The sequence below is a fragment of the Camellia sinensis genome, chromosome 7, assembly GCF_055761805.1.
Source record: "Camellia sinensis isolate YWXY chromosome 7, ASM5576180v1, whole genome shotgun sequence".
NCBI classification, from domain to species: domain Eukaryota; kingdom Viridiplantae; phylum Streptophyta; class Magnoliopsida; order Ericales; family Theaceae; genus Camellia; species Camellia sinensis.
In genome coordinates, this window is record NC_138967.1 from 128,935,021 (window position 1) to 129,007,109 (window position 72,089).

Below are 72,089 nucleotides of genomic sequence, written 5' to 3' on the forward strand. Positions count from 1 at the left end.
CTCACGTTTTGTTTGTTTGTATAGGCTCAAAGATGTGATGAAGAAAAGAGATGAGTTAAAGCACATATAAGAGCCTTATATAGGCTTGATTAGTGGTGATTAGTTAAAGCTAATCAAATGGACATTAGATTATTCTAATTTAATCGTTCCAAATCGAATTTTAGTTAAACTTACTATAGAATTCTAAAAATTCTAAATAACACAGAAACCAAGTCAATTTCATGATCGAATGTCAACAAGGCCTTCAATTCGCCGAACAAATCAGAAATACAAACAAATATTTCTACGACAGACAGATATAACCACAAATAATGCAATGCATATGTAATTAATTCAGAATTTCATCTTAATTACTTATTGGGTATTCTTACTCATATGTTGTAAGCTAAGCACAGGTTAGGGTTGTTACACCCACCAAAATAGTGACCATGACCCATCTATATTTTACTCAAAGTTTACTAAAACAATTGATGATAAAAAACATGCAACAACATGCAGATAAAGTGGAATACATAAAGAAAATACACTACATTGAGATAGGTATCTTTTGGCTTTGAACTTTCCATAGGTATCTTTTGGCTATTTAGTATGTGATGCCTTAAATTGTTCAATTGTTGGTGTAAGCCAAGTCAATAGACTAAACATAGAGTATCTCCAAACATAGTTTGTTTTTCACAGTTGTGTTCATTTTGGCCTTGAACAACAATTGGTAATTCATGAGTGCTCTAGAGAATTTAGCCTTCTCAATTCTTATAGAACCAGTTTGGCTCACATTTATATATGTGACTTCTTAATAAGAGTATTCTACTATATCCCACTTGGATGTCTAATACATAAGTAATGATTAAAAGGAAAGCTTATCCTACTAACGTTGCAAGTTTAACTCTTCTTATCATAAAAATTGGTAAGAGAGAATTTTCTTGTAACGCCCTCAAAATATGACTTAAAACAATCATTCATAATATCTATAACAATAAAAGAAACATCATATTTACATTCATCAAGGTGTTCTTTACAAAAGATGTTACATGTTGATAAATAAAATAAATGTCCTACGGGCTTACATCTTTCCAAATATAACTTGGTTACAACAACATAAAAGTTCTAACTCTATGCATAGAAATCCCTTGTCTTGAGTATACATGTATCATCAAAACAAAATAACCAAAAGGGAGTCTTCAACTCCGAAACCTCCCAAGCTAAGATCTTGGAGGCGGCATGTCACCTGTACCTGAAAATGGTGTCACAAATAGGGTGAGCCAAAGCCCAGTAGAGATATGCTAAACTGAATATGAGAATTAACTACAACATTAGCATTTGATAAATGTTTAACACTTATAAACCAACTTACATTCTTTCCATAACCAATCAACATTTACAAACCACTTTCTTTCATTTATCCAATTTTATCCAAACAATTTGAAATGAGACTACAACTCATATATTAACACTTCAATATTCCACAACATTCAACACTTTCATTTTCTTGCCATTTTACGGAACTACGTCCGAGGGAACCGACACCGAAATATATATATAAAAGATTTCGGGACTTTCACCCTGGACACTCCGGCCAACTTAATTATCAATGGAGTCCATCCCCTATCTCCTCCCAAACAAATGGAGTACATCCCCTATCTCCTCCCATACAATATACATATACAATGTATTTACACACCTAGTCATATACAATGACCCAACAATTCACATATTCAATGTGTTAAATCCACCGTCACATTCAATGACACAATCCAATTGATTAATTTCAATTTCCCTAATCATCATGCAGTGTCTACAACAATCAAGACTATCCTCCACCGATAGCCCAAAACAATTATTTCTAAACAGATAAATAAATCTATTAAACAGATAATTTACTACATTTTCCCATCGATGAGTGGTTTATCGATCCAACTACACCATTCAATCTCACATTTTCCCAATTCTATAATTTCCAAGCCAATTTCATATATCCCCAATATTATCATGATTCACACAAATAATTTATATAACTCAAATTAGGGCATTATTCCCACTTTCTCAAAAATTGCAACCAAGGTCAAATTTCGTTCATCTTACATAAAATTTCCATTATCAAGACCTCACATACACAATAAGACCAATATTATAAAATCCCTCTTTTACAATTTCAACCCAAAACCCTAACTTCACCAAAATTACCATATCCCTCCATTTATACAAAATGACTAATGTTTATGTCAAAACTCATAATTAGGAGTAGAGTATCCCTACCTCAAAGAAGAAGCTCAAAGGAGAAGAAGGAAGAAAACTCAAGATGCTCCAAATCCAAGATTTTTCAGATAAAAAGATAGCCCACTCGAAGCTCCAACTTTTTAATAAAGGGAGTAGGGTAGAAGAACTCTAGATCAAGAGTATTTGTAGAGAGAAGGGGTACCTTAGAGAGAGAGGCAGTCGGACTAGGGTTTTTGGATGAAAAGATGATGAAAAAGTGATGAATATCACGCTACTGCCAACTGATATACTCGAGTGATCGAGGCTCGCTCGAGCGAAGGAACACAAAACATAGGGCGGGCTCGCTCGCAAGAAGCGTTGCTCGAGCGAAGAATACCAATCTTCAGGTCAAAAAGAGACGCAAATGCACGCTCGAGCGCAAGAGTGATTGCTCGAGGGAAGAGACACACCAGACTTAGCTCGCTCGAGCGCAATGAAGCTCACTCGAGCAGAAGTTGCTTCTAAAAAGAAACCTAAAGACTCTCAATCCTCGCTTGAGCGCAAGAACTCTCGCTCGAGTGAAGAAGCAAATATCTAGGCCTCGTTTAAGCACAAAAAGCCTCGCTCGAGCGAAGAAGCCAAATCCTGGGCAGCAACCATTTGTTCCAACTCATAACCAACCTGTTCCAAACTTAACCAACACACTCCACAACTCAAATACAAAAAATGAATGATGGAACAAGATATAGACAACAACATACACCCACAGAACTCGAGTCCGGAATACAATGAATGATGGGGAAAAATCGAAATTGCTATATTTCTTAATGACACAAGAAGTCATCTATAATTCGATTGTCCCTTTAAACCTAGATTTTGGGATCTTCAATCGGCTAAGTTGGTTTCTACAAATACACATAGATCTGTTGATTTCTATACCCTAGTCCCTTTGATAAAAAAGAAGAGCACACCGAGAGCTTCCTTTTAATCGGAACAAAGTTGATTTTCGCCGTCTTTGAGGTTCCTCCACTCTCTCTCGTCTTCTAAGCTTGAGGTAGGGATTTCTCTGCACTTTCTTATAATTTTTAACTTAGCTATTTGTTTTTATAAGACAACATCGTGAAAAAGGGAATTTTTGAACAATCTAGGGTTTTGGCCTGAAATAAAAAAGAAGGATTTTCAAATGGGTTGTTAGAAATGATTGGGGAAATGTATTTATTATTGAGTTATGATGAAATGATGGATTTCTATCTTTGAATTTCATTTATAAAGGAAATGGGATTTTTCCCTAAGAATATAAATGTTGATTTAGTAATGATAAATGGTATAGCGACCCCGGTCTTTTCCCATTTGATTTTTGTATCCGGACTTAGGTTCCGTAGATTCCGTCATTGTATAATTGTTGTTGTCATTCATTATTTTCTTATTTTGAGTCTTGGTTTGTGTTGGGAAGATTTGGAGCAGGTTGGTTGAGCTTAGGAACCAAGTCTAGTTGCCCAGATTTTGGCTTGTCCGCTCGAGCGGGGGTTTGGACGCTCGAGCGGGGAATACACCCATCCAGTATGTCCTGTGTAGTGTTGGCCGCTCGAGCGGGGGATTGGACGCTCGAGCGGGAAGTCGTGAGTGATGCTCGAGTGGGGAGTTGGGCGCTCGAGCGGGGACCTGTCTGCAAAAACTTCTGGGAGAGTGCATTCGCCGCTCGAGCGGGAGTTTGGCCGCTCGAGCGGGAGTCTGTGAGTGGCGCTCGAGCGGGGGTTTCCACGCTCGAGCGGGGCGACTGGTATAAAAATCCGAGATCCGACTTTCAGGATCATTTTTCATCTCCTTTTTTATTTTAAAACCCTAGAACCGTCTTCTCTCTCTCCCTACACACCTTCTCTCTTAGGTTTGATCTACTTAGAGTGTATTTCTACCCTAAGCCCTTTGTTAAAAAGATAGAGTGGGTCGAGGGCTTCCGTTTAATCTGAACAATCTTGGGTTTGGAGCACTTTGGTTTTCGTCATCTTCTCTATTCGAGTTCTTCGCTTCAAGGTAGGGATTTCCTACTCCATCCTATAAGTTTTGTCCTAAGTTTTGGCATTTTGATATGTTGGGAGTACTTTGGTAATTTTGGGAAAAACCCTAGTTGTATTAATAAATTAATTTGTATAATTAATTTAAGGAAATTGGGAAAATTGGTTAAATGCATGAAATTGAGGAATTTATTGATTAAATGGTGTAGAAAATGGTGTAGTTGGATAATTAAAATCACTCGCCTATTGAATTGTTGATATATTTATTTCCAGTCTAGAAATAACTGTTTTGGGCTATCGGTGGAGGATAGTCGTGTTTGTTGTAGACATTGCATGTGGATTAGGAATAACTGAAACTAATCACATTGGTTAAGTCATTAATTTTGACTATTGCATTAATACAGAAAATACGTGTATTGATTGAGCATTGCATTTGCATATATATTGTTTTGTGTGGGAGGAGATAGGGTATGTACTCCACGGTTTAGGGGAAGATAGGGGATGGACCTCTAAACCGGATTTTGTTTGGGAGGAGATAGGGGATGGACTCCATTAGCACCATTTTTATGTGTGCTTATTAAATTGAAGTGTTTTTACATGATTATTGATACAGCACTAAAATGTGTATCAAATGGGAAGTATGAAGTGTTTGATATGAGCATGAGTCTCATTTGTTTTGTTGATATTGGAAGAAATGTGAATATGATATATAATTCACTGCTGTAAGTTTGGCCAGGTTCTGAGCCATGTTGATAATAATGGAAAGTGAAATGTGTCTTAGACATTAGTGTCATGAGACTGTTTAATGATAAAATTGATTATCTTGGTTAACCATCTATTGAATGCTATAGCTTTATTCAATGCTTATATTTGGTTTAGTATTTTTCTACTGGGCTGTGGCTCACCCTTTATGGGAACATCATTTTCAGGTTCAGGTGATAAGCTACCTCCACGGACTTAGCCTGGAAGGATTTGATGTTTGGGATTTTGAAGACTTGTCTTTAGTTATATGTTTTATTTTGTTATTTTTGAGATTTCATGTAAACATTCAAGCCTAGGGCTTAACTTGTAAATGAGTTAGTACTCATCCTTTTTGTGTCCAAGTGATAGCTTGGAAAGATGTAAGCCCTTAGGGCATTTATTTTGATGTTGCAGGATGTTACATGTGATGTCTTTCAATAAGAATACTCTGATGAATAACTCAAATGATTCGTTTTCTTTTATAAATGCATGTTAATGTTATGGTTATTATGGGTTTATTTTATGGGCGTTACAACTTGGTATCAAAGCGTACCGGGTTCGAATACTTTGGGTACGTGGGAAGTGATTAGTATCACAATGGGTTCGTCTCGCTTGATAGAGACTTAGATGTACTGTTGTGTGCTTATATGATAGCATGTTTATGTGATTATGTGGGTATGGAATGTAATTTCTAGGATGTTGATTGGACCCTTGAGTTTCTAGTAGTCTTGTTGGAAAGGCACTTGATCACTGCTGCTTCCAACCGGAACTATAGTAACGCATTGGGACTATCATTATCCGGGAATGAAATTCGTAGGTGCTTATGTGATTATGTGCTTACGTGGAATGTATTATTGTTGTCCATTGCATTAGGACGCGAGTGTTTAGCTTCGGCACATTTATTAATGTGCTAATGTCTCTGTTTCCTTTATTAGGATGTCAGGGCGAGGACGAGGACGCAGTAGGCGTGGTAGGCCGGGTAGGCAGGAGGTGCCTGTGCCAGAGGAGATTCCGGCAGTTCAGGAGGGAATTGGCCAGGCTAATGTGGCCGAGCCAGTAGGCCAGCAGGCTATGGGCGCTTTAGCTCGAGAGATAGCAGGAGCATTCAGGGAGTCAGTAGGCATTCTTAGGGCTGAGAATCAAGCCCAGGTTGTTGTTGCGGATGCAGGACCTTCCTTTCTGAAGAGGGAGTTCTTCCGATCTAATCCGGATGAATTTGTGGGTGATCCTAAAGAGCCGCTTAAGGCAGATGAATGGCTCGAACAGACAACGAAGACGTTTGAGATGCTTGGCATCGAAGACGAGGGGTTGAAGGTGACCTTGGCATCATTCCAGTTGAAGGGGGATGCGGGTCAGTGGTGGAAGTTCACTAAGGGACGTATAGGAGGTACATGGGAGGCTTTTGTGAATGCTTTCCAGGAGAAGTTCTTATCTCCAGCAGTTAGGGAGAAGCTGAGAGACCAGTTCTGCCAGCTTAAGCAGTCGAGTTCTACAGTGGCCGAGTTTGAGGCTGTATTTACTAGTTTGTCCAGGTTTGCACCTGAATTGGTGGCGTCTGAGGAACGCCGTTGTATTGAGTTTGAGAGGAAGTTGAGGCGTGGCCTCAAGCTGAGAGTTGGGGGAACTATGATTCGGGATTATGGGCGTTTGGTTGATGCTGCAGCCCACATGGAAATCATGATGCAGGAGGAGGAGGAAGGACAGAAGGGCTCCAAGAGAAGTCGGGATGGTCAGAGTGATGGTAGGAGACAGAAGGGTTTTAATCCCCAACAGTCTCAGAGTAGCTTTTCTAGATCGACTTTTCCTGTGCCGAGTGCTAGTTCGGGGAAAGGCAGTCAAGGAGACATTACCTGCTTCAAGTGTGGCCAGCTGGGCCACAAGTCTCCAGTTTGTCCTCAGAGGGGAGGAGTGCCGAGAGCAGCATCATCTGCGGCTCGATCTCAGAGCCAGAGTCAGGGTAGAGGCCAGCCACTCTCGTGTTATCAGTGTGGTCAGCCAGGGCATATGAAGAGGTATTGCCCACAGTTGGGTGGCACACCGGGTGCATCTGGTTTGAGGCAGATTCAGGGTCAACAGCCAGCTCAGTCGGGTCAGGCCTCGAGGGCCAATCAGGGGGCTTCATCGTCTCAGTCGGTGCAGCAATCTTATGCTGCTAGGGGTGAGCAGGTTGATCAGAGGTCATCTGGGCGCGTGTATGCTGTTACCGCGCAGGATCTTGTACCGGCTCCATCTGTTGTGAGAGGTACTTTCTTGTTTTGCAACTCGGTTGCTAATGTTTTGATTGATACGGGTGCATCTCATTCCTTTGTGTCTGCTGCATTTGCATCTGTTTTGGAGTTGGAGTTAGCACAGTTAGCATCTCCTATTTGTGTAGTGTCGCCTCTTGGGGGTGAATTGATTTTGAACCACGGTGTTAGGGGTTGTGATATAGAGGTTGATTACCATAGAATCCCATTTTTTTTTGTAGTTATGCCTATGAGAGGTTTCGATGTTATTTTGGGTATGGACTGGTTATCGTCATACCGGGCAGTTATTGATTGCTACCGCCAGAGAGTCACTTGTTGTACCATAAATGGTGAGTGTTTTCATTTTCTGGGGGACCGTGTTGGTAGTGTTTTGCCACCGGGGTATGTTCCGCGAGGACAGAGTGAGCTTAGTGGTCTACTTGCTAACCTTTCGATTAGTGAGGACGGTGAGACTCAGATTGTGTTGCCAAGGGTGGTGTGTGAGTACTCGGACGTTTTTCCCGAGGATCTTGTTGGTTTGCCACCGCATCGAGAGATTGAATTCTCTATTGACTTGGTGCCCGGCACGGCGCCGATTTCTATGGCACCTTATCGTTTTGCCCCAGCTGAGTTAGTTGAGTTGAAGATCCAACTCCAAGAGTTGCTAGATAAAGGCTTTATACGTCCTAGTGTTTCGCCTTGGGGAGCACCGGCCCTCTTTGTTAAAAAGAAAGGTGGTGCTTTGAGACTTTGTATAGATTACCGGAAATTGAATCGGGCTACGGTTAAGAATAAGTACCCTATGCCCCGTATAGATGATCTGTTCGATCAGTTGAAAGGTTCTCGTTGTTTCTCGAAGATAGACTTGAGATCAGGTTATCATCAGTTGAGAGTCAGGGAGGAGGATATTCCAAAGACGGCATTCCGTACGCGATATGGCCACTATGAGTTTTTGGTGATTCCATTTGGGCTCACCAATGCACCGGCAGTATTTATGGATTTGATGAACCGGATATTCCGGGAATTTCTAGATCGTTTTGTAGTCGTCTTCGTGGACAACATCCTTATCTATTCACCTTCAAAGGAAGAGCACGAGGAACACTTGAGGGTGGTGCTTGATTTACTTAGAGCCCACCAGCTTTATGCTAAGTTTGGGAAGTGTGAGTTCTGGCTAGAGGAGGTGAAGTTCTTAGGCCATGTAGTTTCTAGGGAAGGGGTGTCTGTTGATACATCCAAGACAGAGGCAGTGCAAGATTGGGTACAGCCTAAGAGTGTGTTTGAGATCCGCAGTTTTCTGGGATTAGCTGGGTATTATCGCCGGTTTGTAAGAGATTTCTCCAGATTAGCTTCGCCTTTGACTAGATTGACTCGGAAGGGAGTCAAATTTGTTTGGAGTGAGACTTGTGAAAAGTCGTTCCAGGAGCTGAAAGTTAGACTGACCACTGCTCCAATCTTGATTATTCCGGAGAGAGGATTGGGTTATGCAGTCTATTGTGACGCCTCACGAGAGGGTCTTGGTTGTGTGTTGATGCAAGAGGGGAAAGTGGTTGCCTATGGCTCACGTCAGTTAAAAGTTCACGAGAAGAATTACCTTACGCATGATTTAGAGTTAGCAGCTGTGATATTTGCCTTGAAGATTTGGAGACATTATCTTTACGGTGAGAGGTTCGAGGTATTCTCGGATCATAAGAGTCTGAAATATCTGTTCACACAGAAAGACTTGAACTTGAGGCAGAGGAGGTGGATGGAATTTATTGAGGATTATGACTTTGAATTGCATTATCATCCGGGAAAGGCCAATGTTGTGGCCGACGCCCTTAGCAGGAAACCTGTTAGTGACATAGCTAGTATAGCCATCCGAGAGTGGGAGATGTTAGGTGCACTTGGAGAGTTTGATTTGCTTCTGGGCGAATCCGTTGAGGCTGCGGCCTTGTTTTCTGTTGTTGCGCAACCTACACTTGTGACTCGAGTGTTAGAGGCTCAGAGGGGCGACCTTGAGGTAGAATCCCTCCGTGAGAAGATTCTCTGGTGGGAAGGTTGAGAAAGGTTTGACGGTGTATCCCGACCTGAGTGTGAGATACCGAGACCGTCTGTTTGTGCCGGAGTCTCATCGAGAGGAGGTACTCCGAGAGTTTCATCATTCACGCCTTGCGGTGCATCCGGGAGGTACTAAGATGTATCGGGATTTGGGTCGCCAGTTTTGGTGGCGGGGTATGAAGAGAGATGTGGCAGCTTTCGTGTCTAAGTGCCTTACTTGTCAGCAAGTGAAGGCCGAACATCAGAGGCCAGCGGGTTTGTTGCAACCCTTGCCTATTGCCGAGTGGAAGTGGGAGCATGTCACTATGGACTTCGTTGTAGGTCTTCCGAGGACTCAGCGGGGCAGTGATGCAATTTGGGTGGTTGTAGACCGGTTGACTAAGTCGGCGCACTTCATTCCTATGCGCGTTAGAGACTCAGTAGATCATCTTGCCGACTTGTATATTCGGGACATCGTGAGGTTGCACGGGGTTCCAGTGACGATCGTCTCCGATAGGGACCCTCGTTTTACTGCCAGATTATGGCAGAGCTTGCAGAGCGCCTTAGGTACTAAGTTGACCTTTAGCACAGCTTATCATCCTCAGACTGATGGGCAGTCCGAGCGTACTATTCAGATCCTTGAAGATATGCTTCGGGGTTGTGTTCTTGACTTTAGCGGGTCATGGGAGAGGCACTTGCCATTAGTGGAGTTTGCCTACAACAACAGCTTCCAGTCTAGTATCGGTATGGCACCGTTTGAGGCCTTATACGGCCGACCGTGTAGATCTCCTGTGTGTTGGGCCGAGGTGGGTGATGCACCTCTGTTGGGTCCAGAGTTGGTGAGGGAAACGACGGAGAAAGTTGAGCTTATCCGTAAGAGGCTTGTTACAGCACAGAGTCGTCAGAAATCGTATGCCGACCGTAGGAGGAGACCTTTGGTGTTTGAGGTGGGTGATCATGTCTTTCTGAAGATATCACCTAGACGGGGTTCGATGAGGTTTGGGAAGAGTGGGAAGTTGTCCCCTCGGTTCATTGGTCCGTTTGAGATCCTTGAGAGGATTGGCGAGGCTGCTTATCGTTTAGCTTTGCCACCGCAGTTGTCCGGAGTACATGACGTGTTTCATGTGAGTATGCTTCGGAAGTATGAGCCGGATCCATCACATGTGCTGGATTGGACCGATTTAGTGGTTGATGAGGATGTTTCGTATGAGGAGAGACCGGTTCGGGTCTTGGATAGGCGGGATCAAATTTTGCGAGGCAAGACCATCCCTTTGGTAAAAGTTTTGTGGAAACATCATGGAGTGGAGGAAGCCACTTGGGAGCGTGAATTGGAAGTCCGCGAAAAATATCCGGACATGTTTATAGATTTGTAATCTTGTATTTAGATTTTGTAATATTGTTGAACTTAAGAGCTTTATAAATGTCTTAAGTTGTAAAATACTGGGTATGTTTTGGTCAATGGTTATATTTTGGAATTGAATTCGATATGGGAATTGCTAACATTGGAAGGAATAATGCACAATAGTAATGCAGGTTGAAATATATGTTGTTTTATATATATTGTGAGATACCCCTTGATAAAGAGATGAAGTGACCAGTATTGGGTCAAGATGTTTATTGTTGTTATACAATATCTTTGAGAATTGAGAAAAACTTGTTTTTATTTACAAACTTATGCTTAATTTCGGGGACAAAATTCTTTTAAGGGGGGGAAGTTATAGCGACCCCGGTCTTTTCCCATTTGATTTTTGTATCCGGACTTAGGTTCCGTAGATTCCGTCATTGTATAATTGTTGTTGTCATTCATTATTTTCTTATTTTGAGTCTTGGTTTGTGTTGGGAAGATTTGGAGCAGGTTGGTTGAGCTTAGGAACCAAGTCTAGTTGCCCAGATTTTGGCTTGTCCGCTCGAGCGGGGGTTTGGACGCTCGAGCGGGGAATACACCCATCCAGTATGTCCTGTGTAGTGTTGGCCGCTCGAGCGGGGGATTGGACGCTCGAGCGGGAAGTCGTGAGTGATGCTCGAGTGGGGAGTTGGGCGCTCGAGCGGGGACCTGTCTGCAAAAACTTCTGGGAGAGTGCATTCGCCGCTCGAGCGGGAGTTTGGCCGCTCGAGCGGGAGTCTGTGAGTGGCGCTCGAGCGGGGATTTCCACGCTCGAGCGGGGCGACTGGTATAAAAATCCGAGATCCGACTTTCAGGATCATTTTTCATCTCCTTTTTTATTTTAAAACCCTAGAACCGTCTTCTCTCTCTCCCTACACACCTTCTCTCTTAGGTTTGATCTACTTAGAGTGTATTTCTACCCTAAGCCCTTTGTTAAAAAGATAGAGTGGGTCGAGGGCTTCCGTTTAATCTGAACAATCTTGGGTTTGGAGCACTTTGGTTTTCGTCATCTTCTCTATTCGAGTTCTTCGCTTCAAGGTAGGGATTTCCTACTCCATCCTATAAGTTTTGTCCTAAGTTTTGGCATTTTGATATGTTGGGAGTACTTTGGTAATTTTGGGAAAAACCCTAGTTGTATTAATAAATTAATTTGTATAATTAATTTAAGGAAATTGGGAAAATTGGTTAAATGCATGAAATTGAGGAATTTATTGATTAAATGGTGTAGTAAATGGTGTAGTTGGATAATTAAAATCACTCGCCTATTGAATTGTTGATATATTTATTTCCAGTCTAGAAATAACTGTTTTGGGCTATCGGTGGAGGATAGTCGTGTTTGTTGTAGACATTGCATGTGGATTAGGAATAACTGAAACTAATCACATTGGTTAAGTCATTAATTTTGACTATTGCATTAATTACGTGTATTGATTGAGCATTGCATTTGCATATATATTGTTTTGTGTGGGAGGAGATAGGGGATGTACTCCACGGTTTAGGGGAAGATAGGGGATGGACCTCTAAACCGGATTTTGTTTGGGAGGAGATAGGGGATGGACTCCATTAGCACCATTTTTATGTGTGCTTATTAAATTGAAGTGTTTTTACATGATTATTGATACAGCACTAAAATGTGTATCAAATGGGAAGTATGAAGTATTTGATATGAGCATGAGTCTCATTTGTTTTGTTGATATTGGAAGAAATGTGAATATGATATATAATTCACTGCTGTAAGTTTGGCCAGGTTCTGAGCCATGTTGATAATAATGGAAAGTGAAATGTGTCTTAGACATTAGTGTCATGAGACTGTTTAATGATAAAATTGATTATCTTGGTTAACCATCTATTGAATGCTATAGCTTTATTCAATGCTTATATTTGGTTTAGTATTTTTCTACTGGGCTGTGGCTCACCCTTTATGGGAACATCATTTTCAGGTTCAGGTGATAAGCTACCTCCACGGACTTAGCCTGGAAGGATTTGATGTTTGGGATTTTGAAGACTTGTCTTTAGTTATATGTTTTATTTTGTTATTTTTGAGATTTCATGTAAACATTCAAGCCTAGGGCTTAACTTGTAAATGAGTTAGTACTCATCCTTTTTGTGTCCAAGTGATAGCTTGGAAAGATGTAAGCCCTTAGGGCATTTATTTTGATGTTGCAGGATGTTACATGTGATGTCTTTCAATAAGAATACTCTGATGAATAACTCAAATGATTCGTTTTCTTTTATAAATGCATGTTAATGTTATGGTTATTATGGGTTTATTTTATGGGCGTTACAACTTGGTATCAAAGCGTACCGGGTTCGAATACTTTGGGTACGTGGGAAGTGATTAGTATCACAATGGGTTCGTCTCGCTTGATAGAGACTTAGATGTACTGTTGTGTGCTTATATGATAGCATGTTTATGTGATTATGTGGGTATGGAATGTAATTTCTAGGATGTTGATTGGACCCTTGAGTTTCTAGTAGTCTTGTTGGAAAGGCACTTGATCACTGCTGCTTCCAACCGGAACTATAGTAACGCATTGGGACTATCATTATCCGGGAATGAAATTCGTAGGTGCTTATGTGATTATGTGCTTACGTGGAATGTATTATTGTTGTCCATTGCATTAGGACGCGAGTGTTTAGCTTCGGCACATTTATTAATGTGCTAATGTCTCTGTTTCCTTTATTAGGATGTCAGGGCGAGGACGAGGACGCAGTAGGCGTGGTAGGCCGGGTAGGCAGGAGGTGCCTGTGCCAGAGGAGATTCCGGCAGTTCAGGAGGGAATTGGCCAGGCTAATGTGGCCGAGCCAGTAGGCCAGCAGGCTATGGGCGCTTTAGCTCGAGAGATAGCAGGAGCATTCAGGGAGTCAGTAGGCATTCTTAGGGCTGAGAATCAAGCCCAGGTTGTTGTTGCGGATGCAGGACCTTCCTTTCTGAAGAGGGAGTTCTTCCGATCTAATCCGGATGAATTTGTGGGTGATCCTAAAGAGCCGCTTAAGGCAGATGAATGGCTCGAACAGACAACGAAGACGTTTGAGATGCTTGGCATCGAAGACGAGGGGTTGAAGGTGACCTTGGCATCATTCCAGTTGAAGGGGGATGCGGGTCAGTGGTGGAAGTTCACTAAGGGACGTATAGGAGGTACATGGGAGGCTTTTGTGAATGCTTTCCAGGAGAAGTTCTTATCTCCAGCAGTTAGGGAGAAGCTGAGAGACCAGTTCTGCCAGCTTAATCAGTCGAGTTCTACAGTGGCCGAGTTTGAGGCTGCATTTACTAGTTTGTCCAGGTTTGCACCTGAATTGGTGGCGTCTGAGGAACGCCGTTGTATTGAGTTTGAGAGGAAGTTGAGGCGTGGCCTCAAGCTGAGAGTTGGGGGAACTATGATTCGGGATTATGGGCGTTTGGTTGATGCTGCAGCCCACATGGAAATCATGATGCAGGAGGAGGAGGAAGGACAGAAGGGCTCCAAGAGGAGTCGGGATGGTCAGAGTGATGGTAGGAGACAGAAGGGTTTTAATCCCCAACAGTCTCAGAGTAGCTTTTCTAGATCGACTTTTCCTGTGCCGAGTGCTAGTTCGGGGAAAGGCAGTCAAGGAGACATTACCTGCTTCAAGTGTGGCCAGCTGGGCCACAAGTCTCCAGTTTGTCCTTAGAGGGGAGGAGTGCCGAGAGCAGCATCATCTGCGGCTCGATCTCAGAGCCAGAGTCAGGGTAGAGGCCAGCCACTCTCGTGTTATCAGTGTGGTCAGCCAGGGCATATGAAGAGGTATTGCCCACAGTTGGGTGGCACACCGGGTGCATCTGGTTTGAGGCAGATTCAGGGTCAACAGCCAGCTCAGTCGGGTCAGGCCTCGAGGGCCAATCAGGGGGCTTCATCGTCTCAGTCGGTGCAGCAATCTTATGCTGCTAGGGGTGAGCAGGTTGATCAGAGGTCATCTGGGCGCGTGTATGCTGTTACCGCGCAGGATCTTGTACCGGCTCCATCTGTTGTGAGAGGTACTTTCTTGTTTTGCAACTCGGTTGCTAATGTTTTGATTGATACGGGTGCATCTCATTCCTTTGTGTCTGCTGCATTTGCATCTGTTTTGGAGTTGGAGTTAGCACAGTTAGCATCTCCTATTTGTGTAGTGTCGCCTCTTGGGGGTGAATTGATTTTGAACCACGGTGTTAGGGGTTGTGATATAGAGGTTGATTACCATAGAATCCCATTTTTTTTTGTAGTTATGCCTATGAGAGGTTTCGATGTTATTTTGGGTATGGACTGGTTATCGTCATACCGGGCAGTTATTGATTGCTACCGCCAGAGAGTCACTTGTTGTACCATAAATGGTGAGTGTTTTCATTTTCTGGGGGACCGTGTTGGTAGTGTTTTGCCACCGGGGTATGTTCCGCGAGGACAGAGTGAGCTTAGTGGTCTACTTGCTAACCTTTCGATTAGTGAGGACGGTGAGACTCAGATTGTGTTGCCAAGGGTGGTGTGTGAGTACTCGGACGTTTTTCCCGAGGATCTTGTTGGTTTGCCACCGCATCGAGAGATTGAATTCTCTATTGACTTGGTGCCCGGCACGGCGCCGATTTCTATGGCACCTTATCGTTTTGCCCCAGCTGAGTTAGTTGAGTTGAAGATCCAACTCCAAGAGTTGCTAGATAAAGGCTTTATACGTCCTAGTGTTTCGCCTTGGGGAGCACCGGCCCTCTTTGTTAAAAAGAAAGGTGGTGCTTTGAGACTTTGTATAGATTACCGGAAATTGAATCGGGCTACGGTTAAGAATAAGTACCCTATGCCCCGTATAGATGATCTGTTCGATCAGTTGAAAGGTTCTCGTTGTTTCTCGAAGATAGACTTGAGATCAGGTTATCATCAGTTGAGAGTCAGGGAGGAGGATATTCCAAAGACGGCATTCCGTACGCGATATGGCCACTATGAGTTTTTGGTGATTCCATTTGGGCTCACCAATGCACCGGCAGTATTTATGGATTTGATGAACCGGATATTCCGGGAATTTCTAGATCGTTTTGTAGTCGTCTTCGTGGACAACATCCTTATCTATTCACCTTCAAAGGAAGAGCACGAGGAACACTTGAGGGTGGTGCTTGATTTACTTAGAGCCCACCAGCTTTATGCTAAGTTTGGGAAGTGTGAGTTCTGGCTAGAGGAGGTGAAGTTCTTAGGCCATGTAGTTTCTAGGGAAGGGGTGTCTGTTGATACATCCAAGACAGAGGCAGTGCAAGATTGGGTACAGCCTAAGAGTGTGTTTGAGATCCGCAGTTTTCTGGGATTAGCTGGGTATTATCGCCGGTTTGTAAGAGATTTCTCCAGATTAGCTTCGCCTTTGACTAGATTGACTCGGAAGGGAGTCAAATTTGTTTGGAGTGAGACTTGTGAAAAGTCGTTCCAGGAGCTGAAAGTTAGACTGACCACTGCTCCAATCTTGATTATTCCGGAGAGAGGATTGGGTTATGCAGTCTATTGTGACGCCTCACGAGAGGGTCTTGGTTGTGTGTTGATGCAAGAGGGGAAAGTGGTTGCCTATGGCTCACGTCAGTTAAAAGTTCACGAGAAGAATTACCTTACGCATGATTTAGAGTTAGCAGCTGTGATATTTGCCTTGAAGATTTGGAGACATTATCTTTACGGTGAGAGGTTCGAGGTATTCTCGGATCATAAGAGTCTGAAATATCTGTTCACACAGAAAGACTTGAACTTGAGGCAGAGGAGGTGGATGGAATTTATTGAGGATTATGACTTTGAATTGCATTATCATCCGGGAAAGGCCAATGTTGTGGCCGACGCCCTTAGCAGGAAACCTGTTGGTGACATAGCTAGTATAGCCATCCGAGAGTGGGAGATGTTAGGTGCACTTGGAGAGTTCGATTTGCTTCTGGGCGAATCCGTTGAGGCTGCGGCCTTGTTTTCTGTTGTTGCGCAACCTACACTTGTGACTCGAGTGTTAGAGGCTCAGAGGGGCGACCTTGAGGTAGAATCCCTCCGTGAGAAGATTCTCTGGTGGGAAGGTTGAGAAAGGTTTGACGGTGTATCCCGACCTGAGTGTGAGATACCGAGACCGTCTGTTTGTGCCGGAGTCTCATCGAGAGGAGGTACTCCGAGAGTTTCATCATTCACGCCTTGCGGTGCATCCGGGAGGTACTAAGATGTATCGGGATTTGGGTCGCCAGTTTTGGTGGCGGGGTATGAAGAGAGATGTGGCAGCTTTCGTGTCTAAGTGCCTTACTTGTCAGCAAGTGAAGGCCGAACATCAGAGGCCAGCGGGTTTGTTGCAACCCTTGCCTATTGCCGAGTGGAAGTGGGAGCATGTCACTATGGACTTCGTTGTAGGTCTTCCGAGGACTCAGCGGGGCAGTGATGCAATTTGGGTGGTTGTAGACCGGTTGACTAAGTCGGCGCACTTCATTCCTATGCGCGTTAGAGACTCAGTAGATCATCTTGCCGACTTGTATATTCGGGACATCGTGAGGTTGCACGGGGTTCCAGTGACGATCGTCTCCGATAGGGACCCTCGTTTTACTGCCAGATTATGGCAGAGCTTGCAGAGCGCCTTAGGTACTAAGTTGACCTTTAGCACAGCTTATCATCCTCAGACTGATGGGCAGTCCGAGCGTACTATTCAGATCCTTGAAGATATGCTTCGGGGTTGTGTTCTTGACTTTAGCGGGTCATGGGAGAGGCACTTGCCATTAGTGGAGTTTGCCTACAACAACAGCTTCCAGTCTAGTATCGGTATGGCACCGTTTGAGGCCTTATACGGCCGACCGTGTAGATCTCCTGTGTGTTGGGCCGAGGTGGGTGATGCACCTCTGTTGGGTCCAGAGTTGGTGAGGGAAACGACGGAGAAAGTTGAGCTTATCCGTAAGAGGCTTGTTACAGCACAGAGTCGTCAGAAATCGTATGCCGACCGTAGGAGGAGACCTTTGGTGTTTGAGGTGGGTGATCATGTCTTTCTGAAGATATCACCTAGACGGGGTTCGATGAGGTTTGGGAAGAGTGGGAAGTTGTCCCCTCGGTTCATTGGTCCGTTTGAGATCCTTGAGAGGATTGGCGAGGCTGCTTATCGTTTAGCTTTGCCACCGCAGTTGTCCGGAGTACATGACGTGTTTCATGTGAGTATGCTTCGGAAGTATGAGCCGGATCCATCACATGTGCTGGATTGGACCGATTTAGTGGTTGATGAGGATGTTTCGTATGAGGAGAGACCGGTTCGGGTCTTGGATAGGCGGGATCAAATTTTGCGAGGCAAGACCATCCCTTTGGTAAAAGTTTTGTGGAAACATCATGGAGTGGAGGAAGCCACTTGGGAGCGTGAATTGGAAGTCCGCGAAAAATATCCGGACATGTTTATAGATTTGTAATCTTGTATTTAGATTTTGTAATATTGTTGAACTTAAGAGCTTTATAAATGTCTTAAGTTGTAAAATACTGGGTATGTTTTGGTCAATGGTTATATTTTGGAATTGAATTCGATATGGGAATTGCTAACATTGGAAGGAATAATGCACAATAGTAATGCAGGTTGAAATATATGTTGTTTTATATATATTGTGAGATACCCCTTGATAAAGAGATGAAGTGACCAGTATTGGGTCAAGATGTTTATTGTTGTTATACAATATCTTTCAGAATTGAGAAAAACTTGTTTTTATTTACAAACTTATGCTTAATTTCGGGGACGAAATTCTTTTAAGGGGGGGAAGTTATAGCGACCCCGGTCTTTTCCCATTTGATTTTTGTATCCGGACTTAGGTTCCGTAGATTCCGTCATTGTATAATTGTTGTTGTCATTCATTATTTTCTTATTTTGAGTCTTGGTTTGTGTTGGGAAGATTTGGAGCAGGTTGGTTGAGCTTAGGAACCAAGTCTAGTTGCCCAGATTTTGGCTTGTCCGCTCGAGCGGGGGTTTGGACGCTCGAGCGGGGAATACACCCATCCAGTATGTCCTGTGTAGTGTTGGCCGCTCGAGCGGGGGATTGGACGCTCGAGCGGGAAGTCGTGAGTGATGCTCGAGTGGGGAGTTGGGCGCTCGAGCGGGGACCTGTCTGCAAAAACTTCTGGGAGAGTGCATTCGCCGCTCGAGCGGGAGTTTGGCCGCTCGAGCGGAAGTCTGTGAGTGGCGCTCGAGCGGGGATTTCCACGCTCGAGCGGGGCGACTGGTATAAAAATCCGAGATCCGACTTTCAGGATCATTTTTCATCTCCTTTTTTATTTTAAAACCCTAGAACCGTCTTCTCTCTCTCCCTACACACCTTCTCTCTTAGGTTTGATCTACTTAGAGTGTATTTCTACCCTAAGCCCTTTGTTAAAAAGATAGAGTGGGTCGAGGGCTTCCGTTTAATCTGAACAATCTTGGGTTTGGAGCACTTTGGTTTTCGTCATCTTCTCTATTCGAGTTCTTCGCTTCAAGGTAGGGATTTCCTACTCCATCCTATAAGTTTTGTCCTAAGTTTTGGCATTTTGATATGTTGGGAGTACTTTGGTAATTTTGGGAAAAACCCTAGTTGTATTAATAAATTAATTTGTATAATTAATTTAAGGAAATTGGGAAAATTGGTTAAATGCATGAAATTGAGGAATTTATTGATTAAATGGTGTAGTAAATGGTGTAGTTGGATAATTAAAATCACTCGCCTATTGAATTGTTGATATATTTATTTCCAGTCTAGAAATAACTGTTTTGGGTTATCGGTGGAGGATAGTCGTGTTTGTTGTAGACATTGCATGTGGATTAGGAATAACTGAAACTAATCACATTGGTTAAGTCATTAATTTTGACTATTGCATTAATTACGTGTATTGATTGAGCATTGCATTTGCATATATATTGTTTTGTGTGGGAGGAGATAGGGGATGTACTCCACGGTTTAGGGGAAGATAGGGGATGGACCTCTAAACCGGATTTTGTTTGGGAGGAGATAGGGGATGGACTCCATTAGCACCATTTTTATGTGTGCTTATTAAATTGAAGTGTTTTTACATGATTATTGATACAGTACTAAAATGTGTATCAAATGGGAAGTATGAAGTGTTTGATATGAGCATGAGTCTCATTTGTTTTGTTGATATTGGAAGAAATGTGAATATGATATATAATTCACTGCTGTAAGTTTGGCCAGGTTCTGAGCCATGTTGATAATAATGGAAAGTGAAATGTGTCTTAGACATTAGTGTCATGAGACTGTTTAATGATAAAATTGATTATCTTGGTTAACCATCTATTGAATGCTATAGCTTTATTCAATGCTTATATTTGGTTTAGTATTTTTCTACTGGACTGTGGCTCACCCCTTTATGGGAACATCATTTTCAGGTTCAGGTGATAAGCTACCTCCACGGACTTAGCCTGGAAGGATTTGATGTTTGGGATTTTGAAGACTTGTCTTTAGTTATATGTTTTATTTTGTTATTTTTGAGATTTCATGTAAACATTCAAGCCTAGGGCTTAACTTGTAAATGAGTTAGTACTCATCCTTTTTGTGTCCAAGTGATAGCTTGGAAAGATGTAAGCCCTTAGGGCATTTATTTTGATGTTGCAGGATGTTACATGTGATGTCTTTCAATAAGAATATTCTGATGAATAACTCAAATGATTCGTTTTCTTTTATAAATGCATGTTAATGTTATGGTTATTATGGGTTTATTTTATGGGCGTTACAAATGGAAATGATGTTGGAAATGTGGAATTGGATTGATGTTGATGATGATAGCGGAGGTAGATATGCATTATCATTCCCATTTTGAGATTTTCGAAAAGTTTATCTTTATGAAAATTATTTATCTGTTTAGAAATATTTGTTTCAGGCTATCGGTGGAGGATAGCTATGATTGTTGTAGAAATTGCATGAGAATTTGATGAATCAAAACTAATTTCTCATTCATTTACATTGAACATTGTTGCATCTTTAACACATTGAAAGTGTATATTAGTTGAGAAAAATGGGTCAGGGTAGGAGTGTTGTTGTGGTTTTATGTTGGCTTGTGTGTCCTTGGTAAAAGTCCAGAAACCCTTGCGGTTAGGTGTCGAGCCTTCCGGTTGATACCAGTAAAAATGACAAATTGATAGTGCTTGTAGCCTATTTGCAGATACGTCCTAGAGATTCTCAGTGTTGTATTTATTGCCCTGTTTTCTATTGTAAAGGAAATGTTCCATGAATTATGTTATAACTTGGCATTGCCTGGTTTTGGAAAGAGATATAAAATGTTTTCAGCACGAGCACTACATATGCATTCACCTTATATCTTTGTTAAGATTCATAAACTGTGTGGTAGTATCTTTACTGATCTTTGGCTCATCCTATGTGAGAAAACCATTTTCAGGTGTGGATGATATGCATCCGCCAAGGCAATAACTTGGGATGACTCGGGACTGAAGGCTTCTTTTGTGTATTGTTGTATTTAGGGTCACTACTACAAAAATAGTTAAAGATCATACTTTGACAAATGAAAATATCTCACTTTTATTGGAAGTGTGATAAAAAAATTAGATTTATATTTTAATTACACTTGATTTGATTGAGTGTGATAATATTTATTTTTTATATCACTTTTCAATTAAGTGTGATTATATATATATATTTTTTAATCACACATTCTAATTAACATGTGATTATATTTATTTTTTATGTCACTTTTCAATTAAGTGTCATTATATCTTTTTTTTAATCACACATTCTAATTAACGTGTGATTATATATACACTACTGCAATAATATATTTACTTTTAATCAGATTTTTTAAACATGGTGATGCTAGGGGCCTCGAATTGTCGAGGCTCGAATGTCTCGACAATTCCTTTCTTTTCCTTTTTTTTAATCACCTTCTAATTAATGTGTGATTATATATACATTATTACAATAATATATTTACTTTTAATTAGATTTTTTAAACATGGTGATGCTAGGGGCCTCGAATTGTCGACGCTCGCTCTCTTTTCCTTTTTTTTTTTTGGAGGGGCTGTATTGGTTTAGTTGTTGTTGTTTTTTTTTTTTTTTTGAAAGAGTAGTTATGTGTAGTGGTGTGCCAAAAAATTAGACATCCCGTACCAACTCAGCCTCGGTTGGACTGGTTAGGTAATAAAATTGATTGAGTTAGTGTGGAATGTCTAATATTTTGGCACACTCCTACACATAACCACCCTTTGAAAAAAAAAATAAAAAAATCAAACCAACGCAGCCCAACAATATAACAGGGAGTATGCATTGCTACAGTACATATGACTCTCTTTTTTTTGGTTGTTTCTGCCCTTGTTGCTTGTTCAGTGAAACACTAGTGCTGTTTGGTATAGCTGTTAAAACATATTATAAATTATAACTTAACAGATTATAGATTATGACTTTAATCAGAAGCTGTTAATCTGTTTGGTATAACTGTTGGATTATAGATTTAAGTTGCTAAGTGTTTGTTAAATAAGCTGCGAAGTAGCTTTTTCAATTAACTTTTATTTTTTATTATTCACTATTTGTCTACATTTTTCATCAAAAATAATAATAATATTTTATAGTCCAGTTGGGTGTTTTTCTATTTTTAAAAAAATAAAAAATAAAAAAATCTAAGAGTATAACCGTAAATTAACATGTTTACAGCAGAAGCTGATAATCAGAAGCAATGGGTGAACAGCTTCTCAGAATCAACTTTTTTGACTTAAAATAAGTTGTTAAAATCAGAAACTGTTTGAAATAAGTTTAACCAAACAATCCAAAATAACTTTTTAAAAATCAGAAACCATAAGCTGGCTCAAAAAAGCCCACCAAACACCCCCACTTGTGTTGTTTGGTGTAGCTGTTAAAACAGATTATAGATTATAACTTAACAGATTATAGATTATGACTTTAATCAGAAGTTGTTAATCTGTTTGGTGTAACTGTTAGATTATAGATTTAAGTTGCTGAGTAGTGTTTGTTAAATAAGCTGTGAAGTAGTTTTTTCAATTAATTTTTATTTTTTATTATTCACTATTTGTCTACATTTCTCATAAAAAATAATAATAATATTTTATAGTCCATTTGAGTCTTTTTCTATTTTTAAAAAAATAAAAAATAAAAAAATCTAAAAGTATAATCGTGAATTAACATGTCCACAGCAGAATCTGATAATCAGAAGTAATGGATGAACAGCTTCACAGAATCAACTTTTTTGACTTAAAATAAGTTGTTAGAATCAGAAGCTATTTGAAATAAATTTAACCAAACAGTTCAAAATAACTTTTTAAAAGTCAGAAGTTGTAAATTGGCTCAAAAAAGCCCCACCAAACACCCCCACTCTCATCTGCTTTTAACATTGTGGACTATTTTGTAAATGGATAAAGCTTGGGAGCTCGAACGAGCTCCTCCGAATCCCCCGAAAATGGAAACAGAGGGAAACGGAGAGAAAAGAGGCGGAAAAGAGGGTGAAGGCAAGAGAGAGAGAGGGAGAGAGGGAAACAGAGAGGGAGAGAAGAGAGAAGAGGGAATGGAGACACACACACGCAGAGGTCCCTACATTCCGACCGATCGTTCGATCGTCGCAGGTCCGCCGATCGTCGCAGGTCCGCCCGGCCGCCGTCGCCTCCGACTATGCCTTCTTCCTCCGCCTCTGCCTTCTTCTCTTCTTCTTTCTCTCTTCTTCTTTTCTTTCTTTCTTCTTCTAATTTTCTGACTGAAAAAATAAAAATAAATAAAAACAACGAAACGACGTCGTTTCGTAAATTAGGGGGATTTGGAGCACAATTCGAACTACGTAGCATTACTCTTTTGGCATGTTTGATTGGAAGGATTAGAACATGGGATTGGGATTATTAATCCGTGTGCCCAATTATCTCATGTTTGTTTTGACATTTTGTTTTAGGATTATTAATCCAATGGATAATTAATCCAATAAATTTGTAGGATTATTAGTAATGGAGTAGGGGTAGGATTGTGAATACCACACTAATTTAATAGGATTATTAATACCTCACTATTAATTTTATGGAATCAAACATGACCTTTGTAAATTGATATCAAAGTGAAAACTGTGTTTTTATTATTATTATTATTATTATATATTTTTAGTACCTTTTTTAACTGCTTGATTCACAAAGTGTGAACGACAACCGTCCACGTCTTCTTTTTGTCTTGGGAAAGGGCAAGGACCTTCTTGGGAAGCAAATTTCTTGTATTATTTTTTTATTTTGCTTTGGAGAATGGATGAGCGTCTTCTTTGACATGGCTTGCAAAATCTTCTCTCGCGGTTCAACAATCGAATCGAACAATCGCCGAATCCTGTCTCTCTATATCTCTCAGTAGCGTCTCTTTCTCTCTGGACGATGATGGTGGTGAGAAACCCTATTGGAGATGAGTTGCTTCTCTTTTTTTTGTCTCTATGAATGTGTCTTGTTATTTACTTTCGTTCACTTTCTTTAGTTTGGGGTTTTCCATTTTTTATTTTCTTTTGCATTCGCACTTTTTTCGCCGGATAAGGGTTTGTGGGTTTGGCTTTGTTTTCTCTGGGTTTATCTTTTCTGTTCTCAGTTGTTAGACAAGCCCTTGCTGGTTTTCCTTATTTTGCTGGTTTATCATTCTGTTTTTGTGCTTTATATGTATATTTCTGTAGATATTAATCATGAGTGAGGTTCAACCCCCTTTTTTTTTTCTAAAGAATAAATCAAAAAATCGGTGTGCATATATGTAAAAAAGCAAACACAAATGTGAAACCTTTAATAATTTTGTTTCTATCTTATTTACATTTTATTATTCAAATTAATTATTGTCATACGATCGGATCCCCCTTCTAAATAACAGATTAATGCTTATATATCTTTATATGCATGTTTATGTATCTATTTGTAACTGAAATTATTAGAATTTGATATTTTCTTCAACATGCAATGGGACCATTCTTATTCGTTGATTTTCTTTGGGGGTTTTAGAATATTTTAAAATTTTCTCTTTTTCCTATCTAAGCTAATTTATTTGTTTTAAAATTTTTATTATACAATCCTGTATATATGTGAATTAAGATTAATGCAAATATTAATTTTTTTCCTTATGTAGGCATCTTGGTGTAAATCCCGCATATTCTCTTTTTATTCAAGAAAGAACTTTAGCTTTTAGGGCATCTCACTAACCATATCCTCAATTTTCTGCTATCTTTTCTTTTCTTCCATTGAAGTTCTTACTTTTCTTAGTAAACCTTGATTTTATTTTATTTTTTTGTTCATGGATGTTCGCTATTTTGTGAGAAATATAATATATGATATCAGTGTTCTAAAATTTTCATTACACCACTAGCTGTAAATTAATAATGCAAGTGTAAGATTGATTTCAATAGGAACCTGAATTCTTGTGTTGCCCAAGGAAATAAAAGATTCATATCCATGACTCCATCTGTATTGAATCTTAATGCAAGTTGAAAATATATAGTCATATCTGAGTGTAGGTCCACTAGCTTTTGATGAATATCATTTCTTGGATTCTACATTTCCCTTAATTGTGATTTTCTTTTGAATTTTTCTTATAAATGTTTTAAATTATTTTATCTTTGATTTATCATAAATTTTTTGAAATTATTATGATGTCTTGTTTCATTGAATTCTACAGTTTCATTGGAAAGAAATATCAGCACTTTTGCCTATTCAATGGTATGCTTTGTGCCTGGGTTTATTTGCATCAATTATAGCACTTTAGGGGTTATTTTTTGCAAGTGGCTTGAAGAGAGCTTTTCAAATTAAGGTGCATCTTGTTCACTATTTCTTTGCTCAAATTTATAAATTTGTATCAGCATCCAAATGAGATCCATAGTAAGTGTTCATTTGCTTTCTTCCTCGATTATTGTAGGATTTTGGTGATAGTATATTCCTAGACATGGTGGGTTTACTGACAGAATGGACTGTCAGGTTGGCTACTAAAATTTTCAGTTCTTGCAGACATTTAAACCAAACCAAACCAAACCAAACCAAGCCTTAAGTCCAATCAAATGAGGTCGGCTACATGAATCTTTCTTCTCCACGTGGCCCCACCAAAGGCCATTTCGTTAGTCAAATTAAGTAGATTTATATCTCTATTTACAACGCTAACCAATGTTAATGTAGGCCTACCCTGTCCCCTAATACTTCCATCTATCGTTACAGTATCGCATCTCTTCACTACTACCTCTGTTGGGTTCCGTTGAATATAACCAAACCATCTCAATCGATTCTCTCTCAATTTATCTTGTATCGGTGCTACTCCTACCCATTCCCGAATACACTCATTCCTAATTCTGCCTTGTCTAGTCTTGCCACACATCCACCTTAGCATTCTCATCTCAACTACACTCATCTTATCTAAATTATTCTTATTCTTAAGATATTATATTCTCCAATGTTAGATTTCTTCTTTGGCTGATTGTGAGCAGTATGTGCTAAAAGTTTTTATATATTGTTTCATTTTCACAATGCTGGTTATGTTGTTCCAGATTATTTTTATTCTTTAGCTCGCACATCTGATTTGTTTTATCTTTCTAAATGTTTGTGCTTTGCATAGAAGGAAATAAATAACCATAGGGAAACAAAGGGTGAACTACTAAATTGGTATGGTTCAACTGAAGGAGTTAATTCAGATTTGCTGCTTATATAGCTCACTTTGAACATCATGCGAGGAAATTGTTTCATAGGTCTTTTTTTTTTTTTTTTTTTTTTTTTTTCATCAGTTCTATTATTAGCATGATCAAGTTTCTTTTCTTAAGATAAGATTTTTGTGTCACTTCCATGCTATTTTGTTGGTATATTTTTGTTAAATCTAAATTTATTTCAACATGTGTCATAATGTAAATTGCTAAGGTGTATTAAGCATGCATTTTTAAGATAGCTATTTGTACATATATTTAATGTATTTTTCTTCTCATAATTGCTCATCTTCTACTTTTTTCTTTCTTTCTTTTTTTTTTTATTTTTTTTTTTAATGTTCCTATCAGTTTGTGTTTTTATTTTTAAGATTATAAGATTCATTGGTTTTGTTTTAAATTTATTATTATTTATAAATTGGGATGGCCCCCATTGAACACCATGTCATTCCTCAACTTCCAAACTGACCACAGCATCACTAGTGGCACCATATTCCAAATTTTCCTTTCCTTCATCTTGAGCTTCACCCCATCCCACCATTGTAGCAAGGCTTCAATAGACCTAGGGACTACCCAACACACATCCCACCAGCTCACTAATGCAGACCAGACTCTCCTATACTGCATGACAGAATCCTCCTTGTGCTTTGATAATTCGAACAATCTTGGAAATTCCTCACTGAGCAATCTATTATTGCACCACTTATCAGACCAAAATTTTGTTCTTTCCCCATTTCCAGTCCTTACTCCTGCATTTTCCAAGCAAAACTCTACCAGCAGTGCGTTATCCTTAGCAATTCTTTAATAACTCTGCCATCCTCAGCAATACTCAATATATCCTTAGTAAAACTCTACCAAACACCTTCTTTAATAGACTTCAATTCCAGTTGTTGAATTCAGCTATTGAAAATAAAGTGCACAAATCACATGGTGTCACACTTTTGGATCATATTAAAATTGGTGGAACTTTATTCTAAGAAACTTCCTTTCAATCCATGTAATTTACTTGTTGAGATGAAATTGGATGCACTCTTTACAAATTAATGATATCGATAATAAAACTTGTTTATGGTAGGTATCATTTTTGTGGGTTAAAATGGAATGGGACCTCAACTTGTATGGCTAAAAAATACACATTTTCTAAGTGATGGAATCACGCCCCCTTTCTTGTTATGGGCAAGAAGCATATGCCAAAGTCATGAGATTTCTTTTAGAACAGTTTGAGAGATTGCTTTTAGAAGCATTCATGATGCATAATCAAGGCAGAGGAAATGTCATTTTGGTCTAAAGTCAGTTGTCTTTTTATTTATATGATTGGAAAGGAAAACTTCTTTGACGACCAAAGTGTGGATTATTTGAGCCATGACACACACGAGTAAACATAAAAAGCTATAAACCCATGATAAACAACATAATCCTAATTCTCCACAATACTGAAGTCTCAGGAAATGAGTGTAACCTTCCAGTCCTCAGAAAAAAGAGTACCCGAAGTTATGAACATATGAATCTGTCAATCTGTAAATGATGGGGCTTGCTTGCATCCCTGTAAGAAGCACTGTTTGTGCGTGTTTTTTTTTTTTTTTTGTCAGAAAAAAGTTACCTCTCTCTTTTGCTCTCTCTTGTTTGTCGTACTGCAGTTGCTTAAAGCAGCCTGGTGTTTTACAAACATAGCGGCAGGAAAGCCAGAAGAAACTAAAGCTTTGTTGACTGCTTTACCATTGCTCATTGCTCATTGCTCATTGCTCATCTTGGAGGTTGGTGATGGTTTCTGCATTTTCCATTCAATGTGAAAGAATGTAAATGTTTCTTTTTCTTATCAGAAAAAGTAAACGCTTTTTTCTTTTTCTTCTTCTTTTTGTGTGTAGTATTTTTTTTTCTTTCTCCATTTCCTCTTCATAAATTAATACAAGAAAGTTGTTATGGCTTTCTGAGACCTAAGAGTGACTGACAGTAATTAAAGATGCCAGGTTAAGTACTATACATTGAAATTGGATGACATAACCAAGTATGTCCATTTTTTGATCATTGAACTGCTGATTTTGTGGAATGGCACTATTATTGAGTTAGGTGAAGTAGTGAAGGTTAGGGTGGAATAGCACTATTATTGAAGTCTCCAAAGTCTGCATTGCTCATTGCTCATCTTGGATTATGTTGTTTTATCATGTACTCCTATAATATAAGAGGGAGTATGCATTGCTACAGTACATATGGCTCTCTTTTTTTTGGTCGTTTCTGCTCTTGTTGCTTGTTCAGTGAAACACTCTCCTCTGCTTTTACATTGTGGACTACTTCGTAAATTGCTACCAAAGTGAAAACTGTGTTTTTGTTTTTGTTTTTGTTTTTTTTTTTTCCTTTTTGCCTTGGGAAATGACAAGGACCTTCTTGGGAAGCCAGTTTCTTGTATTATTTTTTTATTTTGCTCTGAAGAATGGATGAGCGTCTTCTTTGACATGGCTTGCAAAATCTTCTCTCGCGGTTCAATAATTGAATCGAACAATCACCGAATCTTGTCTCTCTATATCTCTTAGTAGCGTCTCTTTCTCTCTCTGAACGATGATGGTGGTGAGAAACCCTATCGGAGATGAGTTGCTTCTCTTTATTTTGTCTCTATGAATGTGTCTTGTTATTCACTTTCGTTCAGTTTCTTTACATAATCTGACTTCGGGTAGTAAGAATGGCTGCTTTAGTTTGGGGTTTTTCATTTTTTATTTTCTTTTGCATTCGCACTTTTTTTGCCGGATAAGGGTTTGTGGGTTTGGCTTTGTTTTCTCTAGGTTTATCTTTTCTGTTCTCAGTTGTCAGACAAGCTCTTGCTGGTTTATCATTCTGTTTTTGTGCTTTATATGTATGTTTTTGTAAATATTAATCATGAGTGAGGTTTTTTTATTTATTTATTTATTTATTTTTTAAAGAATTAATCAAAAAATCGGTGTCAATTACATATATGTAAAAAAGCAAACACAAAATTTGAAACCTTTAATAATTTTGTTTCTATCTTATTTACATTGTATTATTCAAATTAATTATTTCCATACGATCGTATCCCCCTTCAAAATAATAGATTACTGCTTATATATCTACATATGCATGTGTATGTATCCATTTGTAACTGAAATTATTAGGATTTCATAATTTCTTCAACATGCAATGGGACCATTCTTATTCGTTGATTTTCTTTGGGGGTTTTAGAATATTTTAAAATTTTCTCTCTTTCCTATGTAAGCTAATTTATGTGTTTTAAAATTTTTACTGTACAATCCTGTATATATGTGAATTAGGATTAATGCAAATATTAATTTTTTCCTTTATGTAGGCATCTTGGTGTAAATCCCGCATATTCTCATTCTTATTCAAGGAAGAACTTTAGCTTTTAGGGCATCTCACTAACCATTTCCTCAATTTTCTACTATCTTTTCTTCTCTTCCATTGAAGTTGTTACTTTTCGTAGTATACCTTGATTTTATTTTATTTTTTTGTTCATGGATGTTCGCTATTTTGTGAGAAATAGAATATGTGATATCAGTGTTCTAAAATTTTCATTACACAATTGGCTGTAAATTAATAATGCAAGTTTAAGATTGTTTTCAATAGGAACCTGAATTCTTGTGTTGCCCAAGGAAATAAAAGATTCATATGCATGATTCCATCTATATTGAATCTTAATGCAAGTTGAAAATATATAGTCATAACTGAGTGTAGGTCCACTAGCTCTTGATGAATATCATTCCTTGGATTCTACATTTCCCTTAATTGTGATTTTCTTTTGAATTTTTCTTATAAATGTTTTAAATTATTTTATCTTTGATTTATCATAAATTTTTTGAAATTATTATGATGTCTTGTTTCATTGAATTCTACAGTTTCATTGGAAAGAAATATCAGCACTTTTGCCTGTTCAATGGTATGCTTTGTGCCTGGGTTTATTTGCATCAATTATAGCACTATAGTTATTTTTTGCAAGTGGCTTGAAGAGAGTTTTCAAATTAAGGTGCATCTTGTTCACTATTTCTTTGCTCAAATTTATAAATTTGTATCAGCATCCAAATGAGATCCATAGTGAGTGTTCATTTGCTTTCTTCCTCAATTATTGCAGGATTTTGGTGATAGTATATTCCTGGACATGGTGGGTTTACTGACAGAATGGACTTTCAGGTAGGCTACTAAAATTTTCAGTTCTTGCAGACATTTATTCATACCAATTCATTTGTTGCCTCTAAATTATTCTTATTTTTAAGATATTATATTCTCCAATGTTAGATTTCTTCTTGGGTGATTGTGAGTAGTATGTGCTAAAAGTTTTTATATGTTGTTTGTTTCATTTTCACAATGCTGGTTACGTTGTTCCAGATTATTTTTATTCTTTAGCTCACACATCTGATTTGTTTTATCTTTCTAAATGTTTGTGCTTTGCATAGAAGAAAATAAATAACCATAGGGGGAAACAAAGGGTGAACAACTAAATTGGTATGGTTCAACTCAAAGAGTTAATTCAGATTGGCTGCTTATATAGTTCACTTTGAACATCATGCGAGGAAATTGCTTCATAGGTTTTTTTTTTTTTTTTCATCTGTGCTATTATTAGCATGATCAAGTTTCTTTTCTTAAGATAAGAGTTTTTTTGTCACTTCCATGCTATTTTGTTGGTATATTTTTGTTAAATCTAAATTTATTTCAACATGTGTCATATTGTAAATTGCTGAGGTGTATCGAGCATGCATTTTTAAGATAGCTAATTGTACATTTATTTAATGTATTTCTCTTCTCATAATTGCTCATCTTCAATTTTTTTTTTAAATGTTCCTATCTGTTTGTGTTTTTATTTTTAAGATTATAAGATTGGATTTTCTTTTAAATTTTGTTATTATTTATAAATTGGGATGGCCCCCATTAAACACCATGTCATTCCTCAACTTCCAAACTGACCACAGCATCACAAGTGGCACCATATTCCAAATTTTCCTCTCCTTCATCTTGAGCTTCACCCCATCCCACCATTGTAGCAAGGCTTCAATAGAACTAGGGACTACCCAACACACATCCCACCAGCTCACTAATGCAGACCAGACTCTCCTATACTGCATGACAGAATCCTCCTTGTCCTCTGATAACTGGAACAATCTTGGAAATTCCTCACTGAGCAATCTATTATTGCACCACTTATCAGACCAAAATTTTGTTCTTTCCCCATTCCCAGTCCTTACTCTTGCATTTTCCAAGTAAAACTCCACCAGCAGTGGGTTATACTTAGCAATACTCAATATACCCTGCCTAATTGGAGACAGGCTTCTTTAATAACTCTGCCAGCAGTGGGTTATCCTTAGCAATACTCAATATATCCTTAGTAAAACTCTACCAAACCCCTTCTTTAATAGACTTCAATTCCAGTTGTTGAATTCAGCTATTGAAAATAAAGTGCACAAATCATATGGTGTCACACTTTTGGATCATATGAAAATTGGTGGAACTTTATTCTAAGAAACTTCCTTTCAATCCATGTAATTTACTTGTTGAGATGAAATTGGATGCACTCTTTACAGATTAATGATATTGATAATAAAACTTGTTTATGATAGGTATCATTTTTGTGGGTTAAAATGAAATGGGACCTCAACTCGTATGGCTAAAAAATACACGCTCTGTTTGGTTTAGATTTCAAAACATAGTGCATCACTGATTTGAGTGTGGTATTTGGTTGCAGTTTTTAAATCATAATTCTACACTCATTGCTCAAAACTCATTTCAAACTATAATCATTACTTTTCAAAACTCATAACCAAAAACACAATTCAAACTCTTTTCAAAATTCAAAAACAACTTAATTTTTATTTTAAATATTTTTTATTTTTTTATTTTAAATATTTTATAGGAATATTTTTAATATTTTAATTTTCATAAAAATATTTTAATATTTTGATATTTTAATTGTAAATATTTTGATTTTCAGAATATTTTTAATATTTTGATTTTCGGAATATTTTTAATATTTTATTTTTCGAAATATTTTTAATATTTTATTTTTCTAAATAATTTAAAAATATTTTTAATGTTTATAAGGCCTAAAAAATGAATTGATAGAAAAATTAATGGACATAAAATAATTAACGTAGAAGTTATTTGAAAAAAAAATTATTCAAAAAAATTACTTAAAAACAATTAATTGAAAAAAAAATCATTTTTTATTTGAGTATTTTAAAAATAGTTTGGTTATGACTGTTGATCAAAAATACAGATATCAAGTTATGAGTTGTGTGTATGATTATCAATTATGGGTTGAATTAAGGTTTGAAAACTATTTTAAAAATTCATCACCAAACTAATTTTCTTATTTCACATGTCACATCAAACTTTCAAAACTCAATTCCACATACAATTCAAAACTCAATTCAACACTTTATTCAAAAACCAGAACCAAATAAATTTTCTACAATCAAATCATAATTTCACAACTCACAAAGTCAAAATACAACTCATATTCTCAAATCATATTTACAAAACTTTACCAAACGCAATCACACATTTTCTAAGTGATAGAATCACGCCCCCCTTTCATGTTATGGGCAAGAAGCATATGCCAAAGTTAAGAGATTGCTTTTAGAACAGTTTGAGAGATTGCTTTTAGAAGCATTCATGATGCATAATCAAGGCAGGGGAAATGTCATTTTGGTCATAAGTCAGTTGTCTTTTTATTTATATGATTGGAAAGGAAAACTTCTTTGACGACCAAAGTGTGGATTATTTGAGCCATGATACACATGAGTAAACATAAAAAGCTATAAACCCATGATAAAACAACATAATCCTAATTTTCCACAATACTGAAGTCTCAGGAAATGAGTTTAACCTTCCAATCCTCAGAAAAAAAGAGAGTAACTGAAGTTATGAACATATGAATCTGTCAATTTGTAAATGATGGGGCTTGCTTGCGTCCCTGTAAGAAGCACTGTTTGTGCGTTTTTTTTTTTGTCAGAAAAAAAGTTAATTCTCTCTTTTGCTCTCTTGTTTTTCGTACTGCAGTTGCTTGAAGCAGCCTGGTGTTTTACAAACATAGCAGCAGGAAAGCCAGAAGAAACTAAAGCTTTATTGACTGCTTTACCATTGCTCATTGCTCATCTTGGAGGTTGGTGATGGTTTTTGCATTTTCCATTCAATGTGAAAGAATGTAAATGTTTCTTTCTTTTTCTTATCAGAAAAAGTAAATGCTTTTTTCTTTTTCTTCTTTTTGTGTATAGTATTTTTTTCTTACTCCATTTCCTCAATTAATACCGGAAAGTTGATATGGCTTCCTGAGACCTAAGAGTGACTGACAGTAATTAAAGATATCAGGTTAAGTACTATACATTGAAATTGGATTACATAACCAAGTATGTCCATTTTTTGATCATTGAACTACTGTTTTTGTGGAATGGCACTATTATTGAGTTGGGTGAAGTAGTGAAGGTTAGGGTGGAATAGCACTATTATTGAAGTCTCCAAAGTATGCATTGCTCATTTGCTCATTGCTCATTGCTCATTGCTCATCTTGGATTGTGTTGTTTTATCATGTACTCCTATAATATAAGAGGGAGTATGCATTGCTACAGGACATATGGCTCTCTTTTTTTGGGTCTTTTCTGCCCTTGTTGCTTGTTCAGTGAAACACTCTCATCTGCTCTTAACATTGTGGACTATTTTGTAAATTGCTACCAAAGTGAAAACTGTGCTTGTTTATATGTATATATATATATTTTTTTTAGTACCTTTTTTAACTGCTTGATTCACAAAGTGTGAGTGACAACCGTCCACGTCTTCTTTTTGTCTTGGGAAATGGCAAGGACCTTCTTAGGAAGCCACTTTCTTGTATTATTTTTTTATTTTGCTCTGGAGAATGGATGAGCGTCTTCTTTGACATGGCTTGCAAAATCTTCTCTCGCGGTTCAACAATTGAATCAAACAATCACCTAATCTTGTCTCTCTATATCTCTTAGTAGCATCTCTCTCTCTGCACGATGATGGTGGTGAGAAACCATATCGGAGATGAGTTGCTTCTCTTTTTTTGTTTGTGTCTTGTTATTCACTTTCGTTCAGTTTCTTTACATAATCTGACTTCGTGTTGTAAGAATGGTTGCTTTAGTTTGGGGTTTTCCATTTTTTATTTTCTTTTGCATTTGCACTTTTATCACCGTATAAGGGTTTGTGGGTTTGGCTTTGTTTTCTCTGGGTTTATCTTTTCTGTTCTCAGTTGTCAGACAAGCTCTTGCTGGTTTATCATTCTGTTTTTGTGCTTTATATGTATATTTCTGTAAATATTAATCATGTGTGAGGTTCAACTTTTTATTTTATTTTTATTTTTTTATTATTTTAAGAATATATCAAAAAATTGGTGTGCATATATGTAAAATGGCAAACACAAAATGTGAAACCTTTAATAATTTTGTTTCTGTCTTATTTACATTTTAATTTTCAAATTAATTATTGTCATACGATCATATACCCCTTCTAAATAATAGATTACTGCTCATATATCTATATATGCATGTGTATGTATCTATTTGTAACTGAAATGATTAGGATTTCATAATTTCTTCAACATGCAATGGGACTATTCTTATTCGTTGATTTTTTTGGGGGTTTTAGAATATTTTAAAATTCTCTTTCATATCTAAGCTAATTTATGTGTTTTAAAATTTTTACTGTACAATCCTATATATATGTGAATTAAGATTAATGCAAATATTAATTTTTTTCCTTATGTAGGCATCTTGGTGTAAATCCCGCATAATCTCATTCTTATTCAAGAAAGTACTTTAGCTTTTAGGGCATTTCACTGTTCATTTCCTCAATTTTCTACAATGTTAAATCACAAAATGAGTTCCATTACTATTGAAATTATAAAAAAATAAAAATAAAAGTACAAATAGGCTTATAAGCAAAATGACTTCTAACTTTTTTTGAAATAGACACAAGTCTTCAAATGTCTTTGGCTCTTCGTCGGTCTCGTAAGTTTCTTTGATACCTGGTATGAAACGTCATGAGTTTTGAATGCCTAATAAATGCACATGTTTTTTTTTTTTTCCAATCTAATACACGATAGGAATTAAAATAATAGGAGAAAGAAATATGATATTCAAGTAAATAACAAAGGTTACAAAGTTAGTTGTTAGTAGTTTAGAAATTCTCCAAAGAGATTTCATCCTTTCAATCGCAAGAATTGGAGACGGATTATTTGGTATCCCCTTTCTTTTGTTACTTTGCAGACCTTACTCTCGATGCCTACCAGCGGTTACATACCGCGTAGTGCCAACAGAGGTCTTCAAAAGAGACGGTAAAATAAGGACTTTGTTCATTCCCTCCTCACCAAAATCACTTAGGGTTCAAATATAGTCACTCCGTTCAAGGGTTCTAAAACAACCACTTGAGCAAGACTTTACCTTTCAAAAGGGAGCACCTCTTGCTAATCAATTCAATTTAAACATAACATTATCTCGTAAAAATACTCATGCACCCTATTAAGTTTTCCGTTTAGATTAATGTTTTAAGTTGGTTAGCATAAGCAAATAAAAAATAAATAAATAAATTTGCATAAGTATGAGCATCATCAAAAGATTAAAATAAAAGTTATATATATAATCATGACATATGTAATATCATACCAAGACATCATGACAAACTAATAAGTACATTTATAAAGATAAGAGCATAGAACACCAGGGGAAAAATAAATTTCTAGATTCGGTAGCATTTAAGAATTAAAATTAAAAGAACCATTGTTGATTTTTCCCGAGCTTGGTCTTCCTATAGTTCGTAGAAAATTTTATCTAATTTTCAGAATATTTTTCGGAAGTGGGATAGCTTTTCTAGATTTTTAGTTCTTCAAGAAATACTCTAGCGCTGTCCAGATTCGTTGATCGTTACACAAATTGGATTTTCTTTCAAACTGTTCACTCTTTTTCAATGAAACTAATTTTACATGAAAGTTAACCCTTTAAGGAAGTTTTTGAGATAAAAATTAGGTCAGGAAATTTTTTCTATATTTTTCTAGAATTTTCGCAAGTTGCTTGAAAATTTGGTTCTTTGAGCACAAAGCTTGAAATAAAAGTGAAGGTAAGAAAAGAGGATAACCAAAGATAATTTTTCACTTGTTTTATAATAAAAACATGCTAAATAGTATATATTAAATTCAGAAATTTAGATTGAAGGTGTTCCTTTAGAAATTATGAGAAATAAGTATAGAAAAAGATAATTTTGCATTGATTTAGAGAAAACAGAGTAAGAGTGGAATAAGGCTCAGTTCTTTTCAATTCTAATACAAGAACACCATTACAACACATCTGAAAATATTATTTTAAACCTCTAATAACATATATTTGAAAAAGGAAAATAAAAGAGAGAATTGTATTGTGACTTACTTGAAATTAGGTGAACTGCAATTGCCGACTAAAATTTAGTCGCTAAAAGCAAAATAAATACCGACTAAATTATTTTTAGTAGTTAAAGATTGTATATTTAGTGACCAAATTTTTGTTCAGTGGCCCACAACTCTATTTTCAATGACTAAAACTCAATTAGTTGGCAAAAGTAAAACAAATACCAACTAAATTATTTTTAGTAGCTAAAGATTGTACATTTAGGGATCAAATATTTTTTTGGTCTTCCAAAACCCTATGTGCAATGACTGAAACTCAATTAATCGCCACAAGTAAAATAAATGCCGGCTAAATTATTTTTGTAGCTGAAGATTGTACCTTTGCCGACCAATTTTTTTTAGTCACTGAAGTGTGCACATTTGCCGACCAAATTTTCTTTTAGTAGCTAAAGTGTATACTTTTGGCAACTAAATTTTTTGTAGTCGGCATTTTTAGTCACTGAAAGTGTATTTTCTTGTAGTATAAATGTGACATTATTGACGTGGTAGTCCAAACTAATGACGTAAAATTACCCGTTTGATATGGTGACTCACATTTGTTAGGTGATTAAGAGATGAGAGATATAAATGTGAGTTGTTATTTTTCATTTGTCAAAAATATATGTGAGCAATGTTACATGGTCTCTATTCTCAAAGAAAGAAAAGATTACTAGAAAGCCGAGATTGCTTAATAGGTTGAAATTAATACTAAGTGTATAATAGGTTGAAATTAATACTAAGTGTATGTGTTTCCCTCACATTTTTTGCTTGATTGTAATGCTTTTAGAACGAAGGTCTTGTTAACAAATGTCTAAGAAATACAAGAAAAAAACAAGTGTAGAAATTACTACATTTTTCCTTAGTTTCATAACACTCTTCATTTATTTTAAAATATATATTTTAATTATTTTAATATTTTCAAGACACTTTATATACTAATCCCCACATCAAACAATGTATTTGCCTAAAAAACAAATGTAATAGTGTTGGTAGTAGTTAGTTTGGTGCTACAAAGTCCAATTGACTGCCCCTTCCCTATATGGGTAATGCCTACTTCCTCAAATTATGAAGGGGACTTGGGGGATTTTGAAATTGCTTCCCCAACCACAATCAGAAATACCATGGACCATGAAAAGATATTTCAAAATTTATCTTGAAATGAGTTATATAGTGTAAATTTAAAGTTCGTGTCATGTGAGCCTTATTTAGAATGATTGTAATGAGTTATATAGTATAAATTTAAAGTTCGTGTCATGTGAGCCTTATTTAGAATGATTGTGATAAATAAATATATTTTTCTGAATACTTTCTTGATAATTTGTTCGTGAATTTGTAGTATTGCTAATACAGAATAATTTAGGTAGATTTAAACTCTTGGCATGAACTTCATGGGAATGGGGTTGTTGCTGTGAGGGCTTGTGGGAGTTTATCTTAGGTCTATTTTGATGATTTAAACCGTTCATATTGTAGGGTTTGTCGAGTATATCGCCCTTACAAAAAATTAAGTTAATCGAATATTCGTTGCCCAATGATCAAGCCCTACTTGTTTTTAAAAAAATTATTAAAACCATATTAACCGTTTATTTTTTAAAAACCAAATGCGCTTTTGTTGTAGGGCTACATATATCCAATTAAATTGGTTTTTTTTTTTTTTTTTTTTATATTCTTTATTATGAATAATCTATTTGACGAACCGTATAATATGAATAGTTTGGATTATCAAAATATGTCCGGGATAAACTTCCACAAGCCCTCACAACAGAATGTTATGCCCAAAGGCACAGCAGCATCTCTCTGAACTTCATTGTGTTGTCCCATTGTAGTTACTGGAAGACCAAGACGGCTCATACTGTGTACCAAGAAAAAAGACGGCTCAAGCTGATTGCTAAAATACATGTTTGATACATATCTCATATATCTTGTATGTATGGTGCATCTCTTTTATGTGTGGCATATCGTATGATAAAAATTGATGAAGTATGGTTAGTAAGTGTGAATGTATTGATATACACTCTTAAAAGGGCATATTTTATGCACTTAAAATTTCAGTCACAATTTCATAATTTCCATTAATTTGGACTATGACAAAACTAAATTGGTTTATATATATATAAAAAAAAAATTATAAAAAAAAAAAAATCGCAAGTCACTTGCAACCAAGCTCACTTTAATTCATAATAAAACATCACAAAATTTTATAACTAAGATCACTTTGACTCATAACAGAATACCACAAAATCTCATAACAAAACTAATTAGGGTCATAACCACAAAAAAAAAAAAAAATTGACAAAAGTTTCATAACCAACCAGCATACTTTCATAATCAAATTCATCACAAATATGACGAAAGTCTCATAACTAAGCACTTGTAGTATTGAATTTTCCCAATAAGTAACTGATGTTAATTTTTAAAATTGTTTATTTGAAGACTCTTCTAAATCTAGTTATACCATAAATTCAAACTAGTATGTTGAAATGCACTGATCAATATGGTACCAACAATGAAATTGGTACTACGCTATTTGGTACAATATTAACAACATTGCAATAAGGGTAATTGTGGTTGGAATTCTTTTGGATTTATTTTTCTCTGTGGAAAACCAATTTTCTGTTGTTAGCTCCAAGGAGCTGTGATCTGGTGTGGTTACAATTATTGCTTGATGGCTCCTCTTGTATATATGTTCATTACATTTTTGTATTAAAATTTTCACCTAACAATATCTACTAATAATTCTATGTGACAATTCATGGAGACTGCTTTTATTAATAGAATGATATGATAAGTGGGTGTTGGTACTTACATGCATTAACATCTACTTCCAAATGCAAAATTAATGAACCGCCCTATTTATGTTGTTTGGTGCCTTTGTTTATAAACGACTGTATTTATACCACAAGAACACTATGACAATAAATAAAGAAATCTCCAATCCCTTTGTTTTTAATTCTTCAAGCAATAAATAATGTCAATGATAAATTCATTACGTCAATATTTCAAGCATGTGTTTAATTGTAAGTCCCCATCAAACAACACAAACATAAAACCCAAGTGGTAAAAACTTAAGTAAAAGATTAAAATCTTGAATCCGAGTCACCTTAATGAGTCACTCGAGATTTTCCCGGTTGTTCACTTCAAGGCTCCAGAATTAATCAAGTTGTGCGCAAATTGGTCCATACACCCAGTTATAAAAAAATAATAATAATAATAAAAAATAAAACAAAACAAAAAAACACAAACATAAAACACATGCAAGAGGAACTCATGCTAATGAAACTACAAAGTGGAGTACTTTCTATGCACTGCCTTCATGTTTTCCCTCTTCATACTTGTGATTATGGAGGGATTGGATTCTATGGCATAATGGCTCCATGTTTCTTTGTACTTTTGATTATAAAGCAATTGGTTATGAATTAATCTTCGTTTAATTTGTGTATTAATATACCCACATTCAACATTACATATTATCACATTTGGGACATTCAACTTTTACTTGATTTTGATGGCCATATTTGCAATTTTGGCTTGCCTAGAGTAAAACAATGCGCGAGATTTTTGATAAAGCAAGGTGTAAGATTTTGCATAGCCTTGTCCTTATTTCTGAAGAGATATCCATTGTCCTATAATGAAATTGATAGTATTAAGCATAGGGCTAACAATAAGCTAAGCAGTAAATTATTCAAGTTTGATTTGATAACTTAATAAGCTTAAAATTATGTTCAAACTTGACTTGTTTGCATAACAAGTTAAGCTCAAGTGACTTGAATTTTTTATTTTTATTTTTTTTATATGGATATATAAGCTTATCAAGCTAAGTAATTGTTTGTTCAAGTTTTGTTTAAAAATTTAACGGGCTTAAAATTGTGTTTAAGTTTGAATTGTTTATATAATGAGTCAGTCTCGAACAAGCTTTTAACAAGCCGAACATGAGTCGAGCTTGAGTAATTTGGTTATTTTAACAACCCTAATTAAGCAATACAGATTGGAAACTAGATGAAACAGTTGAATTTTGTAAAACCATCTTCCGCAAAGGATAGTTTTGTAACAACCAAACCGATTGCATAAATTGTGAAACAGTTATATCAAGTTGTGAACTGACTCGTGAAACTGAATCAGTAATATTTGAAAAAAATTGATACACCTAATTTTCATCCTCACCAGCATACTAAGTGTATCAATTTTAAAAAGCAAAAAGCATATTAACTATAAACCGGTTATATCAAGTTGTGAATGGACTCGCGAAACTAAAATGATATATATCCAAAAATAACCAAATCACAGTCTTCATTCTCACTAGTATATCCAAGCGTATCGATCTCAAAAAGAAAAAAGCAGATTAACTATAAAACGATTGTATCAACTTGTGAACTGACTTAGGAAATTGAATCAATATGTATCTGAAAACTTGTGAGGCCGAGGCGTTGGTTGGGAAGTTGCAAGCTGCAATAATAGGGGAGTTTGCACTATCTAAATCTGTCAATGCATTTTCATCACTTTGTATATTTTTAATGGAATTTTTCCTTTGCTAATAAAAAAAATGTATCTGAAAACAACCAATACACATATAATTTTCATTCCAACCAATATACCCAAGTATATCGATTTCAAAAAAGCAAAATGAAGATACTTAAAACCATGATGATCACAATTCTTTTTATTGTTTCCAACTTAATGACAAAACTTAATTGTAGAATTAACAGTAGATAATTTCATAAAGGGATCATAGAAAATAAAAAAAAGAAAAACAATTTAGCATGGACGAAAATAAATACCAGCAGATGAAGCCTTGGTGAAAGCTTCTAATTTCTGACTAATAATCTCACTGATCTGGAGATGTCATGAGGTGAATAAAAGATCGTCATTCTCTCCAATGATTTGGCATGTTTGAGCAAGTACTTAATTAACTCAGACTTCATTCTCATCATCTGAGAGCTCTATCTCTGCCTCTTTCAATCCATTAACAAACAAAAATTGAGCTGAATTCCACCACTCTGCATCCCAGCTTTGTGCTTATGTATTCGTACTCAACACACGCCCACCCCCATTGAAGTTCAGAATCTTGTGGAAAGAAAATATGATTAAAGTCAAAATGATTGAATAGATATATAAAGATTCAAGATAGAAATGCACCTATGTATCTAAAAAATGGGGTCCATGTCACTATGATTTTTAAGGTTTTGATTTTGTTAATTTTGTTCTTAAAGTTTTTAATTTGAGTCACATTGATTCAATTTTAAATGGGTCACTAAAATCATTAACAGGGTGATAATAAAATACATTTATGCTACATGAAGTATGTTTTTCACGTCTCCTTGATTTTCATAGTTTTTAATTTTATTAGTTTCTTCCCTAAAGACCGAAGAAGAAGATGAAGCATAGCCTTAAAGTGTTTTAGGGATGAAATTGATAAAATTAAAATTCTGCGAACAATAAAGTGATACAAGACCTAAGAAGCAAGGACATGTAATACAAGATGCGAACAATAACACAAAATGTTTAAAACATGTAGCTATAACAAGTAGGGGACACGTACAAAATTTATAATTTTATAATTATTATATTTCAAATATAAGGACAAATAATTATTATTATATGTCATATATATCAATATTTAAGTAAAAATTATACTTTTTAAAGTTTAAAGGAGGATAATTGGCATAAATTTTCATTTTCTACCTAGATTTCAAGTATTTTATTCAAACTTTAATGTATTTCATGTATGTCTACATATTGAGAAATGTCTAAAGAGTGTCGTATTAGTGTTCAATATAGTGTTGAACACGAGACAATACCATTTTAGAAATATCTGTACTTATTGATACTTTCACGACCCAATCTTGGCAAGGCAACCCCCGCCAAGAGAGCGCACTTCAACGCTATAACACCTGTACACAATAATCACCTGTATAATTCTTATATCGCATTACCAATAGTGCATAAGACACCACCAATAGTGCATAAGACACTTCGATTGGCCAACATATATGAGATGATTTATTCAAAGACAAAAGTATCATCATGCTACTAAGATAGTTCCCATGCACCACTACCCCCAAAATAAAACATACTATTCATGAATCCATCAATACATCCAACTTCACAAAACAAATATTTACAATCAACCTACTTCATAAAACAAGGGATAAAACTACATCCTAGAGTGACCCTAAGCAAAACCTCAACTACCAGATGTTCACATTTGATTCTCCAGAAACTCTAATCTTTCAAGTTGAGGCGAGCCACACAAAAGTCTAGGAATCTGAAGAAAAAATAATTAAAAAAAAGAATGAGCTAGAGCCCAATGAGTATACCAACCCATGGAGTTATAAAAGCTTGCTCCTTCCAATTGGGTTCAAAATAAGATAATAAACACAAGAGCTTAATTGGACTGAAATTTATACAAATTGCGAAAATTTTGCATAAACCGTTATCAAGATTTTTTCAAAGAATCTCATAATGCAGGAAAAATACACTTGAATAAGGAAAGTAAACAAAAATACAACTTTTCAATACATTAAGATTTCATGTCTATCATACGAACCACTACAAAGCCTTAGGGCACGTTACCTCGCGACTTACATGGTGACGGTACCGTTACCCAAAACATAACCATAGGAACATAACTCATGTCATCGTAGCACTTCAATTCTCATTTTAATGTTTCGGTCCCTAGGACCCTTTATGTACAACGACCCTTATGGTCCTTAAAACATTTCGGTCCCCAGGACCCCAAAGCATTTCGGCCCTTGTGTCCCCAAAGGCTATATTCTGTTATATGATCAATAAAAATAAATACTCTCGCATGACGTGTCATTGTCATTTAATCATCATCATCATAAACTTTGAAGGACTCAACTTAAATAAATTCTCATAAAAATTAGTGTTTCATTATACGAATGAAATCATATATTTATTTAAACTCAACATTTGACCTCAATAAATTTATAGATTTTCTTCTTATACATATATCATGATGCAATATGTTACTTCCTTTAATTCAAAAATATTTTCAAACTTTGTATTAAAGATAGAGATAAGGTAAATTTCTATGGTAAGTATACTCACCTCCAAGTTAGCAAAAGCGTAGATTTGAAACTCTACGAATTAATGCCCAAGTGGTTTAGAAACGCCTTCCTCCAATCCTAACAATTAGAAAATAGGATCCTAAATTAAGGAAAAGCTTTCAATGAAAATTACAACATCTCCAAATTTACATCACATTCAAACCTAGATTAACTCAAATCTCAATCTCCAAAACAACCATCAAAACCCAATTCCTGTCAATTTATATAATTAATCTTCAAATCTTCATTTTTAATCCTCTCAAAATCCATCTTGAATCAATTTATGTCTAGATTATTTAAACTATACTAGAAAGAGGATGAAATTTCTTACCTTAAGATGATTTTTCCACAATTTTTAGCTTGAATTTTGGTATCCCACAAAACCCTCTTCTCCTTTGTTCTTCCTTCAATTCTCAAGCCTTGAGTTACTTCTTTTCTCTCTCTCTCTCTCTCTCTCGGCCTTTCTCTCTTTACGGCTCAATTTCTCTCTTCCTGAATGTTAAAGAATGAATTCAATGGGCTCCATCTAATACAACGTATATACAATGAATAGACACACACACAGCCTTCTTTCACACCCAGATTTTCTCAACACACACACACCCACATACACACCCAATTCTAGATTATTCTACAATTTAATGTATGATCAAAATTAATTTAATTAAGCAACACTTAGTCGTAATAAATCTTGATTAACACATAATTAAATCAATCATGACTAATCATAAATCCCACTTAATTTAATTAGTCTAATTTGACTTCCTTTAGAGCCCAATTAATTATATTTAAATTTATTAATCTGAACCAGATTTTTTTTAATCAAACTCCCAAAAGGCTCCAAATATTAAATTAAACTTATTGTCATCATCAATTTTGATTTCTCAAACCATTTAGGCCTTCAATTTCTAATCAGACTCTAAATTTCCGTCAATAAATTACATATTCAAATTGGACACCACATAAATAAATTTAATTCGTAATAATGACAATTCTCAATCCTCATAATTTAATTAACTTAATTAACTCCAATTCGGACCTAATTAATCGAATCTCAATTTTACTAAACTGAATCGAATATTTAATTAAACTCCCAAATGAGTCCGTAATTAAAAATTAAATTGATTCAACTTCTTAAATTCACGTCCTTAAGCCATTTGGATCCTTAATTTCTAATTGCAAAATAAATATTTAATAGAATCATATACGAATCAGATTCCACAATTCTCATAAATCCCAAATTAAAATTAGGATAACAACTAATTAAAATCTCAAATCTCTTTAATTAACCAAATATAAAATATTATACGTGGCGGGATCGTCACAAATACAATATACATATTTTAGGAATTATATATATATATATATATATTATTTTAGTAATTATTTTGATGATGATCCAAAATTAAAATAGCCAAAATAACACAAAATGCATACTATATACCATAGGTGTGTCTCACATAGTATTCAAATATATTACTTGTAATACAATTGCGACTTTCAATCTCATTAAATGTTCAGAGGCAAAAGTTATTGAAAACCAAATAAAATGAAATGAATCACGGGATTGGCTTAGTGGCAAACACCGGTGTACCTCATTAACAGCTTATGGGTTCAACCGTCTTCCATGTAGCAATTATATGGACATCAATGTAATTTATTTATTTATTTATTTATTTTTACAAGAATTATCAAAATTCCTGCTTAAGTTGTACATATTATTACTTTTGTCCAAAATACTGACAATTAACAACTGGACCACATTGAAATGTAATTAAAAATATGAAGTTTAAACAATAAAATAGAAACTATCGTAATCAAAGCGAAATTTTGCCCAAATTAAAGGATTAAAGAAAAAAGTATAAAATAACTCAAAGCTTGAAAGATGAACAAACATATGTAAAAGTCCTGAGATATCTTAGATTAGGTGATGACTTGAGAAAAGATGCTAATAGAGGGACTCTGAAACTGTCCTTGTAAGGACCATCACGTATAGTCAAGTGCCATAAGTTCTCCAATGACATTGTTGGAGCACAATCTTGGTTACATAGCAACTGCAATTTTCAGTATCAATTAGTCCCACCAATAGAAATACAAAAATAAAAAAATAGAAGAAAGAAAGCAAGAAAATGAGCAAATAACTACAAAATAAGTAATATACAGGTCATGCATTGAATAGCTAATCCTATCCAAGTTTAGTTTTGCCCATAAGGCTATCCTGGGTGGTTGTGTCCTGTTTTCACTTGGGTGGCTATGCCCTGTTGCTTTGTTGGTGTGGTATTTCAGTTTTGTTTGTTGGTGTTGTTGTCTTGTTAGTTTCTCACCTACTCTTGAGGGTAGTGCTAATAAATGATAGGATATTCTTCTTGGTGCCATCCTAGTTAGGATCATATAGATATACTGTGATACTTTATGCACTTCCTCCCCCTTTATTAATATATTTCCATACTTTGAATATAACAATTCTGTCAATAAAATTGTTTCTTTTAGCTGGTCAAAAAAAAAAAAAAAAAAGTAATATACAAAAAGACTGGACTTTTCTTCGTGTCAAATATGGGTTGAACTATAAATCAATAATGAAAAAAATTAGATGAAATTGGATATCCTAGCCATTGAAATTGATATCATAAAAAAAAAAATGCACATGTATGATTTTGATAACATATGACAAATATAATAAAATGATGTGTTTATGATTATCAATCTTGAATGATTTGTGCGCATAGGCTTAGAAGATCAAAGTAATAATTATTAAAAACAATCACATGTAGCTAAAAAATTGCCAAATAAGACCATCCGACTCTGAAAGAAGCTCAATTATAAACTAGATAAAATAATGGAAGAAAGAAAGAAGCAAAGGTAGGTACAAGAACAACATATTAAAAAAACAATTAAAAAATTATGAAAGAAGCATGCCATTGAATACCTTAATAAACCTGTCACTTAATTCCATTTTTCTTGCTTTGCTTAGGCAGCAAAAGAACTTTATAAAGCTGTCAATCATGGCCTTTACAAGAGGATAATCTGAGACAATAACACTGGCAATTTCCAGAGACTTGAATTCCCCTTTACAAGAGATATATACAAGGTCTCCTACATACTTAAACTCTTGAAGATTGGGCGCAAAAATTATCAACGATTTGCCAGTCCGAAAACCTCCTCCATGCCCCATTCGTCGTCCTACAAACAAAGTCTGCAGTTTTGCAGCAGAAATTTTGGCATCACAAACCTCATCATGGAAAGTAATTTTCATATCTTGAAGAGAAGAGCTTGTAATATTGAGATTGCTCATCCCATAAAACACCCTGAGGCTTAAATTTGTAAAGGCCTTACAATACGATGAAATCCACTCTCCGAGCAATGGATTAACAACTCTGAACTTGATCAACGATAACTCTTGCAGCGAGTTGAACTCTACATTAGGCAACTTGAGATTACCACAAATCAAGTTCAGTTTTAGAACCCACAACGATGAGCAGCTCAAGCCACAAAGAGGCAAGCAAAATATATTTTTCAAGGCAATGTCAAGATCAAGCTCTTGAACACGACACATGGTTGCGTTATATATCCATGTCACTATACGATAATCCATGTCGTAGTTGAAGTCGCTGTAAAAGATGCAAGAATCGCTCGACAAATCAGGTAAAACTGTCTAATTCTTGTTCCTTGATTGGTTTTACACCCCAGATTGTCTTTAAATTCAAGGATGATTACAAAGATATATTCAAGCAAGGCATAGAGAAGCAAAGCTGCCTCCTTGACAATGTGCACACACATGAAATGTCTCGCATATGAAGCAATGAAACGATGTCATAAAATTATGTTGTCTGGAAGATTACTTAACCGATCAAACTTGTAGTTGGTCTTTTTCAATTGTGGTTCCATGACCAATTGAAAACCTAACATAACCAAATAATAATAATAACAATAATCTGACAGTTAAAATAAAATACAAAGCAAATTTTGCTTGATAGATTAATATCTGAATATGGTAATAATGAAAGAAAGAGTAAGTAAAAGAGTGGAATATTACCTTGTCCCTCAATGACTCAGATCTTCTTTGTTCTGCAAACGATGATTTTTCCCTTTAAAATTGTATAATAATGTTACTCGTCAATTCCCAAGAACTTAATTTCTCTGTACAAGTCTTCAATCCAAATATATAAAAACAAAAGAGAAACTAGATCTGCACATGAATTGAACAATTGAAGATTTGTGTAGTGCGTTTGCTTGCGGTTTTAGTATTATTTACATTAGGGCTATCTACTTAAAACAAAGGCCCAATTAGGGTAATTCTATTTTCATACACATTGAATTAATTTTTATTTATTTTACAATTTTACCATTAAATAAAATGACTAATATAGATATCAATATCCATACCAAACCTTAAAACTAGATTTTCTCAGTAGATATCTTTTGAACATGAAATTTTTTAGCACATATCTTTTCAAAAAATAAACATATCAGACAAAAAATATGTAAATAGAGGGTATGGAAAAAAAAAATCTCATTCCAAAAACAAAAAAAAAACTGAAAATATGTAATAGTTCAAAACTATAGAACTGAAAATATATAAATGATTCGAAAATATGGATTCAAAAACGTAAATTTAATTTAGAAGTATAGTTAAAGAAAGTGTTTCTATGGTTCAATAGTTATATGTTGAAAATTTATATTTATTCAGAAATACAAAATGAAAATTTATTATTTTGTTTGGTTTTTGATTGCTGAATTTTTTAAATTTATTTAGATAACAAGTAGTAACAATTTTCCTTCTCTTCCTCAGTCTATACAAAATGAATAACAAAAATAGTAAAACAATGTCAAATTATTGTCGGAAAGTGTCGGAAAATGTTGGACGATGCAATTTAAATTTACGTTTAGGGGTGTGGCGTGGTTTTATATGTTTTGTGTGGTGTGTGTATATAATGTGTTGAGTTTTTATGTTAATGTGTGCATACATTATGTCTTAGGGTATCTTTGGAACATTTGGTGTGTAGAATGAGTAAAACAAAAGGTAAACAAATTTATAAGTGTGTGCATTAAGAAATCATGTACATAGAGATTAAATAGTGTGTAAAAATAGAATTACTTCACTACACTTTTGAAATTTACTGTAAATATGAATTGTTCCTTACTCAGCAATCTTGTTGCCGACCATGAATGTTATAGAAATTACACCATCCTTTCAAATTTTTGATTGTATAATAGATGACATCTTTTGTTTTTAAATCATTATTTAATTAATAGTTTTTGATAATGTCATAAATATATTTCAATTATAATTTTATTACTGCTTAAAAAATAGTTGGAAATTTTATTTTTTCTATTAATTTTGTTAAATAAAAAATTATGATAAGAGAATATTTATAATTTTTAGAATCACAAGAGACAATCCATATTTTAAGCAAATGCATTTATAATTTACCTACACAATTTTTTTTTTTTTAAAAAAAAAATGGCTTTCCATCAAAGTCGTAAACCACCATTAATTATCGTTTCTTCTCAAAACACCATATTAGTTGTGTACCCGTCCAATAATAGGAATTATATACTTATCTAATTAGAAAAATAAGAAAAAATTGTGGACAAATCACATGGCCATGTGGTGTTTCGAAGCCATATGATAATTTTTTGAAAGAATTACAATTGAGTAATGTTTTAACAAAAAAATTACAAATTCATGAAAAAATTTAAGACTTTAATTATTAATGCTCATAAAATTTACCATTGGTTTGAAATTATTTTAAAAAAAACTTACACTAAATTGTAATTACTCCTAATTTTTTGTTAAGGCCACAGTACAAGCTTGCAAAAAATTTCATTCTTTTTGTGATGTAAAATACGTGACCAAAGTATAAAATTGTAATTCATGTGAAAGGATAAAATTATCAATGTGGCAAATGATTTTGGAATTGTTTTAAATTTAGTAGTCTAATTATAAACCTAAGCCTCATCAAAAGTCCATGACCCATGGGCCGGCCCAAGTCTAGACCGGACCATTGGTCCATTGCCTAACGCATGAACCGGTCCAATGGGCTTTTCAAGGCTTGATTCATGGGCTCAACTCATAAGCCCATGTCAATGGCCCATTTAAGTTTTGTTATCGTTAAGAGTTTTGTTACTTTCCATGATATTATTTTTTTTCTATTAATTTCTAATGTATACATAGTTTGTTTGGGTTAAGATTGCAAATGATTGACAAGTTTATATGTACCAACCTAGTTAGATTATATTTATCTTGTAGTGATACAATCCATCTCGTTCTTACTTTCAATTTAGTAACAATATGAATGTAATTTTGTACTTCAATTAAATAAATAAAGTTCAATTATAATTTTTTTTTATTATCAAATATGTAAATATAATTGTTAGGGTGCCTTTAAAAATATTATATTATAAATTTTGAATTTTTTTCCATTACTTTTCCATTTAATAAAAAAGCTCATATTAAGTCTAAATGGGGCAAGCCTGACCCAAGCCCATATTTGTAAGCCCATGAGTAGAGCTTGGGCTTTACAAATGTAGAATGGGTTCGCTTGAGCAAAATCTGTTGACTAGTCAAAGACTCATGGGCCTAGGCTTGGACTGGGCCTAAGCCTAAAATTTTCAGATTCTGCTAGCTTGGCTTGGCCCGTTGCCGAGGCTTATGTAAACCGTTCAAAGAGCAAGTCACACTCATCTAATGTAACCTAACCAGTTTTGGGCTATTTCTATCATTTGGATCTCCAAATTCATTTTTTCCATTTATGAAAATTTTGAAATTAGTCATAATTTTGTTTAGCAGCATCAGATTTTAGAGTTATTGATTTGGCTTGATTTTAGAGTTGTTATATTATTCATCATAACTATGGGTGTAGAAATATGACCTCGCAGCCCAATCAAATATCTTTCCCAAGATTTTGGGAACTAAGCCGTAGAGCACGTGCAAGAATAGAGAAGCCCAACACCTACATACAAGAAGACAACAAGTCCGAAGGCTCATCCACCCGGGGGCACTACGACAATCAAATCAATAATCTATCTCTCAAAGTATCGGCTAATCAAAGCGTACCTTAAACCCACAAGTGCCTTATTTATATAGTAATTTGTGCCCACGTTTCCCTAGAAGTCTTCATAAAACTATATCTCTTTTAGTATAACACTTTTCTTGAATGCCTTCAATTCAGATTATGATCAACTCTTTCAAGCGTCCTCACTTATCCAAACAGAGAGTCTGTCATGATCTAAGACTCTTGTCCTCATCAGAGTATCTCGGATACAGGTACGGTCCAACCACACCTCGACAAACCAGAACTATCCATGTGGCACCTTGGCTAATCACCTAAGCCACGTGGACAACTTGAAATTATGTCCTCATAATAACTAAGGTTTTAAATAGTAACGTCGGGAGATGAATCGGTATTGATCGTGGTGTAGTAATATTGAGAATATCGAGTAATATATATCAAAAATCGAGTGTTACCATTGTAATTTTAAAAAAATCAATAGAAGTAAAGAAATAAAAAATGAAAAACTAAAACTTTGTGACAACTGAAGGGACCATATGCATCCGTTGTGAATTGGTTCATGAACAACATATAAGAAACCTGTTGATATAACTGTGTACCAAAATAAATCGATATTGATATCAAAAGAGTATGATTTTTATTCCAACTGTGTACCAAGATGGATCAATATTGTAAACAATTTCATAAAAGATATGCAAAAAAAAAAAAAAAAAGGAAGAAGAAGAGAGTTCAATGAGGAAGAAAATAGAGGAACTTGCGTATATGTCTTAATAGGTTGATTTATTATTTAATAGATCCTATAATAATTAATAATATTTTTTATCGAACACTATTAAAAAATGTCACTAATTATTAATTTTTAGTGACTGTTTGAAAATTGTCAGAAGAAATGTCATTAATTATAAGTTTTAGCGACAATTTAAAAAAATCGTCATAAAAAAAGTTATTAATTTTCAACTTTCACCGACAATTTGATAAATTTGCCACAAAAATAATAATAATTGTACATTTTAGCGACTATTTATAAAAATTGTGACAAAAAAGTTATTAATTGTCAATTTTTACAGACATTAGGCTATATACTTAAAACAAAGGCCCAATTAGGATAATTCTATTTTCATACACATTGAATTAATTTTTTATTTATTTATTTTTTTTATAAAATTTTAAAATTAAACAAAATGGCTAATATAAATATGAACACCCATACCAAATCTTAAAACTAAATTTTCTCAGTAGATATCTTTTTAACATGAAAATTTTTAGTACATATCTTTTTAAAAAATAAACACATCAGATCAAAAATATGTAAATAGAGAGTTTGAAAAAAAATAAAATCTCATTCGAAAATATGTAACTGAAAATATGTAAATAGAGAGTATGAAAAAGATTAAAATCTCATTCGAAAATATGTAACCGAAAATATGTAAATAGTTCAAAACTATAGAACTAAAAATATATGAATCAAAAATACAAATTCAAAAACATAAATTTAATTCAAAAGTATAGTTACAAAAAATTTTCTATGGTTCAATAGTTCTATGTTGAAATTTATATTTATTCAGAAATACAGAACCAAAATTTATTATTTTATTTGGTTGGTGATTGTTGAATTTTTTAAATTTATTCGGACACAAGTACCAACAATATTCCTTCTCTTCCTCAATCAATACAAAATGAATAACAAAAATAGTAAAACAGTGTCGAAGTATTGTCGAGAAAATGCCGTGTGTGTAGGGTACAATTCAAATTTACGTTGAGGGGTGTGATATAGCGACCCCGGGTTTTTCCCATTTGATTATTGTATCCGGACTTAGGTTCCGTAGATTCTGCCATTATATAATTGTTGTTGTTGTCCCATATTTTCTTATTTGGAGTTATAGGATGTGTTGGGCAGGTTTGTTTCAGGTTGGTTGGGTTTAGAAACCAAGTGTTGCTGTCCAGATTTTTGGTTCTTCGCTCGAGCGAGAAGTTGGTCGCTCGAGCGAGCTGTTGTTTTTGGTTCTTCGCTCGAGCTGGGGTTTGGTCGCTCGAGCGAGAGATTGCGTCCAGTATGGACCTGTAGCATTGCATTCTTGGCTCGAGCGAGCTTTTCTTTGCTCGAGCGAGTATTTCTTGTTTCTGGTCGCTCGAGCGACCAAGTCTTCGCTCGAGCGAGCCTGTCCTGTTTATATACGCAGCAGCGGGTTTTGATCAGTCTTTTTCATCTTCTTTTTGATTCCAAACCCTAGGTCCGACTTCTCTCTCTCCTTACTCACCTTCTCTCTTAGGTTTGATCTATTTAGAGTGTGTTTCTACCCTAGTTGTTTTATTAAAAAGATAGAGGGAGTCGAGGGCTTTCATTTAATCTGAACATTTGGCGATTTGGAGCACATTGGTATTTGGGTATTCATCTCTGTCTTCTCCATTTGGGTTGTTTTCTTCGAGGTAGGGATTTCCTACTCCATTTTATAGGTTTTGATCTAAGTTTTGGTATATTGATGTGTTGGGGTTATTTTTATAATTTTGGGAAAAACCCTAGTTGTATTAATTAATTGATTTGTATAATTAATTTAAGGGAATTGGGGAATTTGGTTAAATTCATGAAATTGAGGAATTCATTGATTAAATGGTGTAGTTGGATAATTTAAATCACTCACCTATTGAATTGTTGATATATTTATTTCCAAATCTAGAAATAACTGTTTTGGGCTATCGGTGGAGGATAGTCATGATTGTTGTAGACATTGCATGTGGATTAGGGATAACTGAAACTAATCACATTGGTTGAGTCATTCATTTTGACTGCTGAATTAATACAGACAATATGTGTATTGATTGTGTGTTAGATGTTATGTGTTTACATACATTGTTTTGTGTGGGAGGAGATAGGGGATGTACTCCACGGTTTAGGGGAAGATAGGGGATGGACCTCTAAACCGGATTTTGTTTGGGAGGAGATAGGGGATGGACTCCATTAGCATCACTTTTATGTGTGCTTATTTATATTGAAGTGTTTTTATTGATACAGCACTAAAATGTGTATCAAACTGGAAGTATGAAGTGTTTTGATTTGAGCTTGAGTCTCATTTGTTTGTTGACATTGGAAGAATGTGAATTTGATATATATATAGTTCACTGTTGTAAGTTTGGCCAGGTTCTGAGTCATATTGATAATGTTGGAAAGTAAAACGTGTCTTAGACATTAATGTCATGAAACTGTATAATGATGTAATTGATTATCTTGGTTAACCATCTATTGAATGCTATTGCTTTAATCAATGCTTATATTTGGTTTAGTATATTTCTACTGGGCTGTGGCTCACCCTATATGGGAACATCATTTTCAGGTTCAGGTGATAAGCTACCTCCAAGGACTTAGCTTGGAAGGGACTTGGATTTTGAAGACTATTTTCAGTTGTTTGTTTTTATTTGTTAGTACATGTAAACACTCAAGCCTAGGGCTTTATTTGGATTTGAGTTAGAACTCATACTTTTGTTGTCCAAGTGTTGGCTTGGAAAGATGTAAGCCTGTAGGGCATTTAATTTGAGGTTACATGTAATGCTTTTATTTAGTAAGATTCTGATGAATATTATAATGAATTGTTTCTTCTCTAACATTGCATGCTGTTGATATATATAATTAATGGGTTTATTTTTGAGGGCGTTACATGTGACATGGGTTCATCTTTTGTATGGTGTATATACATAATGTGTTGAGTTTTTTGTATTGACGTGTGCATACATTATGTCTTAGGGTAACATTTGAAGTGTAGAATGAGTAACACAAAAGGTAAACAAAGTTATAAGTGCGTGCACTAAGAAATGATGTGCTCAGAGAATAAATGGTGTGTGAAAATAGATTTTCTCTACAATTAGACTCTTGAAATTTGTTTAAAATATGAATTATTTTTTACTCGGCAACCTTGTTGCCAACCGTTGAATGTTGGGCGAACTGCATCTCCAAGTATAAGAATTTCCAACGCTTCCAACAGAGTCGACAACCCTTATTGCCGACGTCTGAATGTTGTAGAAATTACATCTCACCCTCTCAAATTTCTGATTGTATAATAGATGACATTTTTTATTTTAAAATCATTGTTTAATTAATAATTTTTAATAATATCGTAAACATATTTCAATTATAATGTTATTACTGCGTGAAAAAATAATTAGAAAGTTTATTTTTTCCATTAATTCTGTTAAATAAAAAATTATGATAATAGAATGTTTATAATTTTTAGAATCATATGAGACAATCCATATTTTAAGCAAATATATTTATAATTTACCCCTCCAACAACACACGCGCGTACACACAAAAGGGTTTCCATCAAAGTCGTAAACTACAATTAATTATTGTTTCTTCTCAAATCACCATATTAGCTGTGCACCTGTTGACTGATAGGAATTGTATACAAATCAGAAAAATAAAATAAAAAAATTGTGAACAAATCACAAGGCCATGTGGTGTTTCGGACCCATATGATATTTTTTTTGAAAAAATTACAATTGAGTAACGTTTTTATAAAAGAATTACAAATCCATGAAAAAGTTTAAAACTTTAATTATTAATGCTCATAAAATTTACCATTGATCTAAAATTATTTTTTAAAAAACTTACACTAAATTGTAATTATTCCTAATTTTTTGCTAAGGCCACAGTACAAGCTTACAAAAAATTTCATTCTTTTTGTGATGTAAAATATGTGACCAAAGGATAAAATTATAATTGATGTGAAAGGATAAAAGTATAATTGTGACAAATGATTTTGAAATTGTTTTAAATTTCGTAGTCTAATATAAGCCAAAGCCTCATCAAAAGTCCATGACCCATGGGCCGGCGCATGACCCAGTCCAATGGGCTTTTCAAGACTTGATTCGTGGACTCGGCGAAGTCTATGTCATGGCCCATTTGAGTTTTGTCATCGTTAAAAGTTTTGTTACTTTTCTTGATATTATTATTTTTTCTATTAATCTCTAATGTATATGTAGTTTGTTTGTGTTAAGATTGCAAATGATTGATAAGTTTGTATGTACCAACCTAGTTAAAATATATTTATCTTGTAGTGATGCAATCCATCTCGTTCTTAATTTCAATTTAGTAACACTATGAATGTAATTTTGTACTTCAATTAAATAAATAAAGTTCAATTTTAATTTTTTGATTATCAAATATGTAAATATAATTGTTAGGGTGCCTTTAAAAATATTATATCATAAATTTTGAATTTTTTTTAACTACTATTCAATTTAATAAAAAGCTCATTTTAAGTCCAAATGGGCCAAGCGTGACCCAAGACCATATTTGTAAAAACCCATCAGTAGAGCTTGGGTTCCACAAATATAAAAGGGTTGGCCTGAACACAATTTGTTGACTAGTTAAAGCTTGTGGGTCTGGGTTTTGACTTGGTGTAAGCCTAAAATTTTCAGATTGTGCTAGCCCAGCCTGGCCCATTGCCGAGGCTTTTGTAAACCATTCAAAGAGCAAGTCACACTCATCTAATGTAACCTGATCAGTTTTTGGGCTATTTCAATCATTTGGATCCCCAAATTCATTTTTTTCATTTATGAAAATTTTAAAATTAGTCATGATTTTGTTTAGCAACATCAGATTTTAGAGTTATTGATTTGACATGACTTTAAAGTTGTTATATTATTCATCATAACTGTGGGTGCTGAAATATAACCTCACAACTAGATCAGTGCAATAATAGAAAAATCCGACACCCGTATACAAGAAGACAACAAGACCGGCGGCTCGTACACCTAGGGACTCTATGACAATCAAGTCAATAATTTATCTCTCAAAGATATTGGCTAATGAAAGCGCCTCTTAGATCCATGGGTTTCTTTATATAGTAATTAATTCTTACTTTATAGGACTCCATCCCTTTTAGGGATAACACTTATCATGAACTCTTCCAATTCAGATTAAGATCAACTCTCTCAAGAGTCTTCACTTATTCAAATAGAGAGTTTGTCATGATGTAAGACTCTTGTCCTCATCCGATTATCTCGGATACAGGTATGGTCCAACCACCCTCGGCAAACCAGATACATCCATGTGACACTTTAGCATTCCATCTAGGCTACATGGACAACTTAAAATTATGTCCTCACAATAACTAAGGTTTTAAATAGTAGCATTGGGAGACGAATTGGTATTGACCGTGGTGCAATAATATTGAGAATATCGAGTAATATATATTGAAAATCGAGTACCATTGTAATTTTTTTTAAAATATCAAAAGCAAAGAAATAAAAAAATAAAAAATAAAAACTTTGTAACAGCCGAAGGGGCCATATGCATCGGTTGTGAATTGGTTCGTGAACAACATATAAGAAACCAGTAGATGCAACTGTGTATCAAAATAAATCAATATTGATAGCAAAAGAGTATGATTTTTATTCCAACTGTGTACCAAGATAGATCAATATCCCAAGAGGTAACTGTAAACAATTTCATAAGAGATATCCAAAAAAAAAAAAAAAAGCAAAAGAGTTCAGCGAGGAAGAAAATAAACACCAAACATAGAGGACGCATTGGTGAAAGCTTCTACCTTTTTGCCAGTAATCTTGACTGAGTTGGAGATGTCTTGATGAGGTGAATAAAATATGGCCATTTTCTTCAATGATTTGGAATGTTTGAGCTAGTACTTAATTAACTCCACCTCATTCTCATCACCAGAGAACTCTATCTCTGCCACTTCCAGTCCATGAGCTGATTCTGCATCAAAACCATGTACTTGTTTAGGCAACAAACTTCCACCCGGATTGTAATATTGATACTCGGACAAAGAAAAATCTGATTAATTTCAAAATGATTGAAAAGAAAGATAAAGATTCAACATAAAATCTCCACATGACCTATGCTCCTTTTTTTTTTTTTTGGATCAAACATGACCTATGCTCCTTAGAAATAGTGTTCTATGTCACTATCGTCCTTTTTCAAGTTTTAATTTGATAATTTCTTTCTTAAAATTTTGAATTTAATTTAATCCAATTTCAAATGGGCCATTAAAATTATTGATGAAATGATAATTAAAGAAGATAAAGCATAACTTACAACGTTCTAGAGATGAAATTGGTTGCACTGAAAAACTCTAAGAACCACACAGTGACACAGACACATCCTTCAGGACAATAGATGTATTCCATTAATGATTTAGAGTCATTTGAAATTAAACCAATTTCACTCAAATTAAAAAATTTACAGATAAAATTAGCAAAATTAAATTTTTGATAACCTCAATGACACAAAATACAATATTATAACCACCATAGTTATATTTTTGACAAGGTACGGGTATATAACTTGTGATAGAATGCCATTTAGAATCTCAATTTTTTTTGATCGGCAAAAAACAGAAAGTTAATTGATGACATTGTAGGAAAATTGGGAATTAGCAGCATTTTTAAAACGCTGCAAAAAGCCAAAAAAAATGCCGCAAAATGATAAGGTAACGTTTAAAAAATTCGTCGCTGATAAGACAGCCGTCATATCTTTGTGACGTTTTGAAAACGCCACTATAGATTTTAGATGGCATTTTTTAAAGTGCTACTAATTCTTAACATCTGTCAACTATTTCTGTCAGAAGAGTTAACTATGACGTAATCATATGATATTTTGCGACGTTTTTATGAAAAACGCCACCTTTCCTTCTTTCTTTTTTTTTTTTAAAAAAAAAAAAATCATAATTAATGATATTTTTGACATTTGTTCAAAGCAAACATTTTTCCTCACAAAAGAAAAAAAAATAAAATAAAACAAACAAACAAATAAACCTATAATCTATCACCATTTTCAAAATTTATACATAATATGAACCAGTATTCATTTTCCAATTTTCCATAACCAAAAACAAAAATCTTAAAACACAGTATGTTAACTCAATACAAAAAAAATAAAAATAAAAAAAAAAAAAAATTGCTAATATTTTCTCATTGTAACAAAAAAAAAAAAAATATATGAAGTGTGCTTTGGTATTTAGCTTCAAAGGCTGCTCTCTCCTCGAAAAACTTTGCCTCCAACTCATCATGTTGGTTCTGCAATGATACAACAAAGCATTAGACTTCAACACACCCAATAAATCAAATGTATGTATAGAGAATCAATGACATTCCCATAAATACCCATATAATTCAAGTGAAGAAGACAAAAGAATAAGAAGGCACTAGTCAGAACTGGGTTTTGAGAAAAGTAAGACCTGGTTCCATCAGCGCTATATGCCATTGCAGTGCACCAAAGTCCAGGGGCATCATAATCCACTCTTGATTCTAAGAAATCATAGAGCCATGCTTTAATTTTCCCATCAATGGCAGTGGAAAAAATAAACTACAGACAGAGATAAAATAGATCACGAGTGAAACTACCAAGGGACTAAGCTCTTTGAACCTTCCTTTACCATATCAGTGAAGACGTGCCAAAAAAATCGTTCTTGTGACACCAAAGAACTGATAAGGAAACGGAAAGCAGTTGGCTCTCAAGTATCAGAATTATTCACCTGAATATTCTCCTTATAATGGGTCAGATAGAATATACAGGAGTTTCATGGCCTTCAAATATATATTGCCTGCGTCCAGCTACAGCATCCCACACCTATTACACAGAGATACATAAGTAAACTTCACTTAAAACACCCTAAAATCTTATTACAATTATACCTTAATTGTCTTGTCATCACCACATGTGACAATACAAAGTTGCTTATTAGGATAAGCAAAGGCAATATCATTAACACCACCAACATGAGCATCAATCTGGAACAGGGGAAAAGTCATCAGGTACTTGAACATTGGTCTCATTATTAGAAAAATCGAACATACAATAGAGCTTACTTCCAAATGTTGTCTTAATTCTCCTGCTATTGTAAGTAAATATCTGAACAATGTTCTTGAGAAAGCAACACCTATGAAAGAGTATATGTAAGATAAGAAATAAAACACAATTCCTAAGAAGGAATTTAAAGAAAAAGAAAAAAAACTCCAATGCTTGAAAATAAAGCATTTAGATGTACCAAGTATAGATCCATCTGGGCCCCAAATGCATCAATTGATAGATATGGTGGCATCTTTCACCAAAGCTGTCTAGAAATTATAAATTTTTTTACATAAAAATGGTAAGATACCACAGATAACATGTCAAAGGTAGCTAATACCAATGAAATTTTTACCCACAATGGTATTGAACAAGTTGAGAGATCCTAAACCTGGAAGAGTTTATGTGCTAACCTTTCTCAAGATCCAACTTCCCAAATGCTAATCTCACCAACATTCGTCCCAATTACATGGCAATAGCATAACTAGTATAGCGATTCCGGTTGTCCCTTTACTGTTCTGTTGTATTCCGGACTCGGTTCTGTGGAGTTGGTAGTTGTATCTATCTTGTTGTCGTCCTTTAATTCCATTTGTTTGAGTTTTAGGATGTGTTGGGCATGTTTCGAACAGGTGGGTTGAACCTTGGTCTAAAATCTTGTTGCCAGGTTTTTGGTCGTTCCGCTCGAGCGGGCCTTGTTGCGCTTGAGCGGAGATTGCACGCTCCCAGTATTTTGGTGCTCTACAGAACTTCTACAAGCATGTTTTTCACGCTCGAGCGGGTTTCTTTACGCTCGAGCGGTGGCGCTCGAGCGGGTACTCTGGCGCTCAAGCGGGTAGTACTTTTTGGTGTAAGTTCTGGGGGAGGGAAATCTACGCTCGAGCGGATTGGTTTTCGCGCTCGAGCAGATGTACTTTATTCTTGTGCTTTGGCGCTCGAGCGGGCTTTCTTGCGCTCGAGCGTACCTAGTTTTTTGTTCTTGACGCTCGAGCGTTGTGTTCTCCGCTTGAGCGGGAATGTCGTATATCAGTTGGCAGCTGGGCATTTTAAAATCACTTTTTACATTCTCTCTCTCTCTCTCTTACTTTCTAAAAAGATATTTTGAGAGCTCCTCTCTCTAGAAACTCCCTTCTCTCTAGGGTATGATCTAGTTAGAGTGCTTCCCTTCCCTTCGGCCTTTGTAATAGTTGGGTTGATTGTCGAGGGCTACGTTTTGATCCGAGAATATTGAGTTTTGGAGCACGTTGAGTTTCGTCATCTTCTTTCCTTGAGCTCCGAATTTGAGGTAGGGATTCGTACTCACTCTTATGGTCTTTGACATAGATTTTTGGTTGTTTTGATAAAGTGTTGAGGTTGGGTAATTTTGGGACTTAGGGTTTCAAAAAGCTAAAAGAGGGTTTTGTTATTTTGATTCTAAAAACGTGTATTATGAGTTTCAAAATAATGATACTGTTGTTGGTTGTTGATATATAGACCATTGGGTCAATATTGGGAAATGGAGTAGAAAACCCTAATTGGTTTTATAAATTAATTGGTATGATTAATTTGGGAAAATTGTGGTTATATGGAATTGAGTTGGACATAATGAAATTTGCTCATTATATAGTAGAATTGTGGAGTTGGATTTGTTAATCGCTCACTTTTGAAAACATTGATATTTTATCTGTTGGAGCTTTTATTATCTGTTTAGAAATAATTGCTTGGACTACCGGTAGAGGGTAGTTTTGATTGTTGTAGACAATGCATGATGATTAGGCAAACTAAAACTAATCAATTGGGCATGTCATAGAGTATGACGGTTGATAGAATACATTAACGTTATGTATTGATTGATTGTGTATATGACCTATGTGTATATACGTTATGTGTGTGGAAGGAGATAGGGGATGTACTCCAAGGTTTAGGGGAAGATATGGGATGGACCTCTAAACCGGTTGTTGTTTGGGAGGAGATAGGGGATGGACTCCACTGATACAGCTCATATGCTTGTCAGTTAATGTGTTGATATAGCTCATATGCTTATCTTTGGAAGTGTTGATATAGCTAATATGCATATCTGTTGAAATGTGAATATAGCTTGTATGCTTATCTGTTGAAATGTTGATACAACTAGTATGTTTATCTACTGTAAAATGGGAAATGTCTAATATGAGTCACTGTCTCATATAAGTGGTTGGCCAGGTTCTGAGCCGTTGATGTAAATTGTGAAATTGATAAGAAATGAAAACTGTAATGAAACATGAACATAGTGGTCATGAAATGGAAATGGGTTATGAATTGATTTATGGAAATTGAACATTTATTAATTGCTAATGTCTTAGTTATTGCTCATACTGTGTTTAGCATATTTCTACTGGGCGTTGGCTCACCCTATATGGGACATTATTTTCAGGTACAGGTAGTATGCCACCTCCAAGGACATAGCTTGGATGATGATGAGAGTTGAAGACTCTTTTTGTTTATTTTGTTTGTATTACATGTATATCAAAGCCAAGGGCTTATTTTGTATAGAGTTAGTACTCTTCTTTTGTGTAACCAAGTGTTGACTTGGAAAGCTGTAAGCCCATAGGGCATTTGCTTTTGTTGTTAACATGAAATACAGTTGTAAGAATTACTCTGATGAATAGAAATGGTTGGTTTCTTTTATATCAATGCGTGTCTAAAGTGATGGGTTTTATGTATTTTTTGAGGGCGTTACAACTTGGTATCAGAGCGTACCGGGTTCGAATACTTTGGGTACGTGGGAAGTGATTAGTATCACAATGGGTTTGTCTCGCTTGTTAGAGACTTATGTGCGACATTATGTGTTTATTTGATAACATGTTTATGTGACTACTTGGGTATAGGATTTAGTTTCTAGGATGTTGATTGGATCCTTGGGTTTCTATGAGTCTTGTTGGAAAAGCACTTGATCAATGCTGTTTCTAACTGGAACTCTAGTAACGCCTCGGGACTATTATTATCCGGAAATGAAATTCGTAAGTGCTTATGTGTTTATGTGCTTATATGGAGTGAATTGCAGTTGTCCATGCGTTAGGACATGAGTGTTATAGCTTCGGCACATTTGTGAATGTGCTAATGGTCATGGTTACCTTTATTAGGATGTCAGGACGAGGACGTGGTAGACGTGGCAGATGTGGTATGCAGGAGATGCCTTTACCGGATGATATTCCGGCACAGCAGGAAGGGGTTGGCCAGGCCAATGTGGCTGAGCCAGCAGGTCAGGAGGCTATGGGCGCTTTAGCCCGAGGGATAGCCGATGCTTTGAGGGAGTCTATGGGTATTTTCCGAGCGGAGAATCTAGGTCAGGCTCCAGTTCAGGCCTAGGTTGTTGAGGTAGGGCCTTCCTTCTTGAAGAGGGAATTCTTTCGGTCCAATCCGGACGAGTTTGTTGGGGATCCGAAGGAGCCACTTAAGGCTGATGAGTGGTTGGAACAGATGGAGAAGACGTTCGAGATGCTTGGCATCGAGGACGGGGCTTTAAAGGTGACCTTGGCATCCTTCCAACTGAAGGGAGATGCGAGTCAATGGTGGAAGTACGAGAAGGGCAGTGTTGGTGGTGCATGGGAGGCGTTTGTGAATGCTTTCTAGGAGAAGTTTTTATCTTTAGCTGCTAGGGAGAAGCTGAGAGAGCAGTTTTGCCAGCTTAATCAGCAGGGTTTGTCAGTGGCCGAGTTTGAGGCTACTTTTACTAGTCTGTCCAGGTTTGCACCTGAACTAGTGGCGTCCGAGGAACGCCGTTGCTTAGAGTTTGAGCGAAGTTGAGGCATGGACTCAAGTTGAGGGTTGGAGGGTCCTTTATCCGAGAGTACAGACGTTTAGTTGATGCTGCACCTCATATGGAGATTATGATGCAGGAGGAAGATGAGGGGCAGAGAGGCTCCAAGAGGTGCCAAGATGGTTAGGGTGACGGCAGGAGACAGAAGGGTTCTAACTCTCAACAGTCTCAGGGTGGTTTGGCTAGATCGACCTTTCCAGTGCCGAGTGCGGGCTCTGGGAGAGGTAGTCAGGGAGGCTTGACTTGTTTTGCGTGTGGCCAGCTGGGTCACAAGTCTTCGGTTTGCCCGCAGAAGGGAGGGGGTCAGCGAGCTGCTTATTCTTTAGCTAGACCTCAGGGCCAGAGTTAGGGCAGGGGCCAGCCTTTGTCTTGCTATCAGTGTGGTCAGCCTGGGCACCTAAAGAGGTATTGCCCACAGTTGAGTGCTACTTCAGGAGCGTCTGGTTCTAGGTAGATGCAGAGTTATCAGCCAGCTCAGTCTGTGCAGGCCTCGAGGGCCAATCCGGGAGCTTCGTCATCCCAGTCAGTGCAGCAGTCTTTTGCTCCTAGAGGTGAGCAGGTAGATCAGGGGCCTACAGGGCGCGTGTATGCTGTTACCGCGCAGGACCTAGTACTGGCTCCATCAGTAGTGAGAGGTACCTTTCTGTTTTGCAACTCGGTTGCTAGTGTATTGATTGATACGGGTGCATCTCATTCTTTTGTGTCTGCTGCATTTGTATCTGTTTTAGAATTGGAGTTGGCACAGTTAGCATCTCCTATCTGTGTAGTATCGCCTGTTGGTGGTGAGTTGATCTTGAAACAAGATGTTAGAGGTTGTGATATAGAGGTCGCCGATCATAGGCTTCTTTTTCCTTTTGTTGTCATGCCTATGAAGGGTTTTGATATTATTTTGGGTATGGACTGGCTATCGTCATACCAGGCTGTTATTGATTGCTACCGCCAGAGGGTCATGGTTTGTACCTTGAGCGGGGAGTGTTTCCATTTCTTGGGGGATCGGGTTGGTAGTGTGTTGCCACCGATGTATGATCCGCGAGGGCGGAATAAGCTTAGTGGTCTACTTGCTAGCTTTATGAATGGTAAGTGTGATGAGACCCAGATTGTATTGCCAAGGGTGGTTTGTGAGTATTCGGATGTTTTTCCCGAGGATCTCGTTAGTTTGCCACCTCACCGAGAGATAGAGTTCTCTATTGATTTAGTGCCCGGCACAGCGCCGATTTCTATGGCACCTTATCGTTTTGCCCCAGCCGAGTTGAGTGAGTTGAAGATTCAGCTTCAGGAATTGCTAGATAAGGGTTTTGTTCGCTCTAGTGTTTCGCCGTGGGGAGCACCGGTCCTCTTTGCTAAAAAGAAAGATGGTGCCTTGTGATTGTGTATCGACTACCGAAAGTTAAATCGGGCTACGGTTAAGAATAAGTACCCTATGCCCCGTATAGATGATTTGTTCGACCAGTTGAAGGGTTCCCGTTGTTTCTCTAAGATAGACTTGAGATCGGGTTACCACCACTTGAGGGTCAGGGAGGAGGATATTCCTAAGACGGCATTCCATATGCGGTATGACCATTATGAGTTTCTGGTGATGCCATTCGGGCTTACCAATGCACCGGCAGTCTTTATGGACTTGATGAACCGGATCTTCTGGGAATTCTTAGATCGATTTGTGGTCGTTTTCGTGGACGACATTCTTATCTATTCGCCTTCTGAGGAGGAGCACGAGGAACACTTGAGAGTGGTGCTTGAGTTGCTTAGAGCCCATAGGCTGTATGCCAAGTTTGGGAAGTGTGAGTTCTGGCTAGGAGAGGTCAAATTCTTAGGCCATGTGGTATCCGAGGAAGGGGTGTCTGTTGATACATCCAAGGTAGAGGCAGTGCAAGATTGGGCACAGCCTAAGAGTGTATTTGAGATCCGTAGTTTTCTGGGATTAGCTGGGTATTACCGTTGATTTGTGAAAGATTTCTCCAGGCTAGCTTCGCCGTTGACGAGATTGACACGGAAAGGGGTCAAGTTTGTGTGGAGTGAGACTTGCGAAAAGTCGTTCTAGGAGTTGAAAGTTAGGTTGACCACCGCTCCGGTTTTGATTATTCCGAAGAGAGGGTTGGGTTATGCGGTCTATTGTGATGCCTCACGAGAGGGTTTGGGTTGTGTGTTGATGCAAGAGGGGAAAGTGGTAGCTTATGGCTCACGTCAGTTGAAAATACACGAGAAGAATTACCCTACACACGACCTAGAGTTAGCAGCAGTGATCTTTGCCATGAAGATTTGGAGGCACTATCTTTATGGTGAGAGGTTCGAGGTGTTCTCGGACCACAAGAGTTTGAAGTATCTATTTACACAGAGAGACTTGAATTTGAGGAAGAGAAGGTGGATGGAGTTCATTGAGGATTATGATTTTGAGTTGCACTATCACCCGGGAAAGGCCAATGTTGTGGCCGATGCCCTTAGTAGGAAATCCATTAGTGATGTAGCTTGTATAGCCATCCAGGAATGGGAGATGTTGGGTACACTTGGCGAGTTTGATTTGCTTCTAGGTGAATCTGTTGAGGCTGCGGCCTTGTTTTCTGTTGTTGCGCAGCCTACACTTGTCACACGAGTGCTAGAGGCACAGAGAGGTGACCGTGATGTAGAGTCCCTCTGAGAGAAGATCTCCAGTGGGAAAGTTGAGAAGGGTTTGACGGCGTATCCCGACCAGAGTGTGAGATACCGAGACCGTTTGTTTGTGTCGGAGTCTTGCCGAGAGGAAGTACTCCGAGAGTTCCATCATGCACGCCTTGCGGTGCATCCGGGAGGCACTAAGATGTATCGGGATTTGGGTTGCCAGTTTTAGTGGCGGGGTATGAAGAGAGATGTGGCTGTTTTCGTATCAAGGTGCCTTACTTGTCAACAAGTGAAGGCCGAGCATCAGAGGCCAGCGGGTTTGTTGCAACCCTTGCCTATTGCCGAGTGGAAGTGGGAGCATGTCACTATGGACGTCGTTTTAGGTCTTCCGAGAACTCAGCGGGGTAGTGATGCCATTTGGGTGGTTGTAGACCGGTTGACTAAGTCGGCGCACTTCATTCCTAGGCGCATGAGAGATTCGGTAGATCATCTCACCGACTTGTATATTCGGGACATAGTGAGATTGCACGGGGTCCCAGTGACGATCATCTCAGATAGAGATCCTCGTTTTACTGCTAGGTTGTGGCAGAGTTTGCAGAGTGCCTTGGGCACTAAGTTGACCTTTAGTACGGCTTATCATCCTCAGACTGATGGGCAGTCTGAGCGTACTATTCAGATCCTTGAGGATATGCTTCGAGGTTGTGTCCTTGACTTTAGTGGGACGTGGGAGAGGCACTTGCCCTTGGTGGAGTTTGCCTACAACAACAGTTTTCAGTCTAGCATCGGTATGGCACCGTTTGAGGCCTTGTATGGCCGACCGTGTAGGTCTCTAGTGTGTTGGGCCGAGGTGGGTGATGCACCTTTGTTGGGTCCAGAGTTGGTTAGGGAGACGACGGAGAAAGTTGAGCTTATCCGTAGGAGGCTTGTTACAGCCCAGAGTCGCCAAAAGAGTTATGCCGACCGTAGGAGGAGGCCATTGGCGTTTGAGGTAGGTGATCATGTCTTCTTGAAAATATCACCTAGGCGGGGTTCGATGAGGTTTGGGAAGAGTGGGAAGTTGTCCCCTCGGTTTATTGGCTCTTTTGAGATCCTTGAAAGGATTGGCGAGGTTGCCTATCATTTAGCTTTGCCGCCGCAGTTGTTCGGAGTGCATGACGTGTTTCATGTGAGTATGCTTCGGAAGTATGAGCTGGATCCGTCCCATGTGTTAGACTGGACCGACTTAGAGGTAGATGAGGATGCCTCGTATGAAGAGAGACCGATTCGAGTTTTGGATAGGCAGGATCAAGTCCTGCGTGGCAAGACCATTCCTTTGGTAAAGGTTTTGTGGAAACATCTTGGAGTGGAGGAAGCCACATGGGAACGTGAGTTGGAAGTCCGCGAGAAATATCCGGATTTGTTTGTTGATGTGTAACTAGGCATTGGTAATTTTGTAATATCGTGAACTTCAAGAGCATTATATATGTCTTAAGTTGTAAAACATTGTGAATGTTTTGGTTAATGGAAGTTTGTTTTAACATTGCGTACGTTAAGTATATTGTGGAAATGCAAGCATAATATTAATGTTGCATGTGTTAAGAAATTGTGGGAAACAGGTTGAAACTGGTAATTTTCAAAGGAATGCCTGTTGATAATGCAGGCTGTTATGTGTAATGTGAAATGCCTCTTGAAAGAGATGGAATTGACCGGTAATGGGTCGGATTGTTTAATATTATGTTGTAATATTATTGAGAATGGAGAAAACCTGTTTTTTTTGAAAAACTTGTGTTTAATTTCGGGGACGAAATTCTTTAAGGGGGGGGAGGTTATAGCGATCCCGGTTGTCCCTTTACTGTTCTGTTGTATTCCGGACTTGGTTCTGTGGAGTTGGTAGTTGTATCTATCTTGTTGTCGTCCTTTAATTCCATTTGTTTGAGTTTTAGGATGTGTTGGCCATATTTCAAACAGGTGGGCTGAACCTTGGTCTAAAATTTTGTTGCCAGGTTTTTGGTCGTTCCGCTCGAGCGGGCCTTGTTGCGCTCGAACGGAGATTGCACACTCCTAGTATTTTGGTGCTCTGCAGAACTTCTGCAAGCATGTTTTTCACGCTCGAGCGGGTTTCTTTACGCTCGAGCGGGTACTCTGGCGCTTGAGCGGGTAGTACTTTTTAGTGTAAGTTCTGGAGGGGGGAAATCTACGCTCGAGCGGACTGGTTTTCGCGCTCGAGCGGATGTACTTTATTCTTGTATCTTGGCGCTCGAGCGGGCCTTCTTGCACTCGAGCGTATCTAGTTTTTTGTTCTTGACGCTCGAGAGTTGTGTTCTCCGCTCGAGCGGGAATGTCGTATATCAGTTGGCAGCTGGGCATTTTAAAATCACTTTTTACATTCTCTCTCTCTCTTACTTTCTAAAAAGATATTTTGAGAGCTCCTCTCTCTAGAAACTCCCTTCTCTCTAGGGTATGATCTAGTTAGAGTGCTTCCCTTCCCTTTAGCCTTTGTAAGAGATGGGTTTATCATCGAGGGCTACTTTTTGATACGAGAATATTGAGTTTTGGAGCACGTTGAGTTTCTTGATCTTCTTTCCTTGAGCTCCGAATTTGAGGTAGGGATTCCTACTCACTCTTATGGTCTTTGACATAGATTTTTGGTTGTTTTGATAAAGTGTTGAGGTTGGGTAATTTTGGGACTTAGGGTTTCAAAATGCTAAAAGAGGGTTTTGTTATTTTGATTCTAAAAACGTGTATTATGAGTTTCAAAATAATGATATTGTTGTTGGTTGTTGATATATAGACCATTGGGTCAATATTGGGAAATGGAGTAGAAAACCCTAATTGGTTGTATAAATTAATTGGTATGATTAATTTGGAAAAATTGTGGTTATATGGAATTGAGTTGGACATAATGAAATTTGCTCATTATATAGTAGAATTGTGGAGTTGGATTTGTTAATCGCTCACTTTTGAAAACATTGATATTTTATCTGTTGGAGCTTTTATTATCTGTTTAGAAATAATTGCTTGGACTACCGGTGGAGGGTAGTTTTGATTGTTGTAGATAATGCATGATGATTAGGCAAACTAAAACGAATTAATTGGGCATGTCATAGAGTATGACGGTTGATAGAATACATTAACGTTATGTATTGATTGATTGTGTATATGACCTATGTGTATATACGTTGTGTGTGTGGGAGGAGATAGGGGATGTACTTCACGGTTTAGGGAAAGATAGGGAATGGACCTCTAAACCGGATGTTGTTTGGGAGGAGATAGGGGATGGACTCCACTGATACAGCTCATATGCTTGTCAGTTAATGTGTTGATACAGCTCATATGCTTATCTTTGGAAGTGTTGATATAGCTAATATGCATATCTGTTGAAATATGGATACAGCTTGTATGCTTATCTGTTGAAATGTTGATACAACTAGTATGTTTATCTACTGTAAAATGGGAAATGTCTAATATGAGTCACTGTCTCATATAAGTGGTTGGCCAGGTTCTGAGTCGTTGATGTAAATTGTGAAATTGATAAAAAATGGAAACTGTAATGAAACATGAACATAGTGGTCATGAAATGGAAATGGGTTATGAATTGATTTATGGAAATTGAACATTTATCAATTGCTAATGTCTTAGTTATTGCTCATACTGTGTTTAGCATATTTCTACTGGGCGTTGCCTCACCCTATATGGGACATTATTTTCAGGTACAGGTAGTATGCCACCTCCAAGGACATAGCTTGGATGATGATGAGAGTTGAAGACTCTTTCTGTTTATTTTGTTTGTATTACATGTATATCAAGCCAAGGGCTTATTTTGTATAGAGTTAGTACTCTTCTTTTGTGTAACCAGGTGTTGACTTGGAAAGCTGTAAGCCCATAGGGCATTTGTTTTTGTTGTTAACATGAAATACAGTTGTAAGAATTACTCTGATGAATAGAAATGGTTGGTTTCTTTTATATCAATGCATGTCTAAAGTGATGGGTTTTATGTATTTTTTGAGGGCGTTACAACTAGTATTAGATTCAGACATCACTACCTCATGTTATCAGGTAGTGAATATGTGCAAGTACCTAAAATTGTCAAGTGCAATAAGAAAACCCAAGAAATCGATTCATATCAAATAGTGTTACAAATATTTAGCTGCACAAGAGTCAAAAGAAGAGCTTATCTCCAGTAGATATCATGCCCATCTGTAATAACCCAAATATCCATGGTTTTTCCTGCATATTTTAAGTAAACTAAGGTTGCGTTTGGTAGAGTTTTGTAAATATGATCTGAGAGTATATGTTGTATTTTGAGTTTGTGAGTTGTGGATTTATGATTTGAGTGTAGAAAATTTGTTTGGTTATGATTGTTGAATAGAGTGTTGAATTGAGTTTTGAATTGAGTGTGGAATTGAATTTTGAAAATTTGATTTGACATGTGAAGAAAATTTGTTTTGTTATGAGTTTTGGAAAGAGTTTTCAAAACTTAATTCAAATTATTATAATTCATAACAAAACACACTACTTTCATACTATTGAAAATTCTAATCAACACTCATAACCAAACTCTTTTTAAAATTCAATTAAAAAAAATTATTATTAACAGAAAATAACATTAATCAATTTTTTAATTGAAAACACTACAAAGGAAATATTTTTTTTTCAAAATAAATATTCAAAAAATTCAAATCATAAATATTTAAATAATTTAAATAATCTAAAAAATTTAATAAGTAAAAAATTAAAATAAATATTCAAAAAATTTAAATAATTTAAAATGTTAATATTTTAAATTTAAAAACAACTCTACACTCAAATCGTAACTAAACACATAAAACAAGACTCAATTAAAAAATTATTTTTAAAACTCATAACCAAACACATAACTCGAAACTCCATACTATTTTCACAACTCTACACTCAAATCGTAACCAAATACATAACAAAAAAATTAAAATATTTACAAATATTTTTATAAAATAGAGTTTGAATTTATTTTTATAAAATATTTTAAAATTTAAAAAATTAAAATCGTAATATTTTGAAATTAAAATATTTAAAAATATTCAAAAAATTAAAAAATTAAAAAAATCGTAACATATTTAAATATTAAAATATTTAAAATCTTAACAAAATTAAAATATTGATTTGAATTGAGTTTTGAAAAGAGTTTTGAATTATGTGTTTGGTTATAAGTTTTGAAAAGTAATGATTATGTTCTGAATTGAGTTTTAAGAAATGGGTGTAGAATTATGATTTGAAAGCTCCAAACAAACAACACACTCAAATCAATGGATAAAATTATATTTTGAGAGGCTTACCAAACGGAGCCTAACATTCTTAGTAATTTCATAAAGAAATCAAGTAGCTAGCAATAAGAAAAATCTTACCGTGATGGACATGAGAAACTTGCACATAATTTATATAAATTAGAGAGAAAATTATATGGAGAATAGCTTTAATGCACACTACTCCTTTTAAGAATATGGAATTTCAAAGTAGACTAAAATGGCAAAACTCAAAGACAAACTTGTCAACTAAAAACCACAAATTATTTAAATCACATTTGGTATTTTCTACCAAGAGTGATAGGTGCCAAAGAAGAACAATTGGTTAGATGCTTTATTGGACACTATCAATAAGTCCATACTCAAATTTATCATATGAATAAATCACTGCACTCTCCAAACTATGGTCAAGAACTTTCCTGGTGGTATTGAGATAAATATAACTCATTCATGAGCAAAGAACCACTATTTACCTTCACCGTTCAGAAGTAGTAGACCAATCACCATTAATACAGGATGGGCCTGTCAAAAATTACCAAATAGATTAAGAAAAAAGCTTTGCATCCACAGGGACATACGTTAAATACTAAGACGAAAGAAGGTTCACAACAGCTGGTGTTAACAAGTTTTGCAACACAAATCGGCACGAATACGGATGCAAACAATGAAAATGCAAAAGAGAAGAGCAAATATCCCCTTCTTTAACAGAAAGGTACACATTTCAATTACAAAATTGACTTCACCTCCACCACCCAGAAAATGAAGAAACTACAAACCCTGTAAATTTCACCAAGTTTCTAAACTCAAAATTCTTAATAAAAACGTAATTTTAGCATATGACGTAATATGTGAAGTAATAGACCAAAAGGGTTCTTTCTTCACTGGCCCGCACAAAATGAATATTGTTATACTTTCTATGTAAACCTTGTGTAATAAATAACCTATCGCTGGGATTAATTCATTGTACATAATGACCGCCATCAAAGCAACCGAGCAAAATTTTGAAGTGGCAATGTGACATCTACTTGTGAGATCCTAAATTTGATCCATAGACATCACCAAGGTAATA

At 36.1% G+C, this 72,089-nt stretch overlaps 2 long non-coding RNA genes across 13 annotated transcripts; one reads left to right on the forward strand and one right to left on the reverse strand.

Annotated features, from left to right (window-relative positions):
- Positions 1-23,644: 23,644 nt before the first annotated feature.
- LOC114265295 (uncharacterized) lies at positions 23,645-33,602 on the forward strand. Of its 12 annotated transcripts, XR_014336070.1 has the most exons (7): positions 23,645-23,870; positions 25,135-25,266; positions 25,372-25,430; positions 27,775-27,962; positions 29,998-30,125; positions 30,231-30,260; positions 33,152-33,602. It is a non-coding gene; the product is annotated as an uncharacterized LOC114265295 (long non-coding RNA). The 12 variants fall into 12 exon arrangements; XR_014336076.1 differs by lacking the exon at positions 25,372-25,430 and having other exon boundaries at positions 25,135-25,175; positions 27,775-27,891; positions 30,231-30,289; XR_014336074.1 differs by lacking the exon at positions 23,645-23,870 and having other exon boundaries at positions 23,886-25,266; positions 27,775-27,933; positions 30,231-30,289.
- Positions 33,603-41,084: 7,482 nt separating this feature from the next.
- LOC145794779 (uncharacterized) lies at positions 41,085-44,100 on the reverse strand. The gene is made up of 4 exons (XR_014334729.1): positions 43,914-44,100; positions 43,584-43,660; positions 42,716-42,777; positions 41,085-41,576 (listed from the first exon to the last, which is right to left on the reverse strand). It is a non-coding gene; the product is annotated as an uncharacterized LOC145794779 (long non-coding RNA).
- Positions 44,101-72,089: the final 27,989 nt, after the last annotated feature.